At 52.1% G+C, this 60,948-nt stretch overlaps 1 protein-coding gene across 1 annotated transcript; it reads left to right on the top strand.

The window, feature by feature from the left end:
- Positions 1–11,483: 11,483 nt before the first annotated feature.
- On the top strand, positions 11,484–14,930 carry LOC138740777 (cathepsin W-like). The gene is made up of 4 exons (XM_069893858.1): positions 11,484–12,137; positions 12,949–13,077; positions 13,270–13,380; positions 13,697–14,930. Exons 2-4 carry the CDS (start codon positions 13,038–13,040, stop codon positions 13,858–13,860), a joined length of 315 nt encoding a protein of 104 aa, XP_069749959.1. The 5' UTR covers positions 11,484–12,137; positions 12,949–13,037; the 3' UTR covers positions 13,861–14,930.
- Positions 14,931–60,948: the final 46,018 nt, after the last annotated feature.

The raw sequence follows: 60,948 nt of genomic DNA, 5'->3' as shown, positions 1-60,948 counted from the left end.
TGATTGCACCATTTTCAACCGACCTTGCTCCAAACGTCTGCGAGTTCTTTCTTTCTTTGCCCAATCTACAGCCCTAACTGCCTTGCTCCTTGATAAGATCGACTCTCAATCTTCTCAATGTGATTACGCGGTTGATCTTGACCCAGCTCCCAACGTAACGCTTTCAGGGCTGGAACTGTTCAACTGCTCTCACATGGAGGTCAGGAGGACAAACCCATCCCCCCAAACCTGATCTCCCATTCCATAAAGTCCTGGTTAAAACCCCACGGAGCAATTTTGATGTTGGAGAGGGTTCAGAGGGAGGTTCACTGGGATGATTCCGCGTATGGAGGGGTTATCCCACAATGGGCAATTGACGGACCTTGGCAGGTACTCGTTGGATTTAAGAAAACGAGGGGGAATCATTGAAATATTTTTCATATTGAAAGGGTGGGTAGAGAAGACATAAAAAGGTTGTTCCACACGGTGGAACAGAGTCTGGGACAAGAGGGTATGACTTCAGGATTCAAAGGATCTGCTGAGAGCAGAGATGTGGAGGAATTTCTTCACCCAGAGGGCGGTGAATCTGTGGAATTTGTTACAGCGAGCGGGTTGAGAGACCGGGTATTTGGGTGGATTTAAGGCAGAGATTGAAACGTTCTTGATTAGCCTGGACATCAAACGTTACGATGAGAATGTTGGGCAGTGGGGCCAAGTGGGGAAATGAATCAACTCATGATGAAATGGTGGGCAAAACTCGATGGGCAGTATGGCCTATTTCTGCTCTGATATTATGCGAGTGTGTACACACACACTCACACACACACACACACACACACACACACACACACACACACACACACAGTTACACACAATCAAACAAACTCTCACACACTCACACATAGACCCACACACTCTCTCACACACACTCACACATAGACTCACACACTCACTCACACATAGACCCACACACTCACTCACACACACACACATACATACAGGCCCACGCTGTCACACACACTCTCACATACTCACTCACACATAGGCCCACACAGTCATACACACTGTCACATCTAGATCCACACACTCTCACACACTCACCCACACATAGATCCACATACTCTCTCACATAGACACACACACTCACTCACAAACAAACACACACATATAAGCCCACATTCACACACACACCCACTCACACATAGACCCACACACAATATAGGCCCGCACAGTCACACAAACTGTCTCACACACACACATAGGCCCACACAGTCACACAATTTCACACACACATAGACACTCACACACACACACACACACACACACACACACACACACAAACACACACACACACACACACACACACACTCACTCACACATAGTCCCACATACTCTCTCACATAGACCCAGACACTCACTCACAAACACACACGTATAAGCCCACGCCATCACACACATACCCACTCACACATAGACCCACACACAATATAGGCCCACACAGTCACACATTCACTCACACATAGACCCACACACAATATAGGCCCACACAGTCACACATTCACTCACTCATAGACCCACACACACACATAGGACAACACAGTCACACACACTCTCTCTCACACACACACATAGGCCCACACAGTCACACAATCTCACTCACACATAGATGCTCACACTCACACATAGTCCCTCACAAACTCACTCAGACATGAACTCACACACTCACTCACACAAAGACCCATACACTCTCTCACATAGAGATCCACACACTCAATCAAACACACACCCAATAGGCTCACACAGTCTCTCACACACTCACTCATACAGTTACACACATACTCACACCTAGACCCACACATACATATAGGCTCACACAGTCACACACTCACTCATACAGACCACACACACACATAGGACAACAAAGTCACACACATTCTCACACACTCACACATATAGAACCACACAATCTCTAACAAAGTCCCACACACTCACTCTCTCTCTCTCACACACACACACACACACACACACACACACACACACACACACACACACACACAGTCCCACACAGTCACACACACACACACACACATCCTCACACCTAGACCCACACACTCACACCTAGAGCCACACACTCACTAACACATAGACACACACACACAGGCCCACACAGTCACACACACTCTCACACATTCATTCACACATAGAACCACACATTCACTCACACATCGACCCACATGTTCACACACACACACCCAACACATAGACCCACACAGTCACACACACACACTCCCCCAACACACATTGACACAGACAGTCACACGCCCTCACACACACATCCTCACACCTAGACCCACACACTCTCACACACTCACACCGAGAGCCACACACTCACTAACACATAGACACACACACACTCACACACACACAGTCACACACACTCTCACTCATTCATTCACACATAGAACCACACATTCACTCACACATTGACCCACATGTTCACACACACACACCCAACACATAGACCCACACAGTCTCACACACACACACACCCCCAACACACATTGACACAGACAGTCACACACCCTCACACACACATCCTCACACCTAGACCCACACACTCTCACACACTCACTAACACATAGACACACACACACTCACACACACACACACACACACACACACACACACACACACACACACGCACACACATAGGATCACACAGTCACACACCCTCTCAAACACTCACTCAAACATAGACCCACACAGTCACACTTAGACCCACACCACAAAGTAAGTTTACACTATGGGATGCATTGAAAGCATATTTAAGAGGACAAATTATTAGTTATACGACTAAACTTAAGAAAAAATATTTGGCGGGCAGTCATAAACTCGAGGAGGAAATTAAAGAATTGGAGAAGGATCTGCAGAGAAATGTGTCGGAAGATAAAAAGATATGACTATCTAATTTGAAAATGCGTTATCATACTTTACAGACATATCATTATGAGAAGTTCATTCAAAGATCGAAGCAATGGTATTATGAGTTGGGAGAAAGAGTCCATAAAGAATTAGCTTGGCAATTGAAAACAGAACAGGTTTCTAGGATGATAAGAAGAGGTTCAAAGGTTACTAATAAAGCTCAGGAAATTAATGATGAGTTTCGCTCTTTTTATCAGGATTTAGACACATCAGAGATTGGACAGGATACTGACTAAGTAGAATAATTTTTGGCTGGATTAGATCTTCTGTTTTTGAATGAATTAGATGTTCAGGAATTAGATTGTTCATTTACAGATTTGGAAATTAAAGAGGTATTACAAATTATGCCAAATGGAAAGTCACCTGGAGAAGATGGATTCACGTTAGAGTTTTATGAGGCATTTTATGATTTATTACATCCAGTATTTCGACAGGTATTAATCCAGGCCTCTGAAACATCTTCTCTTCTGGAATCTTTTTATAGAGCCTTGATTAGAGTTATTCGAAAAAAAAGATAGGGATCTTTTGAAAGTAGCATCATATAGACCAATTTCTTTGTTGTATGTAGATTATAAAATTGTGGCTAAAGTGTTGGCAAATAGGATTGCAAAATATTTGCCAAAGTTGATTCATGTAGATCAAGCAGGTTTTATTAAAAATCGTTATTCAGCTGACAATATTGTTAAGTTGGTTACATTATATAATATATATAAACATATATAACAATTACAGCACGGAAACAGGCCATTAGGCCCTTATAGTCCACACCGAACCAAACACTCCTCTCTAGTCCCACCTACCTGCACAATGACCATAACCCTCCAACTTCTTCTCATCCATATACCTGTCCAACTTTTTCTTAAATAATAAAATTGACTCTGCCGCCACTATTTCTCCCAGAAGCTCATTCCACACCGCTACCACTCTCTGAGTAAAGAAGATCCCCCTCATGTTACCTCTAAACCTCTGCCCCTTAACTCTTAACTCATGTCCTCTTGTTTCAATCTCTCCTACTCTTAATGGAAATAGTCTATCCACATCGACTCTGTCTATCCCTTTCATAATCTTAAATACCTCTATCAAATTCCCTCTCAACCTTCTATGCTCCAAAGAATAAAGATCTAATCTGCCCAATCTCTCCCTGTACTCTAGATGCTTAAACCCAGGTAACATTCTGGTAAATCTTCTCTGCACTCTCTCCACTCTGTTTATATCCTTCCTATAATTAGGCGACCAGAACTGCACACAGAACTCTAAATTAAGCCGCATCAACGCCTTATACAATCTCAACATCACTTCCAAACTCCTATATTCCATGCAATGATTGATAAAGGCCAGCATACTAAAAGCCTTCTTCACCACCCTATTCACATGAGTTTCTACCTTCAGGGAATGATGTACCGTTACTCCTAAATCTTTCTGCTCTTCTGTATTCATCAATGCTCTCCCATTTACTACGTATGTCCTGTTCTGATTCTTCTTACCAAAATGAAGCACCTCACACTTATCAGCATTAAATTCCATCTGCCATTTTTCAGCCCACTTTTCTAAGCAGCCCAAATCCCTCTGCAATCCTTGAAAACCTTCTTCATTATCCACTATTTCACCTATCTTAGTATCGTCTGCATATTTACTAATCCAATTCACCACCCCATCATCTAGATCATTAATGTATATAACGAACAACAATGGGCCCAATACAGATCCCTGAGGCACACCACTGGTCACCGGCCTCCAACCTGACAGACAATTATCCACTACCACTCTCTGGCCTCTCTCCTTCAGCCAATGTTCAATCCATTTGACTATCTCAAAATTTATACCTAAAGACTGCACCTTCCTAACTAACCTTCCATGTGGTACCTTATCGAAGGCCTTACTGAAGTCCATATAGACAACATCCACCGCGCTACCCTCATCCACATTCCTAGTCACCTCTTCAAAAAATTCAATCAGATTGGTCAAACAGGACCTTCCGCCCACAAAATCCGTGTTGAGTGCTCCTGATCAGACCCTATCTATCCAGATATTTATAAGTACTATCTCTAAGAACTTTCTCCATTAATTTACCTACCACAGACGTCAAACTTACAGGCCGATAATTGCCAGGCTTCCTCCTTGAACCCTTTTTAAATAACGGAACCACATGCGCAATACGCCAATCCTCCGGCACTATCCCCATCTCTAATGACATTTGGAAAATTACCGTCAGAGCCTCTGCTATTTCCTCCTTTACTTCTCTCAATGTCCTGGGGAAGATCCCATCTGGTCCCGGAGACTTATCCACCTTTATATTCCTCAAAATCCCTAACACTACATTTTTTGTAATCACTATATTCTCCATATTTACCCAATTTGCTTTTTTTTATCTCACATATCCCAATATCCTTCTCCTTGGTGAATACCGAAGAAAAGAAACTGTTCAATATCTCCCCCATTTCTCTAGGCTCCACATACAGTTTTCCGCTCTGATTCTCTAAGGGACCAATTTTGTCTCTTGCTTTTCTTTTACCATTAACATATTTGTAGAACCCTTTTGGATTAATTTTCACTCTGGTTGCTATAGTCTCCTCGTACCTTCTTTTAGCTTTCCTAATTCCTCTCTTAAGATTCCTCTTACATTCAATGTATTTTTCAAACATCTCCTTAATTCCATGCTTCTTATACCTAATGTACGCCTCCCTTTTTCTTCAAACCAAGTTTCCAATATTCCTTGAAAACCACGGCTCTCTCAAACCTTTTGCCCCTCATTTTAACCTAACAGGAACATAAAGCTTTTGCACTCTCAAAATCTGATCTTTAAAAGATTTCCATCTCTCTACTACATCCTGCCTATAAAACAAATTGTCCCAGTGCACACCCTGTAAGTCCTTTCGCATCTCCTCAAATCTAGCTTTTCCCCAATCAAAAACCTCAACCCTTGGCCCTGACTTATCTCTTTCCATAATGACATTGAAGCTGATGGCATTATGATCACTGGACCCGAAGTGCTCGCCAACACTAACCTCCGTCACTTGACCCATCCCATTTGCCAACAGTAGATCTAACACTGCTCCTTCTCTGGTCGGCACCTCTACATATTATTGTAAAAAACTATCTTGCACACATTTCACAAACTCTAACCCATCCAGCCCTTTCACAGAATGTGTTTCCCAATCTATATGTGGAAAATTAAAATCTCCCATAATTACAACCCTGTGCTTATCACAAATATCCACTATCTCCCTACAGATTTGCTCTTCTAGGTCTCAGTCCCCTCCGGGTGGTCTATAATACACCCCTACAAGTGTAACCTCTCCTTTCCCACTCCTCAGTTCCACACAAATAGCCTTCGTGGACGAGCCCTCTAATCTATCCTGCCTAAGCACCGCTGTAATATTCTCCCTGACAAGCAATGCAACACCACCTCCTCTTGCCCCTCCGACTCTATCACACCTAAAGCAACGAAACCCAGAGATATTCAGCTGCCAATCACATCCCTCCTGTAACCATGTCTCACTAATCGCTACCACATCATACTTCCAAGTATCAATCCACACCTTCAGCTCATCCACCTTTTTTACAATACTCCTGGCATTAAAATATATGAATTTCAGAGATTTCCCAATTCTTAATCCCTGTTTTCCCTCATCTTTGATAACAACATTATTTCCTTTTCCTGCCAATTGCCCTTCATCTTCTTCCAGAGCATTTCCTTTCTCTATCACCTGCCCATCCATATTCAAATACTTACTACAAACTTTCTTTGTTTGCATTCTAACCTTCTCCTTTCTGCTCTGTACTATTTTGTTCCCTTCCCCTAAACATTCTAGTTTAAAGGATCCTGAGTAGCCCTAGCAAATACCCCTGCCAGGATTCTGGACCCCTGGGATTTAAGTGTAACCCGTCCTTACTGTACAGGTCACATCTTCCCCAAAAAAGGTCCCAGTGATCCAGAAACTTGAAACCCTGCCCCTTACTCCACCCCTTCAGCCATGTGTTAATCCTCCACCTTTCTATTTCATTAATTAATGCATCTAAAAATCAACATGATTAAAATGAATGTGTTTCCTCTTATACAGAATCTCTTTCAATCTATTCCTTGTTTTTTTAATCAAAGACTTTTTTAAAAAGAACTGAATTCTGCAGTTCATCTATTTTCATGGAAAAGCAAATTATCTAGAGTTCCTTTACAAAAGTTGACTTGGAAATATGCTTTAGGAGGTTTACAGTTACCGAATTTTCGGAATTATTATGAAGCTGCGCAACTGAAGTTTATTAATCGATTGTCAGACACTGAACAAATTCTAATATGGGCTAAAGTTGAGTCGTCACAGCTTTCAGTGTAATGCCAATGATTTTATATATAAATGGAGACCAAATGTTCTAAAGACTTATCATGTTCTTGTACTTAAATATTTATTGGAAATTTGCTATGAGAGAGATTATATGATTGGAACTAAGGGTAAAATTACTGCTCAAATCAACTATTTCTAGGAATAGGATCATTCCATTTTCGATGGTTAGTTGATATTTTAAGGATTGGGATTTGAAAGGTATTCGAATGGTGGGAGATTGTTTAGAGACGGGTGCCTTTCTTTTGCTCAATTGCAAGGAAAATTTTGGGTATCGTTGAATATTATCAAATATGACCTTTTTTAAAAGAAATTTTTGGACAGGAACTGAAACTTCCCAATTTGACTAGGTTTGAAAAATTAATTATGGAATCCTTGAAAAAAGGTTTTATTTCAGATATGTATGCTCTATTGCAAAAAAAGATGAGGAAGACTGGCTAAAGATGTATGAACCTAATGTAACAAGGTTGATTAATGTGAGATTGTAGTGGTAGCTACACTGAAGAAACTCACAGCCACTACGTTGGAAGCACTCAACGACTGTTTTTTTTCAAATCCCGCACATTCCCCTTCAAGGGCAGCATGAGTTCGGTCATCACATGCGTGGTGACATCATAATGGCTGCCCGGACCGAGCGCTGGGCTGGAAACAAGAAGCAAGGGAGAACCCCTGATGACGCCATCTACTCATGGCTGCCCCGCCATGCGGCAGTTCGCCACGAGAGAGTGCATCGCCACAATATATAGTTAATTATAAATTTTTACCTCAATTCTATTTGACACCAGAAAAATTAAAAAAGATATGATTTTAGCGAGTCAGACATGGAATGCAAAAAGGGACATTTATACGTTCAGTTTGGCCTTGTGCAAAGGTGTAAAGTTTTTGGGTGAAAGTTAGAGTATTTTGAGCTATTAGATGACCCATTACTTTTTTTTAATCTGGGATTTATGACAAATTTAAAAGAGGGATTAAAATTGGATAAATTTCAGTCGCAAGTAGGCAGGGTCATAAAGAGAACATCAGCACGTTGGCCTTCAAAAATCAAAGGACTGAGTACAGGGGTTGGGATGTTATGGTAAAGTTGTATAAGCCCGATGTTAGGCCATTTAGAATACAGAGAAAAATTGAGTAGACTGGGTCTTCATTCATTGGAGTGTAGAAGGTTGAGGGGAGATTTGATAGAGGTGTTTAAAATTATAAGGGGAATAGATAGAGTAGATGTGAATAGGCTCTTCCCCTTGAGGGTAGGAGAGATTGGAACGAGGGGTGATAAGTTAAGGGTTAGGGGGCAAAAGTTTAGAGGTAACATGAGGGGGAGTTTCTTCACTCAGAGAGTGGTGGCTGAGTGGAATGACCTTCCGGAAGAGGTTGGATGAGTGCATGGATGTGAGGGGGTTGGGGGGGGGGGTTATGGGCAGGGAGCGGGTAGCTGAGACGACAGGTGTTCACTTAAATCGGTGTAGACTAGAGGGACAGAGATGGCCTGTTTCTGCACTGTAATTGTTATCTGGTTTTGGTCATCGAACTACAGGAAGGATGTCAATAAGATTGAAAGAGTGCCGAGGAGATTTTTGTACATTAAAATTGTTAATTTAGACATACCGCGTGATAACAGGCCCACATGGAATGTGGCCCACCAGTCTGCGCCACCCAATTTACACCCCCCTTGGACATTTCAAACAGTGGAGGAAACCAGAACACCACCCCCCCCCCGGGGAAATCCCATGCAGACGTGGGGAGAACGTACAAACTCCTTACAGACACCGTGGGATTCGAACTCTGGTGTTGGAATGGCGCAGCGCTTACCAGGCTGCCCACGACAAGGGTGTTGTCGGGAAAGGTTAAACCGATCAGGAGTGTAGAAGATCGAGGGGAGATTTGACCGAGGTGTTTTGAACTACGAGGGGGATGGGCAGAGTCTATACCTCCTAATAAGTTTTCTTCCCATGGGCAGTGAGAACACCGAACAACCAAAAGAACTGCTCATGAGAACCACCCGTGACTCTTGTTTGTATAAAACAAATGTTTATTTACTTATTTTTACAGAAGTAATACTTGCCCTGCAATTGAACCATAGAACACTGCAGCACAGACAAAGAGGCCATTCAGCAGTTCTAACCTGTGCCCACCATCATTCAGCTGGTCCCACTGACACTTCACCCTCTAGGCCTCACCCGTCCATGCTTCCATCCAATTTATTCTTAAAACCCGAGATCGAGCCCGCGTTCACCACATCAGACGGCAGCTCATTCCACACTCCTGCCCCTCTCTTTTTTTTTAAATTTTTTATTTTTCACACCATAAACCACATTGACCAAGATACATACATTTTCCTTTTCAAATATATACAGTGTCATTTTCTCCCCCACTCCTCCCATCCCATCCCACCCTCCCTACCTCCCCTCCATTCATTTAAAGTACAAAATCGAAGATACATTAAACCAGTCAAACAATGTTGTCATTCAATAAAAATAAACAAGAAATTCCACTGAGTCAATTCTTTTCATTTCCTTCTCCTTTCGTTATTTTAGGTGGTAGATGTCCCCGATAGGTTTTCTCTATTGTGTTTCATGTCTGGCTCCCATATTTGTTCAAATATTTCAATATTATTTCTTAAATTATATGTCATTTTTTCTAATGGAATACATTTATTCCTTTCTATATACCATTGTTTTATTCTCAAATTATCTTCTAATTTCCAGGTTGACATAATACATTTTTTACTACGGCTAGAGCTATCTTAACAAATCTTTTTTGTGCACCATCCAAATCAAGTCCAAATTCTTTGTTTTTTATGTTACTTAGGAGGAAGATCTCTGGGTTTTTTGGTATATTGTTTTCTGTAATTTTATTTAATATCTGGTTTAGATCTTTCCAAAATTTTTCTACTTTCTCACATGTCCAGATTGCATGAATTGTTGTTCCCATTTCCTTTTTACAGCGAAAACATCTGTCAGATACTGTTGGGTCCCATTTATTTAACTTTTGAGGTGTAATGTATAGCCTGTGTATCCAGTTATATTGTATCATACGTAACCTCGTGTTTATTGTATTTCTCATTGTTCCAGAGCAGAACTTCTCCCATGTTTCCTTCTTTATCTTTATATTTAAACCTTGTTCCCATTTTTGTTTAGTTTTACCATTCGTTTCCTCATTCTCCTTTTCTTGCAGTTTAATATACATATTTGTTATAAATTTTTTGATTATCATTGTATCTGTAATCACATATTCAAAGTTATTTCCATCTGGTAACCTCAGACTGCTTCCTAATTTGTCCTTCAAGTTGGATCTCAATTGGTAATATGCCAGCACTGTATCTTGAGTTATATTGTATTTATCTTTCATTTGTTCAAAGGATAATAATCTATTTCCTGAAAAACAATTTTCTATTCTTTTGATCCCTTTTTTCTCCCATTCTCTAAAGGAAAGATTATCTTTTGTAAAAGGGATTACCTGATTTTATGTCAGTATTAGTTTTGGTAATTGGTAATTTGTTTTATTCCTTTCTACATGAATCTTCTTCCAAATATTGAGCAGATGGTGTAATACTGGAGAACTCCTATGTTGAACCAATTTTTCATCCCATTTATATAATATATGTTCAGGTATGTTCTCCCCTATTTTATCTAGTTCTAATCTAGTCCAATTTTTATCTAGTTCTAATCTAGTCCAACCCCTGCCCCTCTCTGAGTGAAGAACTTCCCCCTAATGTTCTCCAAAAACCTTTCCCCCTTTCAGCATAAAATTACCACCCCTCATATTTATCTTCCCTCAATCTAAATGGGAAAGCCTCTTTGCATCCACTCTGTCGACACGTTTCATAATCTTGTAAACCTCGATCAAATCTCCCCTCATTCTTCTTCGCTCCAGGGAATAAAGTCCCAACCTGTTTAACCTTTCCCTGTAACTCAATTCCTGAAGACTTGGCAACATCCTAGTAAATCTTCTCAGCAATGCTTAAGGTGGAAACAGAACTTCTAAGACCATTACACGGATTATGGGGGCACCCCAGGACGAATGGCCTGTAACCGTATGCTGTATGCCTAAATTTAAAACAAACTCAATCAGGGACTTATTTAACAACTCTTAACTTGGCATTTTACTGATTTTATTCTCTGTATTGCACAGTGAGTTTCAGAATCAGAATTTATTGTCATGAACAAGCCATGAAATTTGGTGTTTTGCGGCAGCGTCATAATTCAAACATTCATATTATAACCATCTGATAATGTTACTATAAAAGTAATAGGCACGAAAAGTCAGGCAGCGTCTTCGGTTCTTTGATCCTTCAGGAATCTGGTGGCAGCGGGAAAGAAGCTGCCCTCTTGCTCGTCTTCAGGCTCTTGGACCTTTTCCCCGATGGCAGCAGAGTGAAGGGGGCCTGGGCCTGGGTGATCAGTCTTTGAGGATAGAGGCTGCTTTTTGAAGACCCCGCCTCATGTCGATGTCCTTGACGGAGTGGAGTCTGGTGTCTGTGACATCACAGGCCGAGTAAACGACCCTCTGGAGTTTATTCTTGTCCTGAGAATTTGCATATCCATCCCAGGCTGTGATGCGACTGGCCAGAAGGCTCCCAACCTGTAGAAGTTTCTGGGAATTTCTGGTGACGTCACGAAACTCCTCCAAAACCTCACAAAGTCGAACTGCTGGCGAGCCTTCTTTGTGATTGCATCGACGTAGAGGATCCAGAACAAAACCTTGGAGATGTTGACCCCCCTCCCCCCCATGGATTTGAAGTTTTCCACTACGGAGCCCTCGATTCGGACTGAGCTGTGTTCCCCTGACTCCCTCCTGAAGTCGACGATCATCTCCTTGGTTTTGCTGACGTTTTGCTCTGTTAAAGTAAGTTATTTATTCAATATTGTTTTGTGTTTAGTTTGTGTTTTATTGAAATAAATGATTTGTTAAATAAAAGGGGAAGTCGGGTTGGGGGTGCATGGGAGACGGTTGGTTCAAATGGGGAAGTTGGATTGGAACATCACTGCGGACCTCTTTGCTCCAGCAGAGCTGCTGGGATCCGGCAGGAGAGAGGGTGAGAGGATGGGGAGGCAGGGGAAAGGAGGAGCAGTGGTGGGGAGGACTTGTGCCAGCCTTCTGCTACCCACCGTGACTCAGGGACATGCTGGGGTCCAGTGGGTGGACGGAGGTGGGGGGGGGGAGTGTTTGTGGGGTGGGTGTGGGGTTGATCACCCTCTCCATCTCATAGAGAGGTCGAGGTTTTGAGACTCCCTCCAGCTCCGTTCAGTCTCGCTGATGGGGGGGTGGGTGAGAGAGCACCACACTAAGGGATGGGTGGTGAGGGAGCCGCACACTGAGGGAGCACTGCACTGAAGGGGGCAGTGAGGAAGCCTCAGGCTGAGGGAGGGGTGGTGAGGGAGCTTCACTGAGAGGGGTGAGGGAGCCTCACACTGAGAGAGAGGTTGTGAAGTGGTCCAGCAGTGGTGGAGGGGGTTCACTAAATGAACAATGTGCAGGACAGATGCCTGATAGGAGCTCCTACCCCCTCATGAGGGTTGCCCCTCTGTCCAGCCCCTGGGGCTGAGTTTCTGTCCCGACCCCACGACCCTGTGATTGAGGTGTGGGGTGAGAATCCCCCTCCCGCCCCTCAGACCCAGGCTTTCATTTACAAAACAATATTTATTTCTTTGTATAGATGAACACTTGTCCTGCAGACGTGTTGTTTGACTGCACGTGTGTTATTTCTGGGTGTGTGTCTGCGTGTTTTGCTCCGAGGTCTGGAGAATGCTGTTTCCTCGGGTTGTACTTGGACAATCAGATGACGGTAAACTTGACTTGGCTCCAGTCTCATTCTCAACCCTTGTCGGATGCTGCATTAATACGTTACCCACCCTCATTCTCCCTCCTCTCTCCAATCCTATTCTCCGTCTCCCTCTCCTCCACACCTCCTATCGCCCTCCTCTTCTCTGCTCAAACGCGATCCCTCTCCTCCTCTCACTCTGTCCTTCACCGGCAGAGGAGAATCGTTTCCGGATCTTCGTGGAGAATCTGGGGAGGGCTCGGAAGTGGCAGCAGGAGGACAGAGGGACGGCCGTGTACGGCGTGAACAAATTCAGTGACATGTCAGGTACCAGCGCCCGGCCCTCAGAAGCCCCCGGCTGCGTGCTGTGGGAGGTGCCCAGCTGTCATGTTGGGAAGGGAATCAGGTTCGGTGGGTTCACAGAGAGACGAGTCTCGTCTCGAGTGTTACGCTCACATGTAACTTTAATTAACACATAAAAGACAAACGGGAGAGAACGTTGCTTGATTATAATACAGGTGCGATGAGTTAAGCCCAGCAAACCCACAAAATTCGTAAGTTGTAAAATACCGCATCTACCGTGTTTTATAAATAAATCTGGAATTCCTTTACTCCGCGTTGAACAAACTATTCATGTACACAGCTGAAAGCGCACTGGGCCTGAAGAATGCCGTCCGATACTCTTGCGCGATGCTGCTGTCGCCCAGGAACGCGAGAGGGGAGCGACCCGCAGATTCCAAGCAGATCGGAATTCGAAATTGGAAGTTTCGGAAAATCGTTAAGATGGGCCATCGTAAGCCAGTTTAATTCAACAAGGATGCAGACGTTCACCTCAGTATTATGGCTCAGCTTCAGTGGAAAGCCCACCTTGCCCGTGACACTTCCAGCCACGTCCACTGCAGCGAATTCGTGGGCGCGGGGAGGCGTCCGGGGCTTGGACGACGAGACGGAGAGAGAGAGAGAATGTGCTGTGCGTTGGTGTTCTATACAGAGCGAGTTTGTGCTTCCAGTCAATAACGATTTAAATTAGCCAATGGCAAGACGGGCACTAATGGTGGCCGGAGTCCATCCCTGATTGACAAGTGAGGTGACTTCCGAATAAGTTTCAGACACGTTACCGCCAGCAATGCCCAATATTCCAGACAGGCTGGGAAGCCACTTACCCTCCACCCACAACACCGGTAGGCAGAAATCCGTGATGTGAGAGATTAGGAAACTTGACATAAAATATGAAAGATGGGGAAACTAGTGCAGGCATGTGGAGTGATGGATTAAACCAGTATGAACAGGCTAAGCATGCAAATTAGAATGCAGGAAGCACAGTCAGCCTATGTAAGATAAGAATCTTCTAGTCTTTTCCACAGGATCAGTGAGTCCACCGTATGAATAAGATAATGAGAGGTGAAGGAATAATAGAATGTAGGAAGTTGAGATAGTCTGGATGAGATAAGGGTCTCCTAACCCTAGACAGAAGTACCAAGTTCTACATATATAATTAGTAAGCCTTACACAGATTTATCAAGTTATGTATATTAAATTAGTAAACCCTAGACAGGATTAGCGAACTCTGCATATGAAGAGACTGTAGCTCTGAGAGTCGGAAAGGTGTGAACGGGGACAAGGGAAAGGTTGTGAATAAGGACAATGAGGATAATGACATGAGAAGACACCTACATGATACCCCCTGGTCCTGCAAGTGCACAGAAACAGCACGTAGGCAGGCAGGATTACCTAATGCCAAACCTCTCCAGGAGGCAGAAGAATGTAAGGGGGAGGGTATTCCTATACTGAAATTCACTGTATAAAAGTTGGGTGAGCCCCAGTGTATGTGTGTATTCCCATGGTAAGGGGAAGCACCCAACTTTGCATTGTTGTTTAATAAATGTTCTTTGTTCTCAATTTTTGTCTCGAGCAATTTCTGTGAAGGTACATCTATTTCTAACAGTAACCTCTGTGCTGGGATTTCATGGGGGCACACATTGTGTTACAGAAATGGCCAAATTGCTTCACGAAAGAGCCACACACAACAGATATTTGAGAGCTGCAAGACATGGAAAAAATATCACATACACTTTTTCACTCTTACATGTATGTTTTGTTACAAAAAATTTATATAACCGGTAAGAAATAAATTAAATTTTATATGGACGTACATGCTTTTGGGCCACAAGCCCGTCCTGCCCAATTGACCCCTGGTATGTGTTGAAGGGTGGGTGTCCCAGGGGGCAACCCAGACAGACACGGAGAGAAGGTACCAACTCCCTACAGACAGTGTTGGATTCAAGCCCCCGTCATGATCGCTGGGTGCTGCTATGCCAACCGTGATTATATTTATTTCATGTATGTCGCTTTTAAACTGAGAAAGTACCCGTACCCAGGCCAAGTATTTGACTGATTTGCTGCGGAGATCTCTTCCCGAGGAAGCAGTTAAAACCAATTAAGGCACAGTAAGGTAGATTTTTGCATCAGGGGATTTAAGGGTCACGAGAGAAAGGTGTAGCTGGGGCCACAGCCAGATCAGCTGCGATCTCACTGAATGTGGGAGCGGACCTTCCCACACCACAGACGAGTATCAACACCGTCCATTACCAAGGTTGCAAAGCGTACAAGGCCTGCACCTGTTCCAATTAGAAAATCAACTAGAATCCGTAAACAACTTGAGAGGCTTCAGTATTCATAACATCTCATTATATTTTGATTGCTTTGCAAGTTATTGGTTTATTTTGGCTGTGAGAGAATTCTCAATGCCAAATATGGTATCCATGCATTGCTTGCTTAAGTTTTACATAGCAGCTGTCGTTTTGATTTTCACCCTTCTTCTGACAGGGGGAGAGTGTGGTGAATCTCTGCTGAGCTGTCAGTCTTCCCTTTGGCTAGCCTCGCCTTACTAACATTAGCTGTGTCATACCCACACTTCTGTTCGGCTCCGAATCATGGGTCCTCGACCAGCATCACCTACGGCTCCTAGAACGCTTCCACCAGCGTTGTCTCCGCTCCATCCTCAACATCCATTGGAGCGCTTTCATCCCTAACGTCGAAGTACTCGAGATGGCAGAGGTCGACAGCATTGAGTCCACGCTGCTGAAGATCCAGCTGCGCTGGGTGGGTCACGTCTCCAGAATGGAGGACCATCGCCTTCCCAAGATCGTGTTATATGGCGAGCTCTCCACTGGCCACCGTGACAGAGGTGCACCAAAGAAAAGGTACAAGGACTGCCTAAAGAAATCTCTTGGTGCCTGCCACATTGACCACCGCCAGTCGGCTGATATCGCCTCAAACCGTGCATCTTGGCGCCTCACAGTTTGGTGGGCAGCAACCTCCTTTGAAGAAGACCGCAGAGCCCACCTCACTGACAAAAGGCAAAGGAGGAAAAACCCAACACCCAACCCAAACCAACCAATTTTCCCCTGCAGCCGCTGCAATCGTGTCTGCCTGTCCCGCATCGGACTTGTCAGCCACAAACGAGCCTGCAGCTGACGTGGACTTTTACCCCCTCCATAAATCTTCGTCCGCGAAGCCAAGCCAAAGAGAATCTCTACCGTTAAAGATACTCTCCTTGGGTATAACTGTGTATGCACCCATTGTCTTTCATTATTGTACCAGAAGTTTCTGCTAATAAAAGCCATGACTATTGTCTGACCGCATCGTCTTTCTCTACTTCATCCACTTTCTTTCCAGTGCAACTTAAGTAACTGAACTCGTACACTAATTTATTTACCCAACTATTTTTCAAGAGTTCTTATCGATGTCGCACTGGCGGCAGTATGTCTCTTTGCCACCTTGTAGGTTTGGCTGCGACCGTTAGTGATGTAGCTTGTTGTGCTTCACCTGACAACTGCTGGGTTGATGTTTCCGTATCAGTGGTTGTGGACTCTTCACCTGATATTGGTGTTGCCGGCTTTGCTGGCATTCAAGCTCTCTGCTTCATCACGTCTGGTGTCGGCCAGATGCAAATTCTGTTCCTCTTCAGAGGACTAGTGCATATTCAAGAGCCGATGATGAAAACATGGACGCTGGCAAATGTCATCAGAGAAGCTGAGAATCCAAGGTCATACGTCGTCGAGACAGACCCTGGCCATCAGCTGAGGAGGAACAGAATTCTAACTGCATAGTTAGGAATTTAATTTGCATCCTCATGGCTTCAAAGGCTCTGGCTGTGTCTATAGCTTCAAGCTATTCTTCCCTATAAGAGACTTTTGCACTTCGGGATGGGCCCTCCCTCATCTTAGTTGATGAACTAATATTTCTCTCTATCCTTAAATCTGCATTTTGTGGCAACGGGTTTTAGTCCAGTGAGTTTATCAAGTCTCATCAGTCTCTTGCATTAAGCCTTGAAATTCATCATGATTAATTCTATGATTAGACCTGGGTTCGAGGTGAGAAGCAAACTTTGCAAATATCTGCTCTGCATCATTTTTCTCCACCTCTGTGAGCTCCCAACTCTCAGAAGGCCTCATTCTCCCATCCAGAGAAGTATATAACTGACCTTCTCCTCTGCTGTTGCATTTTTAAAATGGCTTTTGAATGTTGATTTGCTGAAACTTTTTAAACAATTCAACAATGTCTTCAGCCTCCCATCTATCACTGGGTGAATGGCTGTTGCTCCAGCCATTTTTTTCAGTAATGTTTTTTCTCTTCTTCCCCTTCGTATTTCAGTGACTTACAATCAATTTTATGGTTTTATTGTTGTTCTGTTATACCACTGCCACCATGTTATGCCTCAGTGTTACTTGGGAGACTTCTTAAATAACTTAGAGATGCAAGATTCAAATAACAGAAGAGACTTTACTTACTGATACCTTCCACTACCCCAGGAAACTGATCACATACACTCGTATGCATACGCCCCACAGTGGTGCACTACAGTGAGAAGGGTGTATTCTTTCGTGGTTACAAAATAGTTCACACTATCCTGACAATATAACAGATTAAGCCACCCCGTGACACCAACTTTTGGGGCTGCGGTATTGCTGCATTCGATTAATTGGTGCACTGTGGCTGACCCACTTCCCAGCAAGCGGACTGGCTCCCAAAATGGCAGCCGTGCTGTGGCAGGCCTGCATCCAACGCGGGTTTCTATCGGGAAGCGACGTCACTTCCTGCCCAGGTGACAGAGGCCGTGACACATGAAAGCTTGGAGCTGTCAGTGTCACGCAGCGCAAGCATTGACTTCCCCGTGTATACATCAGCTTGAGAACGTGTACAGTGATTCCACAGCATGAACACCGACGTCTATAGTAGCTCAGTAGAGAATACATTGCTGCAGCACCTTATTTTCACCTGCTCCGCCCCAAACTGTGATCATCTTTAATTTTGGCCTGGAGCACAGTACCTGGAGAAATGGGACTCAGGCCTCGAGTTCTTTGGTGTGGTGGCAGCACTTCTGTCAGTGGATGTGACCAGAAGCATTTTGCCGTCACGACGAACAGTGGCTGTGACTGAAAGAATCAAAATCCAAATTTATTGTCATTAATTCGATGTTTTGGGGCAACATCACAGAGCAAACATTCATATTATAACCATCTTACAACAATTACTATTAAAAAATTAAATAACTGCATGAAAAGTCAGGCAGTGCCTTCGCTTCATGGATCATTCGGGAATCTGGTGGTGGCATAGAGTCTAGATTGTACAGTCTAGGGTAGTGGTTCTCGACCTTCCCTTCACACTCACAGACCACTTTTAGCAACCCCTTACTAATCATAGAGCACCGATGGCAGAGGGATTACCTAAAGCGGGATGTGAGTGGAAAGAAAAAGGTTGAGAACCACTGGTCTAAGACAAACATTTGGCTAAATGAGAACCATATGTACCTGTTCTGACTAACCTACAAATCCGATGTTAAGACAGACTTAGGAATGGATCTCATTTGTAACAGGCCCCTTTGGACCTTCACGTCTGTGCCAAACCTTTTTCTGCCTAGTCCCACTGACCGCTACCTCTCTCGATCTTGGGAGATAAACTACCCACACTGATATCTTTGACATGCCCACTGAATCCCACAGTATTTGACAGTGTTGTGTAGTGAGTGCATGGGTGAAAGAGACCCGGGTTCGAATCCTGCGCTGTCTGCCTGCATGGGTTTTCTCCAGGGTCCACCAGGTCCATCCAAACGTTCGAAACGGACCTGGGTTAAAGGTGAATTGGGCAGTATGGGCTCGTGGACAGGAAGGGCCAGTACGTCCAAATGTAAAAAGTTTAAATTCTCACAGAGGGAGGTAAATCTCTGGAATACTCTGTCGCCAGAGGGTGGTGGGGGCTGGGAGTTTGAAGGAGGAGGGGCGTAACTCTGGTGTTAACAGGGGTTGTGATGAGCAGCATTGACTACCATACATGGGCATGAAGGGGAGGTGCAGGTTCAGTCGCTAAAGACGTGTTGGCAGTATCATATCCGTTTGGATTATGCCAGCCAATGAGTACGGTGAGTGGCGGAGCCTCCCTGGGGCAGAAGGGCAGTTTTGAGATGGGTGAAGTGGGGGCATCAGTAACAGCGTGACTTCCACTACCTTCCACTCCCTCCCCATCCCCCACCCACTCCAAACCATGCTGGGGGCCAATGAACGGCAAAAGCTCTTGGCCCAGTCAATGTAGGGACAGCACATTCAGGGTAGGGACAGCACATTCAGGGTAGGGACAGGACATTCAGTGTAGGGACAGGACATTCAATGTAGGGACAGGATATTCAATGTTGGGACAGCACACTCAGTGTTGGGATAGGACATTAAGTGCACGGACAGCACATTCAGTGTTGGGACAGTAAATTTGGACTGTTGCCGTGCTGGGTGTCTAAATCTAAATATTCGGGGGCCAATGGACGAGATAGGTTGGTGGGAGAAGGGATGAATGGCCTTGTCTCACCTCTCTGCCATGCTCTTTCCTGTCTCACCTCTCTACCATGCTCTTTCCTGCCTCTCCTCCAGAAATAGTGAAATGGGTGGCTACGAGAGGTCCAGTCATTGTCAGGATTAATGACTGGATTTTGAGGGTAAGCACCCCTCCATTATTCAATCGCCGTTGGACTTTCCCCACCCCCCCCAAATGATCCCATTGAAAGGGGACTCCAGAGGCAGTTAGGTATCCCTGGAAGCTAATGTGTACCTCTCCCGGTTCTCAAAGGGGTGGGGGGAAACCCAGAAGGTAAAGGTCCCATTACTGTTACATCATCCTACATTGAGAATGTAAAATACATGAAAATCTTTAACATTGTCCACCCATAAGGAGTCGCCAGTTTGTCCAGCGCCCGTCACAGAAATGAGGTCCCAGCAAGGAACGCCTAGCTTACAAGAACAGTGCTCTCACCACTGGCTGCTTTTCCAGATACCCCCTGAAAAACTGGGTGTTTCCTGTTTCTATCTCCTGTTGACTCAGGGTCAGTCAACACACAAAAGGTCCTTCACCTCCTCGTGGACCAAGTTGGCCTTTGATCCCGTCCCATATTCTTCTGAACCTTTTAACCATGGTTCATGTGACACGGTTCGTTTATTGACCCAGTAATATTTCAGGAAATTCCCGCTCATCTGCCATAAGGCTCCCCTTACAGTCCAAGGCAGAGAAGCAAATGAGAGCCTCCCACCCCCGAGATATTGACTGTCCGTGGATTAGACTTCAGCTCTCCGAAAGCCACTCAGCCTTCAGTCCAAACCATTAGCGACCTGCACTCCAGATGCGCACCTCTGCCACGATCAGGAAGGCTCCATCTCGCATCTCTTCTCAATCTTTACCATCTCTACCTGAAAACTATGCCCTCTAGTTCTAACCTCCCCTACCCTTGGGTGGAGCAAACTGTGACCATCCACCTCATCAATGCTGAGTCTCAACATGGACAAGATGAAGGAGGTGATCGTGGACTTCAGGAGGACCAGGAACGCGTGCCCCCACTACACTTTGGCAACACTGTCGCAGAGAGAGGGGAGAGCGCCAGGTTTCTTGGAGGTCATTGAACCAGTGACCTATTGTGAACGCTCAGCATCTCCTCCCTGGTCAGGAGGGTGCAACAGGGGCTGCACTTCCTGAGAGGACTGAAGTGGGCGAGGCCACCGGCCGCCGTCACGTCAACCTCTATCGAGAGTGTCCTGGCCGGCTGCATCATGGTGTGGGTACGGTCGCTGCAGAGAAACAGATTGGAGGTCAATCTGCAGGACCACGAGAGTGGCAGAGAGGACCACTGGAATCTCCCTTCCCCCCGCCACCCACCCGGATCGTTGTCTGAAGAGGGCACGCAAAAATCTTCCACCCCCACACACGGCCACTTTCAGCTCCTCCAGTCGGGGTAAGAGATACAGGGGTATCAGAGCCAGCACCACCAGGATGAGGAACAATTTCTTCCCGCGGGCAGCGAGAATGACCAAAGGAACTGCTCGCGCTGACCCTCCGAGACTCCCATATCCATGAAACAACATTTTTGCATTTATTTGTCTGGATGAACCCTTGTTCTGCATGTGTATTGTTTGTCTCTATGTGTTATGTCTGGGTGTGTTTCTGCGTGTTGAGCACTGAGGACCAGAGAACCCTTGCAATCAGATTTCAATCAACGATTACTTTTCCGTCAACTTGTCCAAGGTCCCCTCTCACCTTCTTTCAGTCCAGCCTCTCCTTATAACTCAAGTCCTGGTGATGTCCTCGTTAATCTTCACCTTCCGACTGTAATCACATCCTGCCTATAGTACGTAGTTCGACACATACTCCCAACCTTCCCACCTTACAATAAACTAACATGCCACTCCCAGTTCTGGAAGAGCATTAATACCAGTTCTGTCGCCCCAATTGTTACCTTCTGCAACGCGCCACGGTGTATTTCGGCAGTTTGTATCAGAAACGGGCAGTAATCGGCCATCCGCCCAGTCGAGCCAGCTCCGCCGTTCACTGAGATCGCAGCTGATCTGAGGACAGGCTCGTCTCCATCTCCCTTCATTTCCCCCGACGATGTAAAAATATACCCAATCTTGTCTTGAATAGGTTTGCTGAGTTCACTTCAATGGGCAGCAAATTCCCTCCCATAAAAGCAGTTCCTCCTCATCTCCGTCCTCAATCGACTGCCCTGGATCTTGAGGCTGTGTCCCCTCGTGCTGGTCTCCCCCACCCACGGAAGCAGCTTACCCACCTCTACCTTATCGATTTCTCTAAGATTTCTCTCACTCTTCTAAATTCCAGTGAGTACAGCGTTATGAGCCCACAGGACCCCAAAACCCAGCAGCAATAGATATTCACCAAGACAAATGGTTACTTAAAGAAAAGTTGCTTTTAATTATCTTTAAACCCGAAAATAGAATCAAACTTTAACTTACCATTAATATACTTAACCCAAATTAATCCCCTTCTAAGTGCACATGCGTGTAATGCATGTGTAAGTTCAGAAAAGTTATTTGGTTCACTGTCCAATCTCACTTCTCATTCCTCTAAGTCCACTGGTTGCTGGCAATTCTTATACTGTGAACAGAATTTAACATGTATAAAGTTTACCAGGCTTTGTTGCTCTAAAGGTAAATGGTTACCGCTCAGGAAGGTTCTTGTCAGTTTTCAGAGAGAGATTTGTTGTTCCAGGACATCCACAAATGATGTACCTCAGTGTCTTGCTGACGAAATTTGCCCCTTCAGGGTTCTCCAGATAATCACCTCTTTCTTTCAGGTCACCACAGAGTTTCTTTCTGTTTCTATTCCAAGTGAAACATTAGACAGCCAGTCCTCTCCTCTTGCATGAACCACAAGGTCTTTCACCAGGCCGTCATCCAAATGGGCTGTGGACAAGCTTGTCAGCTTGTCCTGTTCCAGTCCCAGCTACTTCTGCTGCCTGTAACACTGTCAAGTGATCTCTGCTTCTCTCTCCGCTGTCTCAGAGATAAAGCCTGTTTGACTCTCTTTGCTTGCAAAGCAACACGACCCTCTTACAACAGCCTGCTCTTTCATCTGTTGCCTTTGGTAAACAACAATCCATTAGTGTAGCCTCTCGAATATTCTTGAAAGCTCTTGCTAAAGTTGTGGAGCCGATATGTCTACCAGGGGGCAGAGCTCCAGTATTTCAAACTTTGTATGTGACCTACTCTAACAAACCTTCCACAATTTATCTCCCAAAGACATATCTATATACTCTGTCACAACAGTTCCAGAGGGCTCAATCTTCCCTCATTGGCTAACTCCCTCATCTCTGGATTCAACCTGGTGACCTCTTTTGTGTTTACATTAACATCTCTGGTTCAATCGGCTCCGAGATCCTCTCCGGACCCACTTCAGACATGCTTTCACCACCCCACCACCCCCCCCACCCCCGATCTGCCAGCCCCGACACCCCAGCGCTCTTGGGACAACACCCCACGGCATTCGGGAAGGCCCCGTCAAAAGACGGGGCTGAGGTTGAAGCAATTCTGGTGCCAGGCAGCTGAAGGGGAACCCTGTCGTTACATCTCCTCAGAGGTACGTGAGAGGAATTATCGGCCCTAACTTCCACAACTGTCCAGGCTGGGTGCAGAATCATGCAGTGACAATCATGGGATACAGAGTCAGTGAGTACCCACCCCGAGCTGAGAACGAGTCACACAGAGAAGCCGGCCCTTCCACCTTGCCCACGCCAGTCCCAGCGACAAGCACGGTCGGTAGCCTTCTGTGCGTTGGTGACTCAAGTGCCCATCCAGGCACTGCACAGGCTGACGGGTTGGAAGGGTGGGGAATGGTGTGCTGGGCTTTATAAACCATGGGATCCATGAGGTGACGTTGCAGCTGCACGAGACTTTGGTTAGGCCCCCCCCCCCCAACTTGGAGTATTGGGTTCAGACCACTACAGGAAGGATGGGGAAGCTGTAGAGAGGGCACAGAAGAGATTCACAAGAACCGATGCCCGGATTGGCAGGCGCACCTTGTGAGGATGGGTCTTTTCTCCTGAGAGTGACGGAGGGTGAGGGTGGTGTACAAGACAATGAGAGGCTTTGATTGTGTGGACGGACCCCAGGGGCTGAAATGGCGGAGATAGTTTTAAGGTTCTCGGGCGCAAGTACAAGGGGTGTTATATAGTCAGGATAATGTGAACTATTTTGTAACTGCATAAGAATATACCCTTCTGACTGTAGTGTCCCACTGTGGGGTGTATGCATATGAGTGGGTGTGAAGTTTCCTGAGATAGTGAAAGGCATCAGTAAGTAAAGCCTCTTCTGTCATTTGAATCTTGCATCTCTAAGTTATTTAAGAAGTCTCCCAAGTCACAGAGAGACATAACGGGGGGAGGGGGGGGGGGATATGCAAGAGGGGTGGGTGCACGGCATGTGTTGCCGGCAATTGGTGGGGTAGGCTGGGGAAATTGGATCTTTGAAGAGACAGGTGCATGGAACTGAGAAAAGTGGAGAGCTGCGCAGTCAGGAAATTCTAGGCCATGGCTCGAGTAGGTATTAGGCTCGTAAAACACTGTGGGCTGAAGGGGCTGGACTGTGCTGTGGATTTTGAGAATCCGCGATGCGCAGACATGGGAACTGTGTTCCGGATCCCAACTGCTTTCTGGGCGGTGACTTGAGAACTCGCACCGTAAAGGGACGCCAGGTGAAGGCGCTCGGCGGAGTGCATCATGGTGTGGGGTACGGTCGCTGCAGAGAAATAGAGAAGCTGCTCCGCCCAAGGCTGCTAGAGAGCGGTGAACGGCCCTCTCTCGAGTTCGCCTGCAGATCCTGCTGTCCTGCCAAAGTTGCTGACACGCTAAAGGACCATCGCATGCTCTCTGGGTGGTCACATGCTCTCCATTCCCTCCCATCGGGCAGAAGGTACACGCGCTTGAAAGCCGACAGGTGCAAGGTGGACTTGCTTCGGCAGCACTCCCAGAACATAGAAATCTACAGCACACGCGCAGGCCCGTCGGCCCTCAGTGTGGTGCTGGCCTGATACCCTTCCCTACCAACCACCACACGGTTGGTGAGGCAGTTAGCGCCACGCTGTTACAGCGCCAGCGACAGGGGTTCGAATCCCGCCCTGACTGCGTTCTTCCCCTGGGGTGGGGTTCCGGTTTCCTCCCAACCTTCAAAATCGTACCGGTGCGGGGGCGGGGGCGTTGTTGCAGGTCATTTGGGTGTAACTGAGCGTTCCAGAAGGGCCTGTCACCCTGCCAAATTAACATAAAATCTGAAAAATCTTTAAAAAACCCTCAATTTTACTCAGTTCCACGTTGCCCGGGCTTGTCCGATGTCAGAAGCTCAGGTCTGGTCGAGGGGTCACTGCCGTGGAACAATAGGGGCTGTGGGTGTTTGCTATCCAAACCCCCAGAGTCGATCCCTCCAACTGTCTTCCTCTTCGCCACATCTCCAGCCGCTCAGTCTTTGCACTTGCCAAACCCGCCCCTCTCGCGATCACCCCCCGGACATCTGTGGAGGAAGCTCAGTGACCGGGACCGGGGTCGGATGCAGCTGGGAATGGGATAGGGAGGGGGGTGGGGTCCTCACTCCTGTTCCAGAAAGGAATATTCCGTACTGGAGTGTAAAGAACAGCTGGGGGTGGGGGGTGGGGGGTGGGGGGGGCAACTCTCCAGACTCTGGGTGGGGGGAAGCAGAGGCACCAAGTCCTTTCAGAATGACGTGTGAAATGGGGTTAACCGGCCATTTCGAAAGGGCGGAATCCAACCGGGTCCCTGACCTACCTCAGAGGGAGTCAGAAAAGACGCTTCAACTTGCCCACGGCCGATTTGAAGGGGAAAGTGGCCACAACCCGCTTCTTCCGGCGGTCGGCGGCCGAACATCCGGCGGTACTTACGGTGAGTGCGTGACGCGTCATCGCGGGAGGCGGGGTCCCCCTTGAATCGGTAGTTTAATGGGTCGACCACCCCCCACCCCCCCGGCGATTTGAACGGTGCACCTTGGGCCCGGGTCCCAGGAGGGCGACGCGGGGGGTGACTGTGATCGTCCAAAGGGTTGTACCGACGGCCCCGTGTTCAGGCTTGAAAAGGAGTCGCTGGGCCTGGGCCCAAGATGCTGGCAATTGCCTCAAGGGGTTGAAGTGGAGGACCTGCGCAGGGCACCTGAAAACGGGGAGACTGACCCAATCCACCATCCCGTTAAGCAGGGGAGATGACCCCCCCAACCCGTTAAGCAGGGGAGATGACCCCCCAACCCGTTAAGCAGGGGAGATGACCCCCCAACCCGTTAAGCAGGGGAGATGGGCCCCCCAACCCGTTAAGCAGGGGAGTTGACACCCCAACCCGTTAAGCAGGGGAGATGGGCCCCCCAACCCGTTAAGCAGGGGAGTTGACACCCCAACCCGTTAAGCAGGGGATTTGACACCCCCAACCCATTAAGCAGGGGAGATGACCCCCCCAACCCGTTAAGCAGGGGAGATGGCCCCCCATCCCGTTAAGCAGGGGAGATGGGCTCGCCAACCCGTTAAGCAGGGGAGTTGACACCCCAACCCGTTAAGCAAGGGGGATGGCCCCCCCAACCCGTTAAGTAGGGGAGATGGCCCCCCATCCCGTTAAACAGGGGAGTTGACACCCCCAACCCGTTAAGCAGCGGATTTGACCCCCCATCCCGTTAAGCAGGAGAGATGATCCGCCCAATCCGTTAAGCAGGGGAGATGAACCCCCGCAACCCGTAAAGCAGGGGAGATTGCCTCCCAACCCGTTAAGCAGGGGAGATGCCCCCTAAAACCCATTAAACAGGGGAGATACCCCTCAACACTTTCAGGAGGGGAGATGATCCTCCAACCCATTAACCAGGGGAGATAACCCCCAACCCGTTAAGCAGGGGAGATGCCCCCCAACCCGTTAAGCAGGGGAGATGCCCCCCAACCCGTTAAGCAGGGGAGATGGCCTCCCCAACCCGTTAAGGAGAGGAGATGACCCCCCCCACCCGTTAAGCAGGGGAGATGACCCCCCCAACCCATTAAGCTGGGGAGATAACATCCCATCCCGTTAAGCAGGGGAGATGACCCCCCCACCCGTTAAGCAGGGGAGATGACCCCCCCAACTCATTCAGCAGGGGAGATTGCCCCCAAACCCGAGAAATAGGGGAGATGACCCGCCAACACGTTACGTAGGGGAGATGGCCACCCCAACCCGTTAAGCAGGGGAGTTGATATCCCCAACCCTTTAAGCAGGGGAGATGATTCCCCCATTCCGTTAAGCAGGGGAGATGACCCCCCAACCCGTTAAGCTGGGGAGATGACCCCCAAAACCCGTTAAACGGGGAGATGACCCCCCCCAACCCGTTAAGCAGGTGAGATGATCCGCTCAATCCGTTAAGCAGGAAAAATGACCGCCCCAACCTGTTAAGCAGGGGAGATTGCCTGCCCAACCCATTAAGCAGGAGAGATTGCCTCCCCAACCAGTTAAGCAGGGGAGATGCCCCCCCCCCAACCCATTAAGCAGGGAAGATGCCCCCCAACCCGTTAAGCAGGGAAGATTCCCCCCCAACCCGTTAAGCAGGGAAGATTCCCCCACAACACGCTAAGCAGGGGAGATGATCTCCAAACCCGTTAAGCAGGGGAGATGGCCTCCCCAACCCGTTAAGCAGGGAAGATGACCCCCCCAACCCGTTAAGCAGGGGAGATGCCCACCAATCCATTAAGCAGCGGAGATTCCATCCCCAACCAGTGTAGCAGGGGAGATGATACCCCAACCCGTTAAGCAGGGGAGATGATCCCCCAACCCTTTAAGAGGAATGATGACCCCCCCAACCCGTTGAGCAGAGGAGATGACCCCCCCAACCCTTTAAGCATGGGAGATGGCCCCCTAGCCAGTGAAACAGGGGAGATGACCCCCAACCCGTTAAGCAGGGGAGATGACCGCCCCAACCTGTTAAACACGGGAGATTGACTCCCCAACCCATTAAGCAGGGGAGATTGCCTCCGCAACCCGTTAAACAGGGGAGATGCCCCCCAACCCGTTAAACAGGGGAGATTCCCCCCCAACCCGTTAAGCAGGGGAGATGATCCCCCAACCCGTTAAGCAGGGAAGATGAACCCCCAACCCATTAAACAGGGGAGATGACCCCCATCCCGTTAAGTAGGGGAGATGGCCCCCTAACCAGTGAAACAGGGGAGATTCCATCCCCAACCCGTTATGCAGGGGTGTTGACATTCCCAATCCATTAAGCAGGGAAGATGACCCCCCAACCTGTTAAGCAGAGGAGATGGCCTCCCCAACTCGTTAAGCATGGGAGTTGACACCCCCAAACCATTAAGCAGGGGAGATTCCTTCCCCAACCCGTTAAGCAGGGGTGTTGACATCCCCAACCCATTAAGCAGGGCAGATGACCCCCCAACCTGTTAAGCAGAGGAGATGGCCTCCCCAACCCGTTAAGCATGGGCGTTGACACCCCCAAACCGTTAAGCAGGGGAGATGACCGCCCAACACGTTAAGCTGGGGAGATGACCCCCCAAACCCGTTAAACAGGGGAGATGCCCCGCCATCCCGTTAAGCAGCGGAGATGATCCCCCAACCCGTTAAGCAGGGGAGATGATCCCCCAACTCGTTAAGCAGGGGTGATGACCCCCCCAACCCGTTAAGGAGGGGAGATGACCCCCTCAACCCATTAAGCATGGGAGATGGCCCGCTAACAAGTGAAACAGGGGAGAAGACATCCCAACCCTTTAAGCAGGATAGATGGCCTCCCCAACCCGTTAAGCAGGGTTGTTGACATCCCCAACCCATTAAGCAGGGGAGATGAGCCCCAAAGCTGTTAAGCAGAGGAGATGGCCTCCCCAACCCGTTAAGCAGGGGAGTTGACACCCCCAAACCGTTAAGCAGGGGAGATGACCCCCAACCCGTTAAGCTGGGGAGATGACCCCACAAACCCGTTAAACAGGGGAGATGCCCCCATCCCGTTAAGCAGGGGAGATGATCCGCCCAATCCGTTAAGCAGGGGAGATGACCGCCCCAACCTGTTAAGCAGGGGAGATTGCCTCCCCAACCCATTAAGCAGGGGAGATTGCCTCCCCAACCTGTTAAGCAGGGGAGATGCCCCCCCAACCCGTTAAGCAGGGAAGATTCCCCCCCAACACGCTAAGCAGGGGAGATGATCTCCCAACCCGTTAAGCAGGGGAGATGGCCTCCCCAACCCGTGAAGCAGGGGAGATGACCCCCCAACCCGTTAAGCAGGGGCGATGAGCCCTCGCAACCCATAAAGCAGGGGAGACTGCCTCCCCAACTCGTGAAGCAGGGGTGATTGCCTCCCCAACCCGTTAAGCAGGGGAGATGCCCCCCAAACCCATTACGCAGGGGAGATTCCCCCCCATCAATTTCAGCAGGGGAGATTTACCACACCAACCCATTAAGCAGGGGAGATGGCCCCCAACCCGTTAAGCAGGGGAGATTGCCTCCCCAATCCGTTAAGTAGGGGAGTTAACACTCCCAACCCATTAAGCATTTGAGATGACCCACCAACCCGTTAAGCAGCGGAGATGACCCCCCAACCCGTTAAGCATGGGAGATGGCCTCCCCAACCCATTAAGCAGGGGAGTTGACACCCCTAACCCGTTAAGCAGGGGAGATGACCCCCCAACCTGATATGCAGGGGAGATGACACTCCCAACCCGTTAAGAATGGGAGTTGACACCCCCAAACCGTTAAGCAGGGGAGATGACCACCCAACCTGTTAAGCTGGGGAGATGACCCCGCAAACCATTTAAACAGGGGAGATGCCCCCCGATCCGGTTAAGCAGGGGAGATGATCTGCCCAATCCGTTAAGCAGGGGAGATGACCACCCCAACTTTTCAAGCAGGGGCGATTGCCTCCCCAACCCATTAAGCAGGGGAGATTGACTCCCCAACCCGTTAAGCAGGGGAGATTCCCGCCCAACTCGTTAAGCAGGGGAGATTCCCATCCAACCCGTTAAGCAGGGGAGATGATCCCCCAACCCGTTAAGCAGGGGAGATTGCCTCCCCATCCCGTTAAGCAGGGGTGATAACCACCCCCCCACCTGTTAGGCAGGGGAGATGACCCCTCCCCCTACCCATTCAGCAGGGGAGATGGCCACCAAACCCGAGAAACAGGGGAGATGACTCCACAACACGTTACGCAGGCCAGATGGGCTCCCCATCCCGTTAAGCAGGGGAGATGACCCCCGAACCCGTTAAGCTGGGGAGTAGACCCCCAAAACCCGTTAAACTGGGGAGATGACCCCCCCAACCCGTTAAGCAGGAGAGATGATCCGCCCAATCCGTTAAGCAGGGGAAATGACCCCCAAAACCCGTTAAGCAGGGGAGATGGCCTCCCCAACCCGTAAAGCAGGGGAGATGACCACCCAACCCGTTAAGCAGGGGAGATGACCCCCCGCAACCCGTAAAGCAGGGGAGATTGCCTCCCCAACTCGTGAAGCAGGGGAGATTGCCTCCCCAACCCGTTAAGCAGGGGAGATGCCCCCAAACCCATTACGCAGGGGAGATCCCCCCCCAACACTTTCAGCAGGGGAGATTTACCACACCAACCCATTAAGCAGGGGAGATGGCCCACAACCCGTTAAGCAGGGGAGATTGCCTCCCCAATCCGTTAAGTTGGGGAGTTGACACTCCCAACCCATTAAGCATTTGAGATGACCCCCCAACCCGTTAAGCAGCGGAGATGACCCCCAACCCGTTAACCATGGGAGATGGCCTCCCCAAACCATTAAGCAGGGGAGATTCCATCCCCAACCCGTTAAGCAGGGGTGTTGACATCCCCAACCCATTAAGCAGGGCAGATGACTCCCCAACCTGTTAAGCAGAGGAGATGGCATCCCCAACCCGTTAAGCATGGGAGTTGACACCCCCAAACCATTAAGCAGGGGAGATTCCATCCCCAACCCGTTATGCAGGGGTGTTGACATTCCCAATCCATTAAGCAGGGAAGATGACCCCCCAACCTGTTAAGCAGAGGAGATGGCCTCCCCAACTCGTTAAGCATGGGAGTTGACACCCCCAAACCATTAAGCAGGGGAGATTCCTTCCCCAACCCGTTAAGCAGGGGTGTTGACATCCCCAACCCATTAAGCAGGGCAGATGACCCCCCAACCTGTTAAGCAGAGGAGATGGCCTCCCCAACCCGTTAAGCATGGGAGTTGACACCCCCAAACCGTTAAACAGGGGAGATGCCCCGCCATCCCGTTAAGCAGCGGAGATGATCCCCCAACCCGTTAAGCAGGGGAGATGATCCCCCAACTCGTTAAGCAGGGTTGATGACCCCCCCAACCCGTTAAGCAGGGGAGATGACCCCCTCAACCCTTTAGGCATGGGAGACGGCCCGCTAACGAGTGAAACAGGGGGAAGACACCCCAACCCTTTAAGCAGGATAGATGGCCTCCCCAACCCGTTAAGCAGGGTTGTTGACATCCCCAACCCATTAAGCAGGGGAGATGAGCCCCAAAGCTGTTAAGCAGAGGAGATGGCCTCCCCAACCCGTTAAGCAGGGGAGTTGACACCCCAAACCGTTAAGCAGGGGAGATGACCCCACAAACCCGTTAAACAGGGGAGATGCCCCCATCCCGTTAAGCAGTGGAGATGACCGCCCCAACTTTTTAAGCAGGGGAGATTGCCTCCCCAACCCATTAAGCAGGGAAGATTGCCTCCCCAACCCGTTAAGCAGGGGAGATGTCCCCTCAACCCGTTAAGCAGGGGAGATGACCCCCTCAACCAATTAAGCATGGGAGATGGCCCCCTAACGAGTGAAACAGGGGAGATGACACCCCAACCCTTCAAGGTGGAGAGATGGCCTCCCCAACCCGTTAAGCAGGGGTGTTGACATCCCCAACCCATTAAGCAGGGCAGATGACCCCCCAACCTGTTAAGCAGAGTAGATGGCCTCCTCAACCCGATTTGAACGGTGCACCTTGGGCACCTTGGGCCCGGGTCCCAGGAGGGCGACGCGGGGGTGACTGTGATCGTCCAAAGGGTTGTACCGACGGCCCCGTGTTCAGGCTTGAAAAGGAGTCGCTGGGCCTGGGCCCAAGATGCTGGCAATTGCCTCAAGGGGTTGAAGTGGAGGACCTGCGCAGGGCACCTGAAAACGGGGAGACTGACCCAATCCACCATCCCGTTAAGCAGGGGAGATGACCCCCCCAACCCGTTAAGCAGGGGAGATGACCCCCCAACCCGTTAAGCAGGGGAGATGACCCCCCAACCCGTTAAGCAGGGGAGATGGGCCCCCCAACCCGTTAAGCAGGGGAGTTGACACCCCAACCCGTTAAGCAGGGGAGATGGGCCCCCCAACCCGTTAAGCAGGGGAGTTGACACCCCAACCCGTTAAGCAGGGGATTTGACACCCCCAACCCATTAAGCAGGGGAGATGACCCCCCCAACCCGTTAAGCAGGGGAGATGGCCCCCCATCCCGTTAAGCAGGGGAGATGGGCTCGCCAACCCGTTAAGCAGGGGAGTTGACACCCCAACCCGTTAAGCAAGGGGGATGGCCCCCCCAACCCGTTAAGTAGGGGAGATGGCCCCCCATCCCGTTAAACAGGGGAGTTGACACCCCCAACCCGTTAAGCAGCGGATTTGACCCCCCATCCCGTTAAGCAGGAGAGATGATCCGCCCAATCCGTTAAGCAGGGGAGATGAACCCCCGCAACCCGTAAAGCAGGGGAGATTGCCTCCCAACCCGTTAAGCAGGGGAGATGCCCCCTAAAACCCATTAAACAGGGGAGATACCCCTCAACACTTTCAGGAGGGGAGATGATCCTCCAACCCATTAACCAGGGGAGATAACCCCCAACCCGTTAAGCAGGGGAGATGCCCCCCAACCCGTTAAGCAGGGGAGATGCCCCCCAACCCGTTAAGCAGGGGAGATGGCCTCCCCAACCCGTTAAGGAGAGGAGATGACCCCCCCCACCCGTTAAGCAGGGGAGATGACCCCCCCAACCCATTAAGCTGGGGAGATAACATCCCATCCCGTTAAGCAGGGGAGATGACCCCCCCACCCGTTAAGCAGGGGAGATGACCCCCCCAACTCATTCAGCAGGGGAGATTGCCCCCAAACCCGAGAAATAGGGGAGATGACCCGCCAACACGTTACGTAGGGGAGATGGCCACCCCAACCCGTTAAGCAGGGGAGTTGATATCCCCAACCCTTTAAGCAGGGGAGATGATTCCCCCATCCCGTTAAGCAGGGGAGATGACCCCCCAACCCGTTAAGCTGGGGAGATGACCCCCAAAACCCGTTAAACGGGGAGATGACCCCCCCCAACCCGTTAAGCAGGTGAGATGATCCGCTCAATCCGTTAAGCAGGAAAAATGACCGCCCCAACCTGTTAAGCAGGGGAGATTGCCTGCCCAACCCATTAAGCAGGAGAGATTGCCTCCCCAACCAGTTAAGCAGGGGAGATGCCCCCCCCAACCCATTAAGCAGGGAAGATGCCCCCCAACCCGTTAAGCAGGGAAGATTCCCCCCCAACCCGTTAAGCAGGGAAGATTCCCCCACAACACGCTAAGCAGGGGAGATGATCTCCAAACCCGTTAAGCAGGGGAGATGGCCTCCCCAACCCGTTAAGCAGGGAAGATGACCCCCCCAACCCGTTAAGCAGGGGAGATGCCCACCAATCCATTAAGCAGCGGAGATTCCATCCCCAACCAGTGTAGCAGGGGAGATGATACCCCAACCCGTTAAGCAGGGGAGATGATCCCCCAACCCTTTAAGAGGAATGATGACCCCCCCAACCCGTTGAGCAGAGGAGATGACCCCCCCAACCCTTTAAGCATGGGAGATGGCCCCCTAGCCAGTGAAACAGGGGAGATGACCCCCAACCCGTTAAGCAGGGGAGATGACCGCCCCAACCTGTTAAACACGGGAGATTGACTCCCCAACCCATTAAGCAGGGGAGATTGCCTCCGCAACCCGTTAAACAGGGGAGATGCCCCCCAACCCGTTAAACAGGGGAGATTCCCCCCCAACCCGTTAAGCAGGGGAGATGATCCCCCAACCCGTTAAGCAGGGAAGATGAACCCCCAACCCATTAAACAGGGGAGATGACCCCCATCCCGTTAAGTAGGGGAGATGGCCCCCTAACCAGTGAAACAGGGGAGATTCCATCCCCAACCCGTTATGCAGGGGTGTTGACATTCCCAATCCATTAAGCAGGGAAGATGACCCCCCAACCTGTTAAGCAGAGGAGATGGCCTCCCCAACTCGTTAAGCATGGGAGTTGACACCCCCAAACCATTAAGCAGGGGAGATTCCTTCCCCAACCCGTTAAGCAGGGGTGTTGACATCCCCAACCCATTAAGCAGGGCAGATGACCCCCCAACCTGTTAAGCAGAGGAGATGGCCTCCCCAACCCGTTAAGCATGGGCGTTGACACCCCCAAACCGTTAAGCAGGGGAGATGACCGCCCAACACGTTAAGCTGGGGAGATGACCCCCCAAACCCGTTAAACAGGGGAGATGCCCCGCCATCCCGTTAAGCAGCGGAGATGATCCCCCAACCCGTTAAGCAGGGGAGATGATCCCCCAACTCGTTAAGCAGGGGTGATGACCCCCCCAACCCGTTAAGGAGGGGAGATGACCCCCTCAACCCATTAAGCATGGGAGATGGCCCGCTAACGAGTGAAACAGGGGAGAAGACATCCCAACCCTTTAAGCAGGATAGATGGCCTCCCCAACCCGTTAAGCAGGGTTGTTGACATCCCCAACCCATTAAGCAGGGGAGATGAGCCCCAAAGCTGTTAAGCAGAGGAGATGGCCTCCCCAACCCGTTAAGCAGGGGAGTTGACACCCCCAAACCGTTAAGCAGGGGAGATGACCCCCAACCCGTTAAGCTGGGGAGATGACCCCACAAACCCGTTAAACAGGGGAGATGCCCCCATCCCGTTAAGCAGGGGAGATGATCCGCCCAATCCGTTAAGCAGGGGAGATGACCGCCCCAACCTGTTAAGCAGGGGAGATTGCCTCCCCAACCCATTAAGCAGGGGAGATTGCCTCCCCAACCTGTTAAGCAGGGGAGATGCCCCCCCAACCCGTTAAGCAGGGAAGATTCCCCCCCAACACGCTAAGCAGGGGAGATGATCTCCCAACCCGTTAAGCAGGGGAGATGGCCTCCCCAACCCGTGAAGCAGGGGAGATGACCCCCCAACCCGTTAAGCAGGGGCGATGAGCCCTCGCAACCCATAAAGCAGGGGAGACTGCCTCCCCAACTCGTGAAGCAGGGGTGATTGCCTCCCCAACCCGTTAAGCAGGGGAGATGCCCCCCAAACCCATTACGCAGGGGAGATTCCCCCCCATCAATTTCAGCAGGGGAGATTTACCACACCAACCCATTAAGCAGGGGAGATGGCCCCCAACCCGTTAAGCAGGGGAGATTGCCTCCCCAATCCGTTAAGTAGGGGAGTTAACACTCCCAACCCATTAAGCATTTGAGAAGACCCACCAACCCGTTAAGCAGCGGAGATGACCCCCCAACCCGTTAAGCATGGGAGATGGCCTCCCCAACCCATTAAGCAGGGGAGTTGACACCCCTAACCCGTTAAGCAGGGGAGATGACCCCCCAACCTGATATGCAGGGGAGATGACACTCCCAACCCGTTAAGAATGGGAGTTGACACCCCCAAACCGTTAAGCAGGGGAGATGACCACCCAACCTGTTAAGCTGGGGAGATGACCCCGCAAACCATTTAAACAGGGGAGATGCCCCCCGATCCGGTTAAGCAGGGGAGATGATCTGCCCAATCCGTTAAGCAGGGGAGATGACCACCCCAACTTTTCAAGCAGGGGCGATTGCCTCCCCAACCCATTAAGCAGGGGAGATTGACTCCCCAACCCGTTAAGCAGGGGAGATTCCCGCCCAACTCGTTAAGCAGGGGAGATTCCCATCCAACCCGTTAAGCAGGGGAGATGATCCCCCAACCCGTTAAGCAGGGGAGATTGCCTCCCCATCCCGTTAAGCAGGGGTGATAACCACCCCCCCACCTGTTAGGCAGGGGAGATGACCCCTCCCCCTACCCATTCAGCAGGGGAGATGGCCACCAAAGCCGAGAAACAGGGGAGATGACTCCACAACACGTTACGCAGGCCAGATGGGCTCCCCATCCCGTTAAGCAGGGGAGATGACCCCCGAACCCGTTAAGCTGGGGAGTAGACCCCCAAAACCCGTTAAACTGGGGAGATGACCCCCCCAACCCGTTAAGCAGGAGAGATGATCCGCCCAATCCGTTAAGCAGGGGAAATGACCCCCAAAACCCGTTAAGCAGGGGAGATGGCCTCCCCAACCCGTAAAGCAGGGGAGATGACCACCCAACCCGTTAAGCAGGGGAGATGACCCCCCGCAACCCGTAAAGCAGGGGAGATTGCCTCCCCAACTCGTGAAGCAGGGGAGATTGCCTCCCCAACCCGTTAAGCAGGGGAGATGCCCCCAAACCCATTACGCAGGGGAGATCCCCCCCCAACACTTTCAGCAGGGGAGATTTACCACACCAACCCATTAAGCAGGGGAGATGGCCCACAACCCGTTAAGCAGGGGAGATTGCCTCCCCAATCCGTTAAGTTGGGGAGTTGACACTCCCAACCCATTAAGCATTTGAGATGACCCCCCAACCCGTTAAGCAGCGGAGATGACCCCCAACCCGTTAACCATGGGAGATGGCCTCCCCAAACCATTAAGCAGGGGAGATTCCATCCCCAACCCGTTAAGCAGGGGTGTTGACATCCCCAACCCATTAAGCAGGGCAGATGACTCCCCAACCTGTTAAGCAGAGGAGATGGCATCCCCAACCCGTTAAGCATGGGAGTTGACACCCCCAAACCATTAAGCAGGGGAGATTCCATCCCCAACCCGTTATGCAGGGGTGTTGACATTCCCAATCCATTAAGCAGGGAAGATGACCCCCCAACCTGTTAAGCAGAGGAGATGGCCTCCCCAACTCGTTAAGCATGGGAGTTGACACCCCCAAACCATTAAGCAGGGGAGATTCCTTCCCCAACCCGTTAAGCAGGGGTGTTGACATCCCCAACCCATTAAGCAGGGCAGATGACCCCCCAACCTGTTAAGCAGAGGAGATGGCCTCCCCAACCCGTTAAGCATGGGAGTTGACACCCCCAAACCGTTAAACAGGGGAGATGCCCCGCCATCCCGTTAAGCAGCGGAGATGATCCCCCAACCCGTTAAGCAGGGGAGATGATCCCCCAACTCGTTAAGCAGGGTTGATGACCCCCCCAACCCGTTAAGCAGGGGAGATGACCCCCTCAACCCTTTAGGCATGGGAGACGGCCCGCTAACGAGTGAAACAGGGGGAAGACACCCCAACCCTTTAAGCAGGATAGATGGCCTCCCCAACCCGTTAAGCAGGGTTGTTGACATCCCCAACCCATTAAGCAGGGGAGATGAGCCCCAAAGCTGTTAAGCAGAGGAGATGGCCTCCCCAACCCGTTAAGCAGGGGAGTTGACACCCCAAACCGTTAAGCAGGGGAGATGACCCCACAAACCCGTTAAACAGGGGAGATGCCCCCATCCCGTTAAGCAGTGGAGATGACCGCCCCAACTTTTTAAGCAGGGGAGATTGCCTCCCCAACCCATTAAGCAGGGAAGATTGCCTCCCCAACCCGTTAAGCAGGGGAGATGTCCCCTCAACCCGTTAAGCAGGGGAGATGACCCCCTCAACCAATTAAGCATGGGAGATGGCCCCCTAACGAGTGAAACAGGGGAGATGACACCCCAACCCTTCAAGGTGGAGAGATGGCCTCCCCAACCCGTTAAGCAGGGGTGTTGACATCCCCAACCCATTAAGCAGGGCAGATGACCCCCCAACCTGTTAAGCAGAGTAGATGGCCTCCTCAACCCGTTAAGCATGGGAGTTGACACCCCCAAACCGTTAAGCAGGGGAGATGCCACCCCCATCCCGTTAAGCAGGGGAGATGATCCGCCCAACCCGTTAAGCAGGGGAGATGCCCTCCCAACCCGTTAAGCAGGGGAGATTCCCATCCAACCCTTTAAGCAGGGGAGATGAACCTCCAACCCGTTAAGCAGGGATTGCCTCCCCATCCCGTTAAGCAGGGGAGATAACTACCCCCCCACCCGTTAAGCAGGGGAGATGATCCGCCCAACCCGTTAAGCAGGGGAGATGCCCTCCCAACCCGTTAAGCAGGGGAGATTCCCATCCAACCCTTTAAGCAGGGGAGATGAACCCCCAACCCGTTAAGCAGGGATTGCCTCCCCATCCCGTTAAGCAGGGGAGATAACTACCCCCCCACCCGTTAAGCAGGGGAGATGACCCCCCCCTACCCATTCAGCAGGGGAGATGTCCCCCAAACCCGAGAAACAGGGGAGATGACCCCCAACACATTACGCAGGGCAGATGTGCTCCCCATCCCGTTAAGCAGGGGAGATGACCCCCCCAAACCGTTAAGCTGGGGAGATGACCCCCAAAACCCGTTAAGCAGTGGAGATGACCCCCCCAACCCGTTAAGCAGGAGAGATGATCCGCCCAATCCGTTAAGCAGGGGAAATGACCGACCCAACCTGTTAAGCAGGGGAGATTGTCTCCCCAACCCATTAAGAAGGGGAGATTGCCTCCCCAACCTGTTAAGCAGGGGAGATGCCCCCCCAACCCGTTAAGCAGGGAAGATTCACCCCCAACACGCTAAGCAGGGCAGATGATCTCCCAACCCGTTAAGCAGGGGAGATGGCCTCCCCAACCCGTGAAGCAGGGGAGATGACCCCCCAACCAGTTAAGCAGGGGCGATGAGCCCCCGCAACCCATAAAGCAGGGGAGACTGCCTCCCCAACTCGTGAAGCATGGGAGATTGCCTCCCCAACCCGTTAAGCAGGGGAGATGCCCCCCAAACCTATTACGCAGGGGAGATTCCCCCCCAACAATTTCAGCAGGGGAGATTTACCACACCAACCCATTAAGCAGGGGAGATGGCCCCCAACCCGTTAAGCAGGGGAGATTGCCTCCCCAATCCGTTAAGTAGGGGAGTTAACACTCCCAACCCATTAAGCATTTGAGATGACCCACCAACCCGTTAAGCAGTGGAGATGACACCCCTAACCCGTTAAGCAGGGGAGATGGCCTCCCCAATCCGTTAAGTTGGGGAGTTGACACTCCCAACCCATTAAGCATTTGAGATGACCCCTGTGATAGTACAGATCTATCACCAATGTACATAGTGTATATAGTTACTGTATCTAGACTGTGCTTACAGCGATTGGCTGAGAGCTAAGCCACACCTATTGTTTGGGCCTTAAAGGGTTGTGTCCCTAGCCAGGTCGGATCATTCCGGACTGGTCGGCCACCTGTGAAGAGCTCCGGTCTTTTGCTAATAAAAGCCTTGGTTTGGATCAACAAGTCTTTGGTTCTTTCGACGAGCTCTACAACCCCCCAACCTGTTAAGCAGAGTAGATGGCCTCCTCAACCCGTTAAGCATGGGAGTTGACACCCCCAAACCGTTAAGCAGGGGAGATGACCGCCCAACCCGTTAAGCTGGGGAGATGACCCCCCAAACCCGTTAAACAGGGGAGATGCCACCCCCATCCCGTTAAGCAGGGGAGATGATCCGCCCAACCCGTTAAGAAGGGGAGATGCCCACCCAACCCGTTAAGCAGGGGAGATTCCCATCCAACCCTTTAAGCAGGGGAGATGAACCCCCAACCCGTTAAGCAGGGATTGCCTCCCCATCCCGTTAAGCAGGGGAGATAACTACCCCCCCACCCGTTAAGCAGGGGAGATGATCCGCCCAACCCGTTAAGCAGGGGAGATGCCCTCCCAACCCGTTAAGCAGGGGAGATTCCCATCCAACCCTTTAAGCAGGGGAGATGAACCCCCAACCCGTTAAGCAGCGATTGCCTCCCCATCCTGTTAAGCAGGGGAGATAACTACCCCCCCACCCGTTAAGCAGGGGAGATGACCCCTCCCCCTACTCATTCAGCAGGGGAGATGTCCCCCAAACCCGAGAAAAAGGGGAGATTACCCCCAACACGTTACGCAGGGCAGATGGGCTCCCCATCCCGTTAAGATGGGGAGATGACCCCCCAAACCGTTAAGCTGGGGAGATGACCCCCAAAACCCGTTAAGCAGTGGAGATGACCCCCCCAACCTGTTAAGCAGGAGAGATGATCCGCCCAATCCGTTAAGCAGGGGAAATGACCGACCCAACCTGTTAAGCAGGGGAGATTGCCTCCCCAACCCATTAAGCAGGGGAGATTGCCTCCCCAACCTGTTAAGCAGGGGAGATCCCCCCCCAACCCGTTAAGCAGGGAAGATTCACCCCCAACACGCTAAGCAGGGCAGATGATCTCCCAACCCGTTAAGCAGGGGAGATGGCCTCCCCAACTCGTGAAGCAGGGGAGATTGCCTCCCCAACCCGTTAAGCAGGGGAGATGCCCCCAAACCCATTACGCAGGGGAGATCCCCCCCCAACACTTTCAGCAGGGGAGATTTACCACACCAACCCATTAAGCAGGGGAGATGGCCCACAACCCGTTAAGCAGGGGAGACTGCCTCCCCAATCCGTTAAGTTGGGGAGTTGACACTCCCAACCCATTAAGCATTTGAGATGACCCCCCAACCCGTTAAGCAGCGGAGATGACCCCCCAACCCGTTAACCATGGGAGATGGCCTCCCCAACCCATTAAGCAGGGGAGATTCCATCCCCAACCCGTTAAGCAGGGGTGTTGACATCCCCAACCCATTAAGCAGGGCAGATGACTCCCCAACCTGTTAAGCAGAGGAGATGGCATCCCCAACCCGTTAAGCATGGGAGTTGACACCCCCAAACCATTAAGCAGGGGAGATTCCATCCCCAACCCGTTATGCAGGGGTGTTGACATTCCCAATCCATTAAGCAGGGAAGATGACCCCCCAACCTGTTAAGCAGAGGAGATGGCCTCCCCAACTCGTTAAGCATGGGAGTTGACACCCCCAAACCATTAAGCAGGGGAGATTCCTTCCCCAACCCGTTAAGCAGGGGTGTTGACATCCCCAACCCATTAAGCAGGGCAGATGACCCCCCAACCTGTTAAGCAGAGGAGATGGCCTCCCCAACCCGTTAAGCATGGGAGTTGACACCCCCAAACCGTTAAACAGGGGAGATGCCCCGCCATCCCGGTAAGCAGCGGAGATGATCCCCCAACCCGTTAAGCAGGGGAGATGATCCCCCAACTCGTTAAGCAGGGGTGATGACCCCCCCAACCCGTTAAGCAGGGGAGATGACCCCCTCAACCCTTTAGGCATGGGAGATGGCCCGCTAACGAGTGAAACAGGGGAGAAGACACCCCAACCATTTAAGCAGGATAGATGGCCTCCCCAACCCGTTAAGCAGGGTTGTTGACATCCCCAACCCATTAAGCAGGGGAGATGAGCCCCAAAGCTGTTAAGCAGAGGAGATGGCCTCCCCAACCCGTTAAGCAGGGGAGTTGACACCCCAAACCGTTAAGCAGGGGAGATGACCCCACAAACCCGTTAAACAGGGGAGATGCCCCCATCCCGTTAAGCAGGGGAGATGATCCGCCCAATCCGTTAAGCAGGGGAGATGACCGCCCCAACTTTTTAAGCAGGGGAGATTGCCTCCCCTACCCATTAAGCAGGGGAGATTGCCTCCCCAACCCGTTAAGCAGGGGAGATGTCCCCTCAACCCGTTAAGCAGGGGAGATGACCCCCTCAACCAATTAAGCATGGGAGATGGCCCCCTAATGAGTGAAACAGTGGAGATGACACCCCAACTCTTTAAGCAGGAGAGATGGCCTCCCCAATCCGTTAAGCAGGTGTGTTGACATCCCCAACCCATTAAGCAGGGCAGATGACCCCCCCAACCTGTTAAGCAGAGGAGATGGCCTCCCCAACCTGTTAAGCATGGGAGTTGACACCCCCGATCCGGTTAAGCAGGAGAGATGATCCGCCCAATCCATTAAGCAGGGGAGATGACCGCCCCAACTTTTTAAGCAGGGGCGATTGCCTCCCCAACCCATTAAGCAGGGGAGATTGACTCCCCAACCCGTTAAGCAGGGGAGATAACCACCCCCCCACCCGTTAAGCAGGGGAAATGACCCCCAAAACCCGTTAAGCAGGGGAGATGGCCTCCCCAACCCGTTAAGCAGGAGAGATGATCCGCCCAATCCGTTAAGCAGGGGAAATGACCCCCAAAACCCGTTAAGCAGGGGAGATGGCCTCCCCAACCCGTAAAGCAGGGGAGATGACCCCCCAACCCGTTAAGCAGGGGAGATGACCCCCCGCAACCAGTAAAGCAGGGGAGATTGCCTCCCCAACTCGTGAAGCAGGGGAGATTGCCTCCCCAACCCGTTAAGCAGGGGAGATGCCCCCCAAACCCATTACGCAGGGAAGATTCCCCCCCCCCAACACTTTCAGCAGGGGAGATTTACCACACCAACCCATTAAGCAGGGGAGATGGTCCCCAACACGTTAAGCAGGGGAGATTGCCTCCCCAATCCGTTAAGTTGGGGAGTTGACACTCCCAACCGATTAAGCATTTGAGATGACCCCTGTGATAGTACAGATCTATCACCAATGTACATAGTGTATATAGTTACTGTATCTAGACTGTGCTTACAGCGATTGGCTGAGAGCTAAGCCACACCTATTGTTTGGGCCTTAAAGGGTTGTGTCCCTAGCCAGGTCGGATCATTCCGGACTGGTCGGCCACCTGTGAAGAGCTCCGGTCTTTTGCTAATAAAAGCCTTGGTTTGGATCAACAAGTCTTTGGTTCTTTCGACGAGCTCTACAACCCCCGAACCTGTTAAGCAGAGTAGATGGCCTCCTCAACCCGTTAAGCATGGGAGTTGACACCCCCAAACCGTTAAGCAGGGGAGATGACCGCCCAACCCGTTAAGCTGGGGAGATGACCCCCCAAACCCGTTAAACAGGGGAGATGCCACCCCCATCCCGTTAAGCAGGGGAGATGATCCGCCCAACCCGTTAAGAAGGGGAGATGCCCACCCAACCCGTTAAGCAGGGGAGATTCCCATCCAACCCTTTAAGCAGGGGAGATGAACCCCCAACCCGTTAAGCAGGGATTGCCTCCCCATCCCGTTAAGCAGGGGAGATAACTACCCCCCCACCCGTTAAGCAGGGGAGATGATCCGCCCAACCCGTTAAGCAGGGGAGATGCCCTCCCAACCCGTTAAGCAGGGGAGATTCCCATCCAACCCTTTAAGCAGGGGAGATGAACCCCCAACCCGTTAAGCAGGGATTGCCTCCCCATCCCGTTAAGCAGGGGAGATAACTACCCCCCCACCCGTTAAGCAGGGGAGATGACCCCTCCCCCTACTCATTCAGCAGGGGAGATGTACCCCAAACCCGAGAAAAAGGGGAGATTACCCCCAACACGTTACGCAGGGCAGATGTGCTCCCCATCCCGTTAAGATGGGGAGATGACCCCCCAAACCGTTAAGCTGGGGAGATGACCCCCAAAACCCGTTAAGCAGTGGAGATGACCCCCCCAACCTGTTAAGCAGGAGAGATGATCCGCCCAATCCGTTAAGCAGGGGAAATGACCGACCCAACCTGTTAAGCAGGGGAGCTTGCCTCCCCAACCCATTAAGCAGGGGAGATTGCCTCCCCAACCTGTTAAGCAGGGGAGATGCCCCCCCAACCCGTTAAGCAGGGAAGATTCACCCCCAACACATTAAGCAGGGCAGATGATCTCCCAACCCGTTAAGCAGGGGAGATGGCCTCCCCAACTCGTGAAGCAGGGGAGATTGCCTCCCCAACCCGTTAAGCAGGGGAGATGCCCCCAAACCCATTACGCAGGGGAGATCCCCCCCCAACACTTTCAGCAGGGGAGATTTACCACACCAACCCATTAAGCAGGGGAGATGGCCCACAACCCGTTAAGCAGGGGAGACTGCCTCCCCAATCCGTTAAGTTGGGGAGTTGACACTCCCAACCCATTAAGCATTTGAGATGACCCCCCAACCCGTTAAGCAGCGGAGATGACCCCCCAACCCGTTAACCATGGGAGATGGCCTCCCCAACCCATTAAGCAGGGGAGATTCCATCCCCAACCCGTTAAGCAGGGGTGTTGACATCCCCAACCCATTAAGCAGGGCAGATGACTCCCCAACCTGTTAAGCAGAGGAGATGGCATCCCCAACCCGTTAAGCATGGGAGTTGACACCCCCAAACCATTAAGCAGGGGAGATTCCATCCCCAACCCGTTATGCAGGGGTGTTGACATTCCCAATCCATTAAGCAGGGAAGATGACCCCCCAACCTGTTAAGCAGAGGAGATGGCCTCCCCAACTCGTTAAGCATGGGAGTTAACACCCCCAAACCATTAAGCAGGGGAGATTCCTTCCCCAACCCGTTAAGCAGGGGTGTTGACATCCCCAACCCATTAAGCAGGGCAGATGACCCCCCAACCTGTTAAGAAGAGGAGATGGCCTCCCCAACCCGTTAAGCATGGGAGTTGACACCCCCAAACCGTTAAACAGGGGAGATGCCCCGCCATCCCGTTAAGCAGCGGAGATGATCCCCCAACCCGTTAAGCAGGGGAGATGAACCCCCAACTCGTTAAGCAGGGTTGATGACCCCCCCAACCCGTTAAGCAGGGGAGATGACCCCCTCAACCCTTTAGGCATGGGAGATGGCCCGCTAACGAGTGAAACAGGGGAGAAGACACCCCAACCCTTTAAGCAGGATAGATGGCCTCCCCAACCCGTTAAGCAGGGTTGTTGACATCCCCAACCCATTAAGCAGGGGAGATGAGCCCCAAAGCTGTTAAGCAGAGGAGATGGCCTCCCCAACCCGTTAAGCAGGGGAGTTGACACCCCAAACCGTTAAGCAGGGGAGATGACCCCACAAACCCGTTAAACAGGGGAGATGCCCCCATCCCGTTAAGCAGGGGAGAAGATCCGCCCAATCCGTTAAGCAGGGGAGATGACCGCCCCAACTTTTTAAGCAGGGGAGATTGCCTCCCCAACCCATTAAGCAGGGGAGATTGCCTCCCCAACCCGTTAAGCAGGGGAGATGTCCCCTCAACCCGTTAAGCAGGGGAGATGACCCCCTCAACCCTTCAAGGTGGAGAGATGGCCTCCCCAACCCGTTAAGCAGGGGTGTTGACATCGCCAACCCATTAAGCAGGGCAGATGACCCCCCAACCTGTTAAGCAGAGTAGATGGCCTCCTCAACCCGTTAAGCATAGGAGTTGAAACCCCCAAACCGTTAAGCAGGGGAGATAACGCCCAACCCGTTAAGCTGGGGAGATGACCCCCCAAACCCGTTAAACAGGGGAGGTGCCACCCCCATCCCGTTAAGCAGGGGAGCTGATCCGCCCAACCCGTTAAGCAGGGGAGATGCCCTCCCAACCCGTTAAGCAGGGGAGATTCCCATCCAACCCTTTAAGCAGGGGAGAAGAACCTCCAACCCGTTAAGCAGGGATTGCCTCCCCATCCCGTTAAGCAGGGGAGATAACTACCCCCCCACCCGTTAAGCAGGGGAGATGACCCCTCCCCCTACCCATTCAGCAGGGGAGATGTCCCCCAAACCCGAGAAACAGGGGAGATTACCCCCAACACGTTACGCAGGGCAGATGGGCTCCCCATCCCGTTAAGATGGGGAGATGACCCCCAAAACCCGTTAAGCAGTGGAGATGACCCCCCCAACCCGTTAAGCAGGAGAGATGATCCGCCCAATCCGTTAAGCAGGGGAAATGACCGACCCAACCTGTTAAGCAGGGGAGATTGCCTCCCCAACCCATTAAGCAGGGGAGATTGCCTCCCCAACCTGTTAAGCAGGGGAGATGCCCCCCCAACCCGTTAAGCAGGGAAGATTCACCCCCAACACGCTAAGCAGGGCAGATGATCTCCCAACCCGTTAAGGAGGGGAGATGGCCTCCCCAACCCGTGAAGCAGGGGAGATGACCCCCCAACCCGTTAAGCTGGGGCGATGAGCCCCCGCAACCCATAAAGCAGGGGAGACTGCCTCCCCAACTCGTGAAGCATGGGAGATTGCCTCCCCAACCCGTTAAGCAGGGGAGATGCCCCCCAAACCTATTACGCAGGGGAGATTCCCCCCCAACAATTTCAGCAGGGGAGATTTACCACACCAACCCATTAAGCAGGGGAGATGGCCCCCAACCCGTTAAGCAGGGGAGATTGCCTCCCCAATCCGTTAAGTAGGGGAGTTAACACTCCCAACCCATTAAGCATTTGAGATGACCCACCAACCCGTTAAGCAGCGGAGATGACACCCCTAACCCGTTAAGCAGGGGAGATGACACCCCAACCTGATATGCAGGGGAGATGACACCCCCAACCCGTTAATCAGGGGCGATGATCTCCCATCCCGTTAAGCAGGGGAGATGACCCCCCCAAACCATTAAGCAGGGGAGATTCCATCCCCAACCCGTTAAGCATGGGAGATGGCCCCCTAACGAGTGAAACAGTGGAGATGACACCCCAACTCTTTAAGCAGGAGAGATGGCCTCCCCAATCCGTTAAGCAGGTGTGTTGACATCCCCAACCCATTAAGCAGGGCAGATGACCCCCCCAACCTGTTAAGCAGAGGAGATGGCCTCCCCAACCTGTTAAGCATGGGAGTTGACACCCCCAAACCGTTAAGCAGGGGAGATGACCACCCAACCTGTTAAGCTGGGGAGATGACCCCGCAAACCATTTAAACAGGGGAGATGCCCCCCGATCCGGTTAAGCAGGGGAGATGATCCGCCCAATCCATTAAGCAGGGGAGATGACCGCCCCAACTTTTTAAGCAGGGGCGATTGCCTCCCCAACCCATTAAGCAGGGGAGATTGACTCCCCAACCCGTTAAGCAGGGGAGATAACCAACCCCCCACCCGTTAAGCAGGGGAGATGTCCCCTCCCCCAACCCATTCAGCAGGGGAGATGGCCACCAAACCCGAGAAACAGGGGAGATGACTCCACAACACGTTATGCAGGGCAGATGGGCTCCCCAACCCATTAAGCAGTGGAGATGACCCCCCAACCCGTTAAGCTGGGGAGATGACCCGCAAAACCCGTTAAACAGGGGAGATGACCCCCCCAACCCGTTAAGCAGGAGAGATGATCCGCCCAATCCGTTAAGCAGGGGAAATGACCCCCAAAACCCGTTAAGCAGGGGAGATGGCCTCCCCAACTCGTGAAGCAGGGGAGATTGCCTCCCCAACCCGTTAAGCAGGGGAGATGCCCCCCAAACCTATTACGCAGGGGAGATTCCACCCCCAACAATTTCAGCAGGGGAGATTTACCACACCAACCCATTAAGCAGGGGAGATGGCCCCCAACCCGTTAAGCAGGGGAGATTGCCTCCCCAATCCGTTAAGTAGGGGAGTTAACACTCCCAACCCATTAAGCATTTGAGATGACCCACCAACCCGTTAAGCAGCGGAGATGACACCCCTAACCCGTTAAGCAGGGGAGATGACACCCCAACCTGATATGCAGGGGAGATGACACCCCCAACCCGTTAATCAGGGACGATGATCTCCCATCCCGTTAAGCTGGGGAGATGACCCCCCCAAACCATTAAGCAGGGGAGATTCCATCCCCAACCCGTTAAGCATGGGAGATGGCCCCCTAACGAGTGAAACAGTGGAGATGACACCCCAACTCTTTAAGCAGGAGAGATGGCCTCCCCAATCCGTTAAGCAGGTGTGTTGGCATCCCCAAACCATTAAGCAGGGCAGATGACCCCCCCAACCTGTTAAGCAGAGGAGATGGCCTCCCCAACCTGTTAAGCAGGGGAGATGATCCGCCCAACCCGTTAAGCAGGGGAGATGCCCTCCCAACCCGTTAAGCAGGGGAGATTCCCATCCAACCCTTTAAGCAGGGGAGATGAACCCCCAACCCGTTAAGCAGGGATTGCCTCCCCATCCCGTTAAGCAGGGGAGATAACTACCCCCCCCACCCGTTAAGCAGGGGAGATGACCCCTCCCCCTACCCATTCAGCAGGGGAGATGTCCCCCAAACCCGAGAAACAGGGGAGATTACCCCCAACACGTTACGCAGGGCAGATGGGCTCCCCATCCCGTCAAGATGGGGAGATGACCCCCCAAACCGTTAAGCTGGGGAGATGACCCCCAAAACCCGTTAAGCAGTGGAGATGACCCCCCCAACCTGTTAAGCAGGAGAGATGATCCGCCCAATCCGTTAAGCAGGGGAAATGACCGACCCAACCTGTTAAGCAGGGGAGATTGCCTCCCCAACCCATTAAGTAGGGGAGATTGCCTCCCCAACCTGTTAAGCAGGGGAGATGCCCCCCCAACCCGTTAAGCAGGGAAGATTCACCCCCAACACGCTAAGCAGGGCAGATGATCTCCCAACCCGTTAAGCAGGGGAGATGGCCTCCCTAACCCGTGAAGCAGGGGAGATGACCCCCCAACCCGTTAAGCAGGGGCGATGAGCCCCCGCAATCCATAAAGCAGGGGAGACTGCCTCCCCAACTCGTGAAGCATGGGAGATTGCCTCCCCAACCCGTTAAGCAGGGGAGATGCCTCCCAAACCTATTACGCAGGGGAGATTCCCCCCCAACAATTTCAGCAGGGGAGATTTACCACACCAACCCATTAAGCAGGGGAGATGGCCCCCAACCCGTTAAGCAGGGGAGATTGCCTCCCCAATCCGTTAAGTAGGGGAGTTAACACTCCCAACCCATTAAGCATTTGAGATGACCCACCAACCCGTTAAGCAGCGGAGATGACACCCCTAACCCGTTAAGCAGGGGAGATGACACCCCAACCTGATATGCAGGGGAGATGACACCCCCAACCCGTTAATCAGGGGTGATGATCTCCCATCCCGTTAAGCAGGGGTGATGACCCCCCCAAACCATTAAGCAGGGGAGATTCCATCCCCAACCCGTTAAGCAGGGGCGATTGCCTCCCCAACCCATTAAGCAGGAGAGATGGCCTCCCCAAACCATTAAGCAGGGGAGATTCCATCCCCAACCCGCTAAGCAGGGGTGTTGACATCCCCAACCCATTAAGCAGGGCAGATGACCCTCCAACCTGTTAAGCAGAGGAGATGGCCTCCCCAACCCGTTAAGCATGGGAGTTGACACCCCCAAACCATTAAGCAGCGGAGATTCCTTCCCCAACCCGTTAAGCAGGGGTGTTGACATCCCCAACTCATTAAGCAGGGCAGATGACCCCCCAAACTGTTAAGCAGAGGAGATGGCCTCCCCAACCCGTTAAGCTGGGGAGATGACACCCCCAAACACGTTAAACAGGGGAAATGCCCCGCCATCCCATTAAGAAGCGGAGATGATCCCCCAACCCGTTAAGCAGGGGAGATGATCCCCCAACTCGTTAAGCAGGGGTGATGACCCCCCCAACCCGTTAAGCAGGGGAGATGACCCCCTCAACCCATTAAGCATGGGAGATGGCCCCCTAACGAGTGAAACAGGGGAGAAGACACCCCAACCCTTTAAGCAGGATAGATGGCCTCCCCAACCCGTTAAGCAGGGTTGTTGACATCCCCAACCCATTAAGCAGGGGAGATGTAAAGCAGAGGAGATGGCCTCCCCAACCCGTTAAGCAGGGGAGTTGACACCCCAAACCGTTAAGCAGGGGAGATGACCCCCAACCCGTTAAGCTGGGGAGATGACCCCACAAACCCGTTAAACAGGGGAGATACCCCCATCCCGTTAAGCAGGGGAGATGATCCGCCCAATCCGTTAAGCAGGGGAGATGACCGCCCCAACTTTTTAAGCAGGGGAGATTGCCTCTCCAACCCATTAAGCAGGGGAGATTGCCTCCCCAACCCGTTAAGCAGGGGAGATGTCCCCTCAACCCGTTAAGCAGGGGAGATTCCCATCCAACCCGTTAAGCAGGGGAGATGATCCTCCAACCCGTTAAGCAGGGGAGATTATCTCCCCAACCCGTTAAGCAGAGGGGATGACCGCCCCACCCGTTAAGCAGGGGAGATGATCCGCCCAACCCGTTAAGCAGGGGAGATGCCCTCCCAACCCGTTAAGCAGGGGAGATTCCCATCCAACCCTTTAAGCAGGGGAGATGAACCTCCAACCCGTTAAGCAGGGATTGCCTCCCCATCCCGTTAAGCAGGGGAGATAACTACCCCCCCACCCGTTAAGCAGGGGAGATGATCCGCCCAACCCGTTAAGCAGGGGAGATGCCCTCCCAACCCGTTAAGCAGGGGAGATTCCCATCCAACCCTTTAAGCAGGGGAGATGAACCCCCAACCCGTTAAGCAGGGATTGCCTCTTCATCCCGTTAAGCAGGGGAGATAACTACCCCCCCACCCGTTAAGCAGGGGAGATGACCCCTCCCCCTACCCATTCAGCAGGGGAGATGTCCCCCAAACCCGAGAAACAGGGGAGATTACCCCCAACACGTTACGCAGGGCAGATGGGCTCCCCATCCCGTTAAGATGGGGAGATGACCCCCCAAACCGTTAAGCTGGGGAGATGACCCCCAAAACCCGTTAAGCAGTGGAGATGACCCCCCCAACCCGTTAAGCAGGAGAGATGATCCGCCCAATCCGTTAAGCAGGGGAAATGACCGACCCAACCTGTTAAGCAGGGGAGATTGCCTCCCCAACCCATTAAGCAGGGGAGATTGCCTCCCCAACCTGTTAAGCAGGGGAGATGCCCCCCCAACCCGTTAAGCAGGGAAGATTCACCCCCAACACGCTAAGCAGGGCAGATGATCTCCCAACCCGTTAAGCAGGGGAGATGGCCTCCCCAACCCGTGAAGCAGGGGAGATGACCCCCCAACCCGTTAAGCAGGGGCGATGAGCCCCCGCAACCCATAAAGCAGGGGAGACTGCCTCCCCAACTCGTGAAGCATGGGAGATTGCCTCCCCAACCCGTTAAGCAGGGGAGATGCCCCCCAAACATATTACGCAGGGGAGATTACCCCCCAACAATTTCAGCAGGGGAGATTTACCACACCAACCCATTAAGCAGGGGAGATGGCCCCCAACCCGTTAAGCAGGGGAGATTGCCTCCCCAATCCGTTAAGTAGGGGAGTTAACACTCCCAACCCATTAAGCATTTGAGATGACCCACCAACCCGTTAAGCAGCGGAGATGACACCCCTAACCCGTGAAGCAGGGGAGATGACCCCCCAACCCGTTAAGCAGGGGCGATGAGCCCCCGCAACCCATAAAGCAGGGGAGACTGCCTCCCCAACTCGTGAAGCATGGGAGATTGCCTCCCCAACCCGTTAAGCAGGGGAGATGCCTCCCAAACCTATTACGCAGGGGAGATTCCCCCCCAACAATTTCAGCAGGGGAGATTTACCACACCAACCCATTAAGCAGGGGAGATGGCCCCCAACCCGTTAAGCAGGGGAGATTGCCTCCCCAATCCGTTAAGTAGGGGAGTTAACACTCCCAACCCATTAAGCATTTGAGATGACCCACCAACCCGTTAAGCAGCGGAGATGACACCCCTAACCCGTTAAGCAGGGGAGATGACACCCCAACCTGATATGCAGGGGAGATGACACCCCCGACCCGTTAATCAGGGGCGATGATCTCCCATCCCGTTAAGCAGGGGAGATGACCCCCCCAAACCATTAAGCAGGGGAGATTCCATCCCCAACCCGTTAAGCATGGGAGATGGCCCCCTAACGAGTGAAACAGTGGAGATGACACCCCAACTCTTTAAGCAGGAGAGATGGCCTCCCCAATCCGTTAAGCAGGTGTGTTGACATCCCCAACCCATTAAGCAGGGCAGATGACCCCCCCAACCTGTTAAGCAGAGGAGATGGCCTCCCCAACCTGTTAAGCATGGGAGTTGACACCCCCAAACCGTTAAGCAGGGGAGATGACCACCCAACCTGTTAAGCTGGGGAGATGACCCCGCAAACCATTTAAACAGGGGAGATGCCCCCCGATCCGGTTAAGCAGGGGAGATGATCCGCCCAATCCATTAAGCAGGGGAGATGACCGCCCCAACTTTTTAAGCAGGGGCGATTGCCTCCCCAACCCATTAAGCAGGGGAGATTGACTCCCCAACCCGTTAAGCAGGGGAGATAACCACCCCCCCACCCGTTAAGCAGGGGAGATGTCCCCTCCCCCAACCCATTCAGCAGGGGAGATGGCCACCAAACCCGAGAAACAGGGGAGATGACTCCACAACACGTTATGCAGGGCAGATGGGCTCCCCATCCCATTAAGCAGTGGAGATGACCCCCCAACCCGTTAAGCTGGGGAGATGACCCGCAAAACCCGATAAACAGGGGAGATGACCCCCCCAACCCGTTAAGCAGGAGAGATGATCCGCCCAATCCGTTAAGCAGGGGAAATGACCCCCAAAACCCGTTAAGCAGGGGAGATGGCCTCCCCAACCCGTAAAGCAGGGGAGATGACCCCCCAACCCGTTAAGCAGGGGAGATGACCCCCCGCAACCAGTAAAGCAGGGGAGATTGCCTCCCCAACTCGTGAAGCAGGGGAGATTGCCTCCCCAACCCGTTAAGCAGGGGAGATGCCCCCCAAACCCATTACGCAGGGGAGATTCCCCCCCCCAACACTTTCAGCAGGGGAGATTTACCACACCAACCCATTAAGCAGGGGAGATGGCCCCCAACCCGTTAAGCAGGGGAGATTGCCTCCCCAATCCGTTAAGTTGGGGAGTTGACACGCCCAACCCATTAAGCATTTGAGATGACCCCTGTGATAGTACAGATCTATCACCAATGTACATAGTGTATATAGTTACTGTATCTAGACTGTGCTTACAGCGATTGGCTGAGAGCTAAGCCACACCTATTGTTTGGGCCTTAAAGGGTTGTGTCCCTAGCCAGGTCGGATCATTCCGGACTGGTCGGCCACCTGTGAAGAGCTCCGGTCTTTTGCTAATAAAAGCCTTGGTTTGGATCAACAAGTCTTTGGTTCTTTCGACGAGCTCTACAACCCCCCAACCCGTTAAGCAGGGGAGATGCCCCCCAAACCCATTACGCAGGGGAGATTCCCCCCCCCCCCAACACTTTCAGCAGGGGAGATTTACCACACCAACCCATTAAGCAGGGGAGATGGCCCCCAACCCGTTAAGCAGGGGAGATTGCCTCCCCAATCTGTTAAGTTGGGGAGTTGACACGCCCAACCCATTAAGCATTTGAGATGACCCCTGTGATAGTACAGATCTATCACCAATGTACATAGTGTATATAGTTACTGTATCTAGACTGTGCTTACAGCGATTGGCTAAGAGCTAAGCCACACCTATTGTTTGGGCCTTAAAGGGTTGTGTCCCTAGCCAGGTCGGATCATTCCGGACTGGTCGGCCACCTGTGAAGAGCTCCGGTCTTTTGCTAATAAAAGCCTTGGTTTGGATCAACAAGTCTTTGGTTCTTTCGACGAGCTCTACAACCCCCCAACCTGTTAAGCAGAGTAGATGGCCTCCTCAACCCGTTAAGCATGGGAGTTGACACCCCCAAACCGTTAAGCAGGGGAGATGACCGCCCAACCCGTTAAGCTGGGGAGATGACCCCCCAAACCCGTTAAACAGGGGAGATGCCACCCCCATCCCGTTAAGCAGGGGAGATTCCCATCCAACCCTTTAAGCAGGGGAGATGAACCCCCAACCCGTTAAGCAGGGATTGCCTCCCCATCCCGTTAAGCAGGGGAGATAACTACCCCCCCCACCCGTTAAGCAGGGGAGATGATCCGCCGAACCCGTTAAGCAGGGGAGATGCCCTCCCAACCCGTTAAGCAGGGGAGATTCCCATCCAACCCTTTAAGCAGGGGAGATGAACCCCCAACCCGTTAAGCAGGGATTGCCTCCCCATCCCGTTAAGCAGGGGAGATAACTACCCCCCCCACCCGTTAAGCAGGGGAGATGACCCCTCCCCCTACCCATTCAGCAGGGGAGATGTCCCCCAAACCCGAGAAACAGGGGAGATTACCCCCAACACGTTACGCAGGGCAGATGGGCTCCCCATCCCGTTAAGATGGGGAGATGACCCCCCAAACCGTTAAGCTGGGGAGATGACCCCCAAAACCCGTTAAGCAGTGGAGATGACCCCCCCAACCTGTTAAGCAGGAGAGATGATCCGCCCATTCCGTTAAGCAGGGGAAATGACCGACCCAACCTGTTAAGCAGGGGAGATTGCCTCCCCATCCCATTAAGCAGGGGAGATTGCCTCCCCAACCTGTTAAGCAGGGGAGATGCCCCCCCAACCCGTTAAGCAGGGAAGATTCATCCCCAACACGCTAAGCAGGGCAGATGATCTCCCAACCCGTTAAGCAGGGGAGATGGCCTCCCTAACCCGTGAAGCAGGGGAGATGACCCCCCAACCCGTTAAGCAGGGGCGATGAGCCCCCGCATCCCATAAAGCAGGGGAGACTGCCTCCCCAACTCGTGAAGCATGGGAGATTGCCTCCCCAACCCGTTAAGCAGGGGAGATGCCTCCCAAACCTATTACGCAGGGGAGATTCCCCCCCAACAATTTCAGCAGGGGAGATTTACCACACCAACCCATTAAGCAGGGGAGATGGCCCCCAACCCGTTAAGCAGGGGAGATTGCCTCCCCAATCCGTTAAGTAGGGGAGTTAACACTCCCAACCCATTAAGCATTTGAGATGACCCACCAACCCGTTAAGCAGCGGAGATGACACCCCAACCCGTTAAGCAGGGGAGATGACACCCCAACCTGATATGCAGGGGAGATGACACCCCCAACCCGTTAATCAGGGGCGATGATCTCCCATCCCGTTAAGCAGGGGTGATGACCCCCCCAAACCATTAAGCAGGGGAGATTCCATCCCCAACCCGTTAAGCAGGGGCGATTGCCTCCCCAACCCATTAAGCAGGAGAGATGGCCTCCCCAAACCATTAAGCAGGGGAGATTCCATCCCCAACCCGCTAAGCAGGGGTGTTGACATCCCCAACCCATTAAGCAGGGCAGATGACACCCCAACCTGTTAAGCAGATGAGATGGCCTCCCCAACCCATTAAGCATGGGAGTTGACACCCCCAAACCATTAAGCAGAGGAGATTCCATCCCCAACCCGTTATGCAGGGGTGTTGACATCCCCAACCCATTAAGCAGGGCAGATGACCCTCCAACCTGTTAAGCAGAGGAGATGGCCTCCCCAACCCGTTAAGCATGGGAGTTGACACCCCCAAACCATTAAGCAGCGGAGATTCCTTCCCCAACCCGTTAAGCAGGGGTGTTGACATCCCCAACTCATTAAGCAGGGCAGATGACCCCCCAAACTGTTAAGCAGAGGAGATGGCCTCCCCAACCCATTAAGCATGGGAGTTGACACCCCCAAACCATTAAGCAGAGGAGATTCCATCCCCAACCCGTTATGCAGGGGTGTTGACATTCCCAATCCATTAAGCAGGGAAGATGACCCCCCAACCTGTTAAGCAGAGGAGATGGCCTCCCCAACTCGTTAAGCATGGGAGTTGACACCCCCAAACCATTAAGCAGGGGAGATTCCTTCCCCAACCCGTTAAGCAGGGGTGTTGACATCCCCAACCCATTAAGCAGGGCAGATGACCCCCCAACCTGTTAAGCAGAGGAGATGGCCTCCCCAACCCGTTAAGCATGGGAGTTGACACCCCCAAACCGTTAAACAGGGGAGATGCCCCGCCATCCCGTTAAGCAGCGGAGATGATCCCCCAACCCGTTAAGCAGGGGAGATGATCCCCCAACTCGTTAAGCAGGGTTGATGACCCCCCCAACCCGTTAAGCAGGGGAGATGACCCCCTCAACCCTTTAGGCATGGGAGACGGCCCGCTAACGAGTGAAACAGGGGGAAGACACCCCAACCCTTTAAGCAGGATAGATGGCCTCCCCAACCCGTTAAGCAGGGTTGTTGACATCCCCAACCCATTAAGCAGGGGAGATGAGCCCCAAAGCTGTTAAGCAGAGGAGATGGCCTCCCCAACCCGTTAAGCAGGGGAGTTGACACCCCAAACCGTTAAGCAGGGGAGATGACCCCACAAACCCGTTAAACAGGGGAGATGCCCCCATCCCGTTAAGCAGTGGAGATGACCGCCCCAACTTTTTAAGCAGGGGAGATTGCCTCCCCAACCCATTAAGCAGGGAAGATTGCCTCCCCAACCCGTTAAGCAGGGGAGATGTCCCCTCAACCCGTTAAGCAGGGGAGATGACCCCCTCAACCAATTAAGCATGGGAGATGGCCCCCTAACGAGTGAAACAGGGGAGATGACACCCCAACCCTTCAAGGTGGAGAGATGGCCTCCCCAACCCGTTAAGCAGGGGTGTTGACATCCCCAACCCATTAAGCAGGGCAGATGACCCCCCAACCTGTTAAGCAGAGTAGATGGCCTCCTCAACCCGTTAAGCATGGGAGTTGACACCCCCAAACCGTTAAGCAGGGGAGATGCCACCCCCATCCCGTTAAGCAGGGGAGATGATCCGCCCAACCCGTTAAGCAGGGGAGATGCCCTCCCAACCCGTTAAGCAGGGGAGATTCCCATCCAACCCTTTAAGCAGGGGAGATGAACCTCCAACCCGTTAAGCAGGGATTGCCTCCCCATCCCGTTAAGCAGGGGAGATAACTACCCCCCCACCCGTTAAGCAGGGGAGATGATCCGCCCAACCCGTTAAGCAGGGGAGATGCCCTCCCAACCCGTTAAGCAGGGGAGATTCCCATCCAACCCTTTAAGCAGGGGAGATGAACCCCCAACCCGTTAAGCAGGGATTGCCTCCCCATCCCGTTAAGCAGGGGAGATAACTACCCCCCCACCCGTTAAGCAGGGGAGATGACCCCCCCCCTACCCATTCAGCAGGGGAGATGTCCCCCAAACCCGAGAAACAGGGGAGATGACCCCCAACACATTACGCAGGGCAGATGTGCTCCCCATCCCGTTAAGCAGGGGAGATGACCCCCCAAACCGTTAAGCTGGGGAGATGACCCCCAAAACCCGTTAAGCAGTGGAGATGACCCCCCCAACCCGTTAAGCAGGAGAGATGATCCGCCCAATCCGTTAAGCAGGGGAAATGACCGACCCAACCTGTTAAGCAGGGGAGATTGTCTCCCCAACCCATTAAGAAGGGGAGATTGCCTCCCCAACCTGTTAAGCAGGGGAGATGCCCCCCCAACCCGTTAAGCAGGGAAGATTCACCCCCAACACGCTAAGCAGGGCAGATGATCTCCCAACCCGTTAAGCAGGGGAGATGGCCTCCCCAACCCGTGAAGCAGGGGAGATGACCCCCCAACCAGTTAAGCAGGGGCGATGAGCCCCCGCAACCCATAAAGCAGGGGAGACTGCCTCCCCAACTCGTGAAGCATGGGAGATTGCCTCCCCAACCCGTTAAGCAGGGGAGATGCCCCCCAAACCTATTACGCAGGGGAGATTCCCCCCCAACAATTTCAGCAGGGGAGATTTACCACACCAACCCATTAAGCAGGGGAGATGGCCCCCAACCCGTTAAGCAGGGGAGATTGCCTCCCCAATCCGTTAAGTAGGGGAGTTAACACTCCCAACCCATTAAGCATTTGAGATGACCCACCAACCCGTTAAGCAGTGGAGATGACACCCCTAACCCGTTAAGCAGGGGAGATGGCCTCCCCAATCCGTTAAGTTGGGGAGTTGACACTCCCAACCCATTAAGCATTTGAGATGACCCCTGTGATAGTACAGATCTATCACCAATGTACATAGTGTATATAGTTACTGTATCTAGACTGTGCTTACAGCGATTGGCTGAGAGCTAAGCCACACCTATTGTTTGGGCCTTAAAGGGTTGTGTCCCTAGCCAGGTCGGATCATTCCGGACTGGTCGGCCACCTGTGAAGAGCTCCGGTCTTTTGCTAATAAAAGCCTTGGTTTGGATCAACAAGTCTTTGGTTCTTTCGACGAGCTCTACAACCCCCCAACCTGTTAAGCAGAGTAGATGGCCTCCTCAACCCGTTAAGCATGGGAGTTGACACCCCCAAACCGTTAAGCAGGGGAGATGACCGCCCAACCCGTTAAGCTGGGGAGATGACCCCCCAAACCCGTTAAACAGGGGAGATGCCACCCCCATCCCGTTAAGCAGGGGAGATGATCATCCCAACCCGTTAAGAAGGGGAGATGCCCACCCAACCCGTTAAGCAGGGGAGATTCCCATCCAACCCTTTAAGCAGGGGAGATGAACCCCCAACCCGTTAAGCAGGGATTGCCTCCCCATCCCGTTAAGCAGGGGAGATAACTACCCCCCCACCCGTTAAGCAGGGGAGATGATCCGCCCAACCCGTTAAGCAGGGGAGATGCCCTCCCAACCCGTTAAGCAGGGGAGATTCCCATCCAACCCTTTAAGCAGGGGAGATGAACCCCCAACCCGTTAAGCAGCGATTGCCTCCCCATCCTGTTAAGCAGGGGAGATAACTACCCCCCCACCCGTTAAGCAGGGGAGATGACCCCTCCCCCTACTCATTCAGCAGGGGAGATGTCCCCCATACCCGAGAAAAAGGGGAGATTACCCCCAACACGTTACGCAGGGCAGATGGGCTCCCCATCCCGTTAAGATGGGGAGATGACCCCCCAAACCGTTAAGCTGGGGAGATGACCCCCAAAACCCGTTAAGCAGTGGAGATGACCCCCCCAACCTGTTAAGCAGGAGAGATGATCCGCCCAATCCGTTAAGCAGGGGAAATGACCGACCCAACCTGTTAAGCAGGGGAGATTGCCTCCCCAACCCATTAAGCAGGGGAGATTGCCTCCCCAACCTGTTAAGCAGGGGAGATCCCCCCCCAACCCGTTAAGCAGGGAAGATTCACTCCCAACACGCTAAGCAGGGCAGATGATCTCCCAACCCGTTAAGCAGGGGAGATGGCCTCCCCAACTCGTGAAGCAGGGGAGATTGCCTCCCCAACCCGTTAAGCAGGGGAGATGCCCCCAAACCCATTACACAGGGGAGATCCCCCCCCAACACTTTCAGCAGGGGAGATTTACCACACCAACCCATTAAGCAGGGGAGATGGCCCACAACCCGTTAAGCAGGGGAGACTGCCTCCCAAATCCGTTAAGTTGGGGAGTTGACACTCCCAACCCATTAAGCATTTGAGATGACCCCCCAACCCGTTAAGCAGCGGAGATGACCCCCCAACCCGTTAACCATGGGAGATGGCCTCCCCAACCCATTAAGCAGGGGAGATTCCATCCCCAACCCGTTAAGCAGGGGTGTTGACATCCCCAACCCATTAAGCAGGGCAGATGACTCCCCAACCTGTTAAGCAGAGGAGATGGCATCCCCAACCCGTTAAGCATGGGAGTTGACACCCCCAAACCATTAAGCAGGGGAGATTCCATCCCCAACCCGTTATGCAGGGGTGTTGACATTCCCAATCCATTAAGCAGGGAAGATGACCCCCCAACCTGTTAAGCAGAGGAGATGGCCTCCCCAACTCGTTAAGCATGGGAGTTGACACCCCCAAACCATTAAGCAGGGGAGATTCCTTCCCCAACCCGTTAAGCAGGGGTGTTGACATCCCCAACCCATTAAGCAGGGCAGATGACCCCCCAACCTGTTAAGCAGAGGAGATGGCCTCCCCAACCCGTTAAGCATGGGAGTTGACACCCCCAAACCGTTAAACAGGGGAGATGCCCCGCCATCCCGTTAAGCAGCGGAGATGATCCCCCAACCCGTTAAGCAGGGGAGATGATCCCCCAACTCGTTAAGCAGGGGTGATGACCCCCCCAACCCGTTAAGCAGGGGAGATGACCCCCTCAACCCTTTAGGCATGGGAGATGGCCCGCTAACGAGTGAAACAGGGGAGAAGACACCCCAACCATTTAAGCAGGATAGATGGCCTCCCCAACCCGTTAAGCAGGGTTGTTGACATCCCCAACCCATTAAGCAGGGGAGATGAGCCCCAAAGCTGTTAAGCAGAGGAGATGGCCTCCCCAACCCGTTAAGCAGGGGAGTTGACACCCCAAACCGTTAAGCAGGGGAGATGACCCCACAAACCCGTTAAACAGGGGAGATGCCCCCATCCCGTTAAGCAGGGGAGATGATCCGCCCAATCCGTTAAGCAGGGGAGATGACCGCCCCATCTTTTTAAGCAGGGGAGATTGCCTCCCCAACCCATTAAGCAGGGGAGATTGCCTCCCCAACCCGTTAAGCAGGGGAGATGTCCCCTCAACCCGTTAAGCAGGGGAGATGACCCCCTCAACCAATTAAGCATGGGAGATGGCCCCCTAACGAGTGAAACAGTGGAGATGACACCCCAACTCTTTAAGCAGGAGAGATGGCCTCCCCAATCCGTTAAGCAGGTGTGTTGACATCCCCAACCCATTAAGCAGGGCAGATGACCCCCCCAACCTGTTAAGCAGAGGAGATGGCCTCCCCAACCTGTTAAGCATGGGAGTTGACACCCCCGATCCGGTTAAGCAGGAGAGATGATCCGCCCAATCCATTAAGCAGGGGAGATGACCGCCCCAACTTTTTAAGCAGGGGCGATTGCCTCCCCAACCCATTAAGCAGGGGAGATTGACTCCCCAACCCGTTAAGCAGGGGAGATAACCACCCCCCCACCCGTTAAGCAGGGGAAATGACCCCCAAAACCCGTTAAGCAGGGGAGATGGCCTCCCCAACCCGTTAAGCAGGAGAGATGATCCGCCCAATCCGTTAAGCAGGGGAAATGACCCCCAAAACCCGTTAAGCAGGGGAGATGGCCTCCCCAACCCGTAAAGCAGGGGAGATGACCCCCCAACCCGTTAAGCAGGGGAGATGACCCCCCGCAACCAGTAAAGCAGGGGAGATTGCCTCCCCAACTCGTGAAGCAGGGGAGATTGCCTCCCCAACCCGTTAAGCAGGGGAGATGCCCCCCAAACCCATTACGCAGGGAAGATTCCCCCCCCCCAACACTTTCAGCAGGGGAGATTTACCACACCAACCCATTAAGCAGGGGAGATGGTCCCCAACACGTTAAGCAGGGGAGATTGCCTCCCCAATCCGTTAAGTTGGGGAGTTGACACTCCCAACCGATTAAGCATTTGAGATGACCCCTGTGATAGTACAGATCTATCACCAATGTACATAGTGTATATAGTTACTGTATCTAGACTGTGCTTACAGCGATTGGCTGAGAGCTAAGCCACACCTATTGTTTGGGCCTTAAAGGGTTGTGTCCCTAGCCAGGTCGGAT

This window comes from Narcine bancroftii, chromosome 8 (genome assembly GCF_036971445.1).
Source record: "Narcine bancroftii isolate sNarBan1 chromosome 8, sNarBan1.hap1, whole genome shotgun sequence".
Lineage (NCBI taxonomy): Eukaryota > Metazoa > Chordata > Chondrichthyes > Torpediniformes > Narcinidae > Narcine > Narcine bancroftii.
The sequence above is the reverse complement of the archived record's forward strand: the minus strand, read 5'-3'. Positions and strand labels throughout refer to the sequence as shown.

Bases quoted from the DNA above. Each gene is read 5' to 3' on its own strand.
- LOC138740777 (XM_069893858.1), top strand. From the start codon at position 13,038: ATGCTGTTTCCTCGGGTTGTACTTGGACAATCAGATGACG. The intron at 13,078-13,269 runs GTAAACTTGACT...CTTCACCGGCAG, and splicing joins ACTTGGACAATCAGATGACG to AGGAGAATCGTTTCCGGATC. The intron at 13,381-13,696 runs GTACCAGCGCCC...TCATGTACACAG, and splicing joins CAAATTCAGTGACATGTCAG to CTGAAAGCGCACTGGGCCTG.